A 72,089-nucleotide genomic window follows, 5' to 3' on the forward strand; every position below is an offset into this window, starting at 1 on the left:
TGAAATGTGAAATACCAGATGACGATCTAGAAACTGCTGCTAACTTTTGTGGTAACTCCAACTCATAAGCTACATTGCCAATCCTCTTGGATTTCTTGTAAGGACCAATATATCGGGGACTAAGATTCCCCTTCTTACCGAATCTCATAACACCCTTCATGGGTGAAACCTTCAAGTATACCCAATCATCTACTTCAAACTCTAAGTCTCTTCTCCTAACATCAATATAGGATTTTTGACGACTCTGCGCTGTTGTCAAACTTTCTTGAAAAACCTTCACTTTCTCCATAGCTTGATGAACCAAGTCTAGTCCTTTCAACCCAGCTTCACCAACTTCAAACCATTCAATAGGAGATCTGCATCATCTCCCATAAAGAGCTTCATAAGGAGCCACTGCATGCTAGAGTGATAACTATTGTTGTAAGAAAACTTAATGAGAGGTAAGTGATCATCCTAATTACCCTTGAAATTGATCACACAAGCCCTCAATACATCCTCTAAAGTCTGAATTATACGCTTTACTTGACCATCAGTCTGAGGATGAAAAATAGTACTCAAGTTCACCTTCGAACTCAAACCTTTCCGGAATGACTTCAAGAATCGTGCAGTAAATTGTGCACCTCTATATGAAATAATGGACACTAGAACTCCATGAAGTCTTACTATCTCTTGGATATACAATCTTGCATAATCTTCTGCCGAATAGGTAGTCTTTACCGGCAAAAAGTGGACTCATTTTTTCATTCGATGTACAATCACCCAAATAGAGTCATGTTATCTGCGAGACCGCGACAAACCAGTAATAAAATCCATATTGATCATCTCCCACTTTCCAGAATATCTATATTATGAGCCATACCACCGGGCCTTTGGTGCTTTACCTTAACTTGTTGACAATTCGGGCATTTAGCAATGAACTCTACAATACCCTTCTTCATGTTACTCCACCAATAGATTTCTCTCAAGTCGCGAGCATCTTTGTGGAACCTGGATGGATAAAATATCTGGAGCTATGAGCTTCCTCCATGATCCTCTATTGGAGATCAATTGGGTACACACAATCTACCTTGATACCTCAATACACCATCTCCTTCTTGGTCAATAGCCATCACTTTTTGCTTATGAACATTTGCCTTCAATTCAAGTAAAATAGGATCTTGATCTTGTTTCTCTTTCACTTCTGACACTAATGTTGATTCAGCCCCATTCATCACCACTACTCCACCTTCATTGGAATCCAATAAGCGAACTCCCAAATGTTAAAGTCTGTGCACATCCTTGGCTAATTCTTTATTTTCTTCCTCAACATGGGCGGTACTACCCATAGATAACCTGCTCAAAGCATCAACAACATCATTAGCCTTACCTGGGTGGTATAGAATACTCATGTCATAATCCTTGAGTAACTCTAAAGACCACCTCTGTCTGTAATTAAGCTCTTTCTGACTGAATACATACTGAAGACTGGTGATCGGTGAACACATCTAAATGAACACCATAAAGATAGTGATGACATATCTTCAAAGTGAACACTATATCAACTATTTCTAGTCATGGGTTGGGTAATTCTTTTCATGAACCTTAAGTTGTCTTGAGGCATAAGCTATAAATTTACCATTCTGCATCAATACACAAACCAATCCAACTCTGGACACATCACAATACATAACAAAGCCTTGTGTACCTTCTATTAAGATCAACACTGGGGCAATAGTCAACCTAGTTTTTAATTCCTAAACGCTTTTCTCACAAGCTTCAGACCATTGAAAATTTACTGTTTTCTAAGTCAACTTAGTCAAAAGGGATGAAATAGTGAGAATCCCTCGACGAACCTTCTATAATATCCAGCCAGATCTAAGAAACTCCCAATATTAGGCGGAGATGTGAGTCTAGGACAATTCTGCACTGCCTTTATTTTTTGAGTATCAACTCGAATTCCATCACCAGAAACAATGTGGCCTAAGAATGCCACAGACTCAAGCCAAAACTCACACTTAGAGAATTTACCATACAATTCTCTTTTTCTTTGAGAGTTTGGAGAACTACTCTAAGATTACTAGCATGATCCTCCTTATTCCTCGAATAGATATGAATGTCATCAGTGAATATGATAACAAACATATCAAGATAAGGCTTAAAAACTCTGTTCATAAGTTCCATGAACATTGCAGGAGCATTAGTCAAACCAAATGACATGACCAGAAACTCATAATGACCATAACGGGTCCTGAAAGCTGTCTTAGGAATATCACTTTCTCTTACTCTCAACTGATGATAGCCAGATCTGAGGTCTATCTTAGAAAAACAAGTGGCACCCTGAAGTTGATTGAAAATATCATCAAATCTAGGAAGAGGATACGTATTCTTGATAGTAACCTTATTCAACTGACTGTAATCTATACACATTCTAATAGAACGATCCTTCTTCCTCACAAATAAGATCGAAGCTCTCCAAGATGAGACACTTGGTTGAATAAAGCCTTTCTCAAGAAGGTTTTTCAACTGCTCTTTTAACTCTTTCAACTCTGTTGGAGCCATTTTATACGGCGAAATAGAGATAGGATGAGTAACGGGAAGAATATCTATTTTGAAATATATTTCTCTCTCAAGAGGGACTCCGTAAAGATCATCTGGAAAGACTTCTGAAAACTCATTCACGAATGGAACTGACTGAATAGGTGGTGTCTCAACACTAGAGACATTAACTCGGACAAAGTGATAGACACACCCATTGGAAACTAACTTTCTCACCTTAAGGTACGAAATAAAATGACCCTTAGGCACTATTGAACTACTCCTCCACTCTATAACTGGCTCATTAGGAAACTGGAACTTAACTACTCGAGTTCTACAATCAACTGAGGCATAACAGGTATGAAGCCTGCCCATACCTAGAATAACATCAAAATCTACCATGTTTAACTAAACTAAGTTAGTCACGATGTTCTTGTGATTGACGAAAATAGTACAATCACCATAAACTCTCTCAGCTAGAATAGACTCACCAATATGTGTACAAACACTGAAGAACTCAAGAAGTTGCTCAGAAAGAACATCAAAATTCATAGCAACATACAGAGTCACAAAAGATAGACTCGCTCCTGGATCTAGCAAAGCATAAACATCACAAGAAAAAACTTTAATCATACCAGTGACGATATCTGTAGAATTCTTTTGCTCTTGGCGACTGGTGATAGCATACAAATGGTTTGCTCCTTCGCCTGTCCCAGAAGTAGGTCCTCTAGGTGCAACTCTATCTGGTGGAGCCGCTGAAGAAGATTGGGATCTATTCCTCCCGTTATCATTACCTAGTCTGTTCTTAGGGAACTCTTTCATGAAGTGACCATTCTGACCACACTTGAAGCAACCAATTGAGCCATCACGATACACTCTTGTGTGATTAGTACCACACTTAGCATATGCATAAGTCCCATTACTTCCTTGTGCCATACTACCTTGAGAATGTGCAGGTCTAGCTCTGAAATTCTGTGAATTCTGAAGTCACCTGTGTTCCTTGGTGTAGGTGCGCTAGCATATGATGGAGCAGGTCCCTTTTGCTTTTGTTAGAAATATGACCGGTTTGCATTACTCTTCTGCTGTCTAGACTCATTTCCTGCAGTCTTAGCTTTCGTGTTTAGGAAGTCTCATTTATCTCTCAGCTTATCTTCCTCAACCTGTTGCACATGGATCATCAACCTTGCTATGTCTATATCTCATATCATCATAGCTGCCTTGCCCTCCTTACTTGACAGACGAGACAACCCAACAACAAACAGACTCATCTTGCTCCTCTTGTCAGGAACCATCTCCGGGGCATAACGGGACAGTTGGGTCAACTTGGGGCTATACTCATGCACACTCATAGATTCCTGCTTAAGAGTGAGAAATTCTCATACCTTTTCTCTTCTCAATTCTCAGGGAAAGAAACGCCCCAAGAAGGCCTCGTCAAACACAATCCAACTCATAATTGGTGCACCTTCATCTCTATTCTTCTTCCATTGATCAAACCAGATTCTAGCGATACCCTTCAATTTTTTGCATCTAGTTCCACTCACTCAACATCAACAACATGCATACTCTCAAACACCTTCTGAAGATCTTCCACAAAGTTTTCTGGATCTTCAGTGACACTTGAACCAGTGAAGTCTGGAGGATTTATCCTTAGAAATTCCCAAATTTTGTACGTATCAGCCACATCATGTTGAACCTCTCTATGTTATCCAGCTTGGATGGTCACAACTTGGCTCAACATCTAGATAGCTTTCTGGAACTCAATGTTAGTGACCTCTCCTTGGAGTTTCACTTCAGGTGCATTGGGTACCCCTTGATACTGTAGTTGAACATTCCTCCAAGATGGACCATAACATCCCAGAAACTAGTAGGCTAAACTAGTGCTTGACGTTAGGGTTAGAGCTTTAAATGTACCTTCTTGTACCTTAAAACACATGTTTTCGTGTTAGAACATCAAGGTTCCAACACCAAGGACCAACCATGGTCTTTGAGGAGGACCAAGAGAAATTTGCCCAAGACCATGACTTACAGCAGGACCCACGCCCCGTGGGTGAGTCCACTCCCCTTGGTTTGGTCTCGTGGGTCAAGGGACAAGTTTCAAGTTCCAGTAACTTAACCCACGCCTCACCAACACGGTTCGTGAGTCCAACCACGGTCCGTCAGTGAGGGTCGTGGATGGGGCTTGGAAACTGCCTTTTGGCGGTCAAGTCTAGGGGTACTTTGGGGTTTTCCATTTTTAATTAATATTAAGTGTGGTCGTTTTAGACTATTTATAAACACATGTATAAGGGTTTTAGACCCATAAACTAACACATCCAAATCATTATTTCTAAAATCCCAAAAGAACTAATTCTCTCCAAAATCTTCTTTTTAGAACTCCAAGGAAGAAAAAGAAGAAAAAAGTTGAAACTAGGGTTTGAAGGATCAAGCTTTTCAACTCAATTTATTTAAAGGATCATCACCAAGGTATGATAGTCCTTCATCCATGGATAGCTTTCATCCACGGAACCCCTCAAAATTCTAATTTCAAAGTGAGAAATACCTAAAAGCTAGGGTTTTGACTCCAAGTCATGGATTGTTTTCAAAAATGATTTTAATGATTTAATTACTTTATATTATGATTGAATTGATGATTATTATGGTTTTTATGATGAATTCTCCCAAGAATCCATGAAATCCCTATATTCCCAATTTATGATCTTATGATGTGGGTAAATTGATAAAAGAAGGATATTATGAGATTATACTTGTAGTATTTGAGTTATTTGAATCGTGTTATGTATGATTATGAGAATATGTAAATACTTTAATTATGCTTTGAGAGTAAAGTGATTATGATTATGATGTAATTGTGGTGTTGTTGAAAGGCTATTCTCATATACACACTTATGCATGATTATGAATGAAGTATCCATGATTATGATAATGTTGTTGTGATTCATTGAAAGACTATTCTCATGAACACATAATTAATAATATGTGAAAGGTTTTCTCACATAATGATGATTCTAAGGTTGAAAGGCTTTCTCACCTATTGAATTTAAATGAATACATGGACGGTGAAAGGATATTCTCACGCATGATCTAAGAGTTATCCTAATGAACTCTTTTGGATTGATTATCAAGGACATCCTTCCATAAGACATGAATCAAGTTATGACTTAATAATGTATTGTGTGGGAATTATTCTTAGCACCGAGTGGATATTGATATGAGATGGAAGCGCTTACGTGAGTTGATCCCGAGTTTCTAGGAGAAATCTCTTGAGATGGATGCTTTCACGAGAGTTGAGCCCATGTAGCTAGTAACAATCTCCTTGTCCCATAAATACGTGCCCCCGTAGGTTATTTAGCTATTGGATTCACCTAAAGCTAAGTTAATGGTTCTACCTTAGGCAAGTAGAGCAACCTTTTTCGGTGTCGGTAACACTGGATTCCATGTTAAGCTCACATGGTCTATGTCGATTGAGGCTAATTCCCAGAAGGTCAAGTCTAGTATGAACTATGGCTACTCAAGAAGCTTTAGTTAGTATGAATATGGGTATGAGATCGTATTCATGCATTGAACAAGTAGGCTTTGAGGGTGGTTATGGTATGTTCTCCTTATGTTATGATGATATTATGTAATTAATAAGCTTATGACTATGTGTTAAGTATGATTGTTGTGAGGAATACTTGTAATGATGTATGCTTCACTTGGATTGTTGCTATGAGTTGCTTTCCTTGATATGATTGACTAAAGGTGAATGTTCCCTTGTTTATGAGAAATAAGCTAAGGATGAGATTAAAAGATGATAAACATGAATAAGGACCAAAAGTGACTTGCTTAACATGGGTGGGATTATGGGATCTTATCCATGCATTGCATAAGCTTGCCTTGAGGTGGATTATGAAGTGTTTCACTTATGTTAAGTTAGCTATTGTATGGGCTGTGTCCCAAGAGTATTCAAAGTTGTGTTAGATGGTTTGAGACAAATGTTAAAGACTTCCGCTTCGTTTTATGAGACTTCGATTGTATGGAAAATGTTTTAAATTTCTGCATTTTTCTATTATCTTATGTCATGATATGTGAAGTGGCTTACATAGAGTCCTTTGAGGCTCTATGTTCCATGTTATTTCTAGGGTGTACCCCTGGGTCATGACAAATTTGGTATCAGAGCACAAGGTTTATAATGGTTCCAGGATGTCTCAAACCACGTCTAGTAGAGTCTTGTTCATAAATGTGAAGCGCACCACATTTATGAATAGGAGGCTATTGGATGCTTAGGAAATATCACTTCTTCATTCTCTAAGTCGTGTCATAGAGTTTAACTCTATTAGTTCTCTCTCCTACTCCTTATCTGATGGTCTTTAGTATATGACTACTCGAAGGGGTCATGCTACAAAGAATGCGGGAGAAAATGTTGGTTGTGATGCCAATTATGACTATGTAACTAGATAGGACTTGATATGCTAGAATTAGATGACGTCCTAGGGATTGATTGGTTGTATTATGGTTATGGTTATGTGATGGTAAAACCCAACTTAGTCATGATGATCTTTTAGGGTATGTTGATAGATTTGGTGAATAAGGTATTTTAGTAAATGCCTAAATGTGTTGAATGAGTAGACTCCTTTAAGGGGTAGTAGTTTAATTCACCATGGTTTAGAATCATCTTGAGTGATTTATGTGAAAGCTTAGTGATAACTTGAGAGTTGAAAGAAGTGTGCTTAGAAAGTCCATATATGCTTAGTCCCAAGGGGGAGACGATGTGCATAAATAGCAAGATAGTTGAGTGTTCTTGATATTCATGATATTAGGGTTGCTTGAAATTCTCACCTTGAGAGGTGTAGTGAGTTTGAGAAGTTTAGTCCCAATTTAGTAAGCTCATATGAGATCTTGAGTAGTGCCAGTAAGGTTGCGTGTGAGCAAGAGTTGCTTAATGAGAACCTCTCTAATTTAGAAATACCGGTTGGGATCTTAGATCGAAAAGTTAAGAAATAGAAGAGTAAGGAAGTTGCTTTCATGATAGCGTTGATGAGTGATCTTTTAGTGAGGGTTTTAACTGAGGGTACTACTTGGGAAGGCCGAGGGCCAATAAGATGTCCCGATATCGCATCCTATTTCCTTGTATTCCTCCTTTAGCTTGAGATGATAAGTTTCTCTTAGTTGTATTATGTTTTGAAGTCATGTGTGATTTATGTGCTTCCATAATTTCCTTATGATATGCATGTTCTTGAGAAATTCATGGTTAGCAAGTAAATGAGTTTTCATGATTTACATTCCTCATATTGTTGTGTATTTAGTATGAATTGCCTATTTGACCTCTTGAGATGAATTGATGAACATGTCTTATATGTATATGCTTTTCATGAGTAGTTGGCCTAATGGTTTCATGGATTGTGTTGAGCATGCTTTTAGTTGGAGAAGGTAGTTCCTCCTATGAATATGAGAAATGTTGAATTTTCATGCATAATGGGTTGTGAGATGTAGTTCCTACTTCTTTGTGTTGCATTGATTATGTTTGAGATGGAGTTGAAGTTTCCTCATTTGAATTGTGCATTATTTTGATGTTTCATGCATATTGGGATGCTAGTCTTGAGTCTTTACTTCCGTAAGGTGTTTAGATCGTCATTCGAGGACGAATGTTCCCAAGGAGGAGATAATGTAACACCCCGGAAACTAGTAGGCTAAACTAGAGCTTAACGTTAGGGTTAGAGCTTTGAATGTACCTTCCCGTACCTTAAAATAAATGTTTTCATGTTAGAACGTCAAGGTTCCAACTCCAAGGACCAACCATGGGTCCTTGAGGAAGACCAAGAGAAAACTGTCCAAGACCATGGCCTACGGCAGGACCTATGCCCCGTGGGTGGGTCCACTCCCCGTGGTTTGGTCTCATGGGTCAAGGGCCAAGTTTCAAGTTCCAGTAATTTAACCCACGCCTCACCAGCACGGGCCGTGGGTCCAACCACGGTCCGTCAGTGAGGGTCGTGGATGGGGCCTGGAAACTGCCTTTTGGCGGTTAAGTCTAGGGGTACTTTGGGGTTTTCCATTTTTAATTAATATTAAGTGAGGTTGTTTTAGCCTATTTTTAAACACCTATATACGGGTTTTAGACCCTTAAACTAACTCATCCAAATCATTATTTCTAAAATCCCAAAAGAACTCATCCTCTCCAAAATCTTCTCTCCAGAACTCCAAGGTGAAGAAGAAGAAAGTTGAAGCTAGGGTTTGAAGGATCAAGCTTTTCTACTCAATTTATTTGAAGGTTCATCACCAAGGAATGGTATTCCTTCATCCATGGATAGCTTTCATCCATGGAGCCCTTCAAACTTCCAATTTCAAAGTTAGAAATCCCTAAAAGCTAGGGGTTTGATTCCAAGTCATAAGTTCTTTTCAAAAACGATTTTAATGATTTAATTACTTTATATTATGATTGAATTGATGATCATTATGGTTTTTTTGATTAAATCTCCCTAGAATCCATGAAATCCTCATATTCCCAATTTATGATCTTGTGATGTGAGTGAATTGATAGAAGAAGGATACTATGAGATTATGATTGTAGTAATTGAGTTATTTGAATTGTGTTATTTATGATTATGAGAATTATGTAAATACTTTAATGATGCTTTGAGAGTAAAGTGATTATGACTATGATGTAATTGTGGTGTTGTTGAAAGGCTATTCTCATATACACACTTATACATGACTATGAATGAAGTGTCCATGATTATGTTAATGTTGTTGTGATTCATTGAAAGGGTATTCTCATGAACACATAATTAATAAGATGTGAAAGGTTTTCTCACATAATGATGATTCTAAGGTTGAAAGGTTTTCTCACCTATTGAATTTAAATGAACACATGGACGGTGAAAGGTTATTCTCACGCATGATCTAAGAGTTATCCTAATGAAATCTTTTGAATTGATTATCAAGGACATCCTTCCATAAGACATGAATTAAGTTATGACTTAATAATGTATTCCGTGGGAATTATTCTTAGCACAGAGTGGATATTGATATGAGATGGAAGCTCTCATGTGAGTTGATCCAGAGTTTCTAGGAGCAATCTCTTGAGATGGATGCCTTCACGAGAGTTAAGCCCGTGTATCTAGTAACAATCTCATTCTCCCATAAATACGTGCCCCTGTAGGTTATTTAGCTATTTGATCCACCAAAAGCTAAATTAATGGTTCTACCTTAGGCAAGTAGAGCAACCCTTTTCGGTGTGGGTAACACCAAATTCCATGTTAAGCTCACATGGTCTATGTCGGTTGAGGCTAATTCCCAAAAGGTAAAGTCTAGTATGAACTATGGCTACTCAAGAAGCTTTACTTAGTATGAATGTGAGTATGGGATCATATTCATACATTGTACAAGTAGGCTTTGAGGGTGGTTATGGTATGTTCTCCTTATGTTATGATGATACTATGTAATGAATATGCTTATGACTATGTGTTAAGTATGATTGTTGTGAGGAATACTTGTAATGATGTATGCTTCACTTGGATTGTTGCTATGAGTTGCTTTCCTTGATATGATTGACTAAAGGTGAAGGTTCCCTTGTTTATGAGAAATAAGCTAAGGATGAGATTAAAAGATGATAAGCATGAATAAGGACCAAAAGTGACTTGCTTAGCATGGGTGGGATTATGGGATCTTATCTATGCATTGCACAAGCTTGCCTTGAGGTGGATTATGAAGTATTTCACTCATGTTATGTTAGCTAGATGACATTGATTATGTTTATGTCTATGATGTTACCTCTTATGCTCACTAGTTATGATTGTTGTCTACCATGTTATGGCCTATGCCTATTTATGATGTCTCTTATGCTTATGACTTGTGTTTTTAATTATTTTCAAAATGATGATTTAACCTAGCAAAGTGCATGCATTCAAATGAAATGTCCCTTTTAGCATGTTTTCAAGGTTTTTATGCATGGCTATCATACTTAGTGCATATTTGTACTAACCCATATTTTCCTACATATTTTCAAAATGTAGGGTTTGGTGATATTGAGTTCGTGGCTAGGTTCATAGTAGGTCAAGAAGAGAAGTTTTGGTGAAGTCCTCATAGCATTGAGGACTTGATCACCCATTCCTTTTATGTCTTTCTTTTATGATTAGAACTATTGTATGGGTTGTGTCCCAAGAGTATTCAAAGTTGTGTTAGATGGTTTGAGACAAATGTTAAAGACTTCCGCTTAGATTTATGAGACTTCGATTGTATGGAAAATGTTTTAAATTTTTGCACGTTTCTATTATCTTATGTTATGATATGCTAAGTAGCTTACATGGAGTCCTTCGGGGTTCTATGTGCTATGTTACATCTAGGGTGTACCCTTTGGTCGTGATAGGGATGGCTTCGAACACCTCTTCATGGAGGCATGATTTGAAAAGATACGCGCAAGCATGAATTAGAAGGAAACTTTTATATAGATGAACTCTATCGCACGAAAAGAGTAAGAAAGAAGTGAGATAGTTCCTAAATATTGCAACCTCCTAATTATAGATGTGGCGTGCTTTACGCCGATAACTAGGACTCTACAGATACGACTTCATAGACACCGTAGGACTCTTGAACTCTATGTTGTAATACCTAGTTTGTCCCGCCCCTAGCCTACACCCTGGACGTGGCCAACACTCGAGAACCATTGTTGGAACCCAAACGAATCCTTGGCCTGGCTTAACTCTGAGCGGAAGACTTACTCATAAATAAGATGAACTTAAAAGATAAACTTTACTCAACTATCTCAAAAGATAAACTCAGAATGTTTTAGAAATAAACATTCAACTAGCCAAAGAGGCAACTCAAGTCTTAACATGAACAACTGAAAATGAAAAGACTCATTAACTATGTCTATCTATCTATGAAGCCTCTAATACTATGAGGGATGTTGGGACAAGACCCCCGATCATCCTAACAACTGAAATAACTGAAACATAATATAAGGAATCCTCTGGAAGAAAGGAGGCTCACCAAACAACTCTGGAGCTCGACTGGATCAACAAAGTGTTGGATGCTGATCCTAGTCACCTGTATCTACATTATAAAATATGTCGGCCAAATGGCATCAGTACATGGAATGTACGAGCACGTGAGGGCAAATCTAAACAATACATAAGTTTGAACTGGGACTGAAAGAAACACTTACCTCATCTTAACTCAACTCAGGGATACTCAACTCATTTCAATATAAAGCAGTAGTAAAGAATGCAGTATAAAGAAAAGCTTTTAAAATAGTAGATAACAACTTCATGTATTTAAAAATACCATGTAACTCAGTTTGTATGAAAGAATACAAATAACTATGTGTATATAGGAATAGAAAATATCTCTGTGGGAGTTTCTCTAACTGACAACCATCACTATCAGCTAAGTGATGATACAACGTCTAGCCCACGCTGCCAGAACTGTCCTATACTTTGCTGGGATAAAAAACCTACTACTAAGTGGATCCATTAGTCTATGCTAAAAAACATTAAGGAATCATCTTAAAAGTATGACCTTTTCTACCCACGTTGGCTACATGGTTTATGAGGACTTTGAGTTATCTGAACTCGTTCCCATATCGGTGCTCAATACTACTCCCAAAAATGTAACTAGCTCATATATTTAAAAACATATCTCTTTCTGTGGGTTGAGATTATTACTCAAAAACCTATCTCTTAAAAGAGATGGTACTAAAAACGGCTCATGAAAACTCTTTTGAAAATCGGTGTTTCATCTCTATTTAAATGCAAAAACATTTACTCTTGAGAATACTAAGTTGTCATATATCATTTTAAAGAAAATGAACTCAACACTACTCTTTCTCTATCTCAAATGCTCAAGTCTTAAAACAAGTTTAAAACATTTGTAAAAGACTTATTAAAATGACTCTGATGATTTCTCAAAACTTGACTCTTAGCTTTACCTTGAATTTGAATTATGGATTCAAGGTTATGATTCATGTTATGAATGATTTCTAGATGTTTAGAAGTAGTTTAGAGTAGTTAGGATCTATAGGAAGTAAAGGTATACTTTAGAAGGACTTAGACTGGCTAAAACGATGAAAAAAGAGTGGAGGCAGGCGACGCTGGCACACTGTTGGCACGGGCGCCAGCCCCTAAACTTTAGAGACCCATTTCTGGCACATTGCTGGCGCATCTCTGGCGCGCCGTGCTACATTCCTTCAGACAATTCCGACGAATATTTCTACTCATTTTCTGACCTTAATTCAACTAGAATCGAATGGCTTCTTCTCCAATCACTTAGAATCAAATACTCAACATATGTAGATGATAATCTACTCGAAACAACCCTCAAAACACTAACACTTATTCCAAGAACTCATCGAGATTCCAACAATCAAGATTATGAAAGGTATTCCAAGAAAACTTAACAAGAACTCAAATCCTTCAACCTCAAGAATGAATTTACGCTGAAAATAACATGATTGGCTTGTGTGTGAACGAACCCAACACTACGAGAACTCACATACCTCTTAGGGATCAAACCCTTTGCGAAAATCCACAAGAAAACCTGAAAAACTCGCCGAACGCTTGAATCTTCTCCTCTTTCCTTCTCTTTTCTTTTCTTGAACTCTTTTCTAAAACCCTAAGCGTATTTTGATTTGGGAAAACTGAACCAAATCAATTTAGACCCCTAATTATCATATATATATATATATATATAAAAGAATCTTGGTCCCGCCTACGTGGCGCCACCACAAATCAGGATTCCCTTTTTATTTATTTATTTCCAAAACTACCTTTCCCTTTTCATGAAAAGTTGTGACTTTTATGAAAAGTTGTGATTATTACGAAAATTTGTGACTTTTATGAAAAAATGTAACTTTTATGAAGAGTTGCGACTTTTATGAAAGGTGGTGACCTTTTCGAAGGGTTGTGACTTTTTTCAAAGAGTTGTGACCTTTCCGATAAGGCACAATAAACATTTGTTCACACCACCCTTTGTGGTCTATAAATGAAGGGATTTCCTCTCATTTTAAAACAACAAAAATTCTAAACTTCTTCTTCTTCTGCAGAGTTAAATACTTGTATACTTTGCTCCTGTTGAGTGGCTTACTGACACCATTGTTTTGTAGCAATATGTTGGTGAATAAAATCGTCCATCCTGAGAGGATCTAATTCCTTAAACCTCAGGTATTAGCTGGAAATAATTTTGTTAAGGAGACATTGTGCATTTAATGGACTAGATTTTTTTCCTTTCTATTTCATTCTATTTTTACATACCCTGGTATGTTTTCTTTACAGTCATTAATTTATGCTTATGATATTAATTGTTATTTAGTACATGTTTTAAACTCTTTTGTTTAAGTTTCTGCAAAGTTATTGTCTCCGGTTATATTAAACATATACACATATAGTTGGTATATTCATTGTACAAAAAATAATTATTGTACTCATTTCCAAGAATTCAAATTTTGTTATTCTATATAAAATTCTGTAACTTAAAAATACTATATATAAGCTGACGTATTATCTATTTTTACATAGATATGGAGTTTCTCACTTAGAAATTGAAGAAATTCATTATGCAAGTTCAAAAGTTATAATTGCTTTCATATTCAAGCGTAATTTCTTTTTTGAATCTGTTAACAAATTCAATTTATTCTGAGACATATACATAATTGTATAATCTATGCAACTTAAATGTGTTATTTTTCTTACGAAATGCCTTTGTATATATATTCTTATTTTCTTATTTATTTTCCTTTTAATATTATTTAAAGAAGCAATGATTTATTATTTCCTCAATAATTCATTCATTAGAGGCTCTTGAGTTATGTAATGATGACAAATAATCAAATTTATGTTGGAATATTACTAATATTTTGGTAAGAACTTATTTTTTCCATTATTTTTAATGTATGGATATTAGTAAAGGATTATTTGCAAGTTCAATGCAGTTATTATTTATGACCGCGTGAAGCGCGGGAAAATTACCTAGTTTACTAAAAATGCTTAAATCTGAAAGGGTAAGGGAAAGACCAAAATACCCCTCATATTTTTGGGTAACTTTCCTTAACTAGACATGCATATTTCAAACACTCATATCTCCCTCATATGAGCTCGAAAATTAGCAAACTCAGTGCCGTTGGAAAGAGGATTCCAAGAACATTCATTTAATATATTATGGGTCACCTAACTCATCATGTACCGAAAGTTATGGTCATTTGAAGTTGACCCAAAACTCATACTTAGCATAGCTTGCCAAAATTTCCAAATTTACTCTTTCCAAAAATAGTTCATTCTAATTCTACTTCTTTCTAAGGAGGGATGTTACACCGTTAATCCCGACCATGGATCTTGAATTTTCATCCTGGATTTTCTCTAAGTATAGGTCTCACCTACGAGATCTACCTACGACTTGTGAATTGGATGACGGACCGTCCTGGTGAACTGTTGAAAAAGTAGTGGAACTTGACAATTTGGGAAGACTTGCCTGGCTAACCACAGACATGATCTACAGTCCATGGGTCATTCCACGGGCCGTGGATGGCATCTTTGAAACTGGCACCAGATTTTTGAAAATAGAAATATTCCCATCTTCTCAAATCCGAGGTGTTATAAAAACAGACATTTATAGGGGAACACGCAATATGAAAGTGACACCACTTCAAGTCTCTATCCAAAAGTTTTCACCATACTAGGTATAATACCTATAATCTAGTACACTTTGAACCTATCTACCTACCTCATTCCAATGTCAACCCTAATACTTAAACATTCGACCCTTTTGCTACTCTAAGGCTTCCCAAGCCTACCTTTTACGTCACCCTAAGGATTTCTAAGCCCACATGTGATTTCAGTCTAAGGCTTTCCAAGCCTAACTGTGATATCACTCTAAAGCTTCCCAAGCCTTCATGTGATGTCACCATAATGTCAAATCATAGTCTAACCCTTCTACCAAATTAATATCTACAGATACAAGACCACCAATATGTCAAATCATAGCCTAAACCTCTACCACATTAATATTCACGAATAGCAGGACATCACTAGCTTTATCAACCAACTTACTGGTGCTTCTCAATTTCTCATGTCAAATCCATGGCCCTGTTGGAACATTACATGAAACTAGCGCCTAAGACCAACTCATCCATCTTAACTCAAATCCCCATTATCCAATAAGTTCTAAAAACACTAGACTACCATGATCAATCCAAACACTTAACCATACACCAGATTACCAATCATCTATATAACTTAACCACCACCATTTCAATACGCCAATAACATCATGATAAATAGACACAATTTAGAAACAACTATGAATTTAGTCCTCATAAGCTCATACCAATAGTTAAATAATTATAATCGCAAGTATAACATAGTCTGGACTCCCAATCGTCACCCCGAGTTGATATGTACAATAATAATGAAAAATCTCAGCACAATAAACCATACATGATTCTTCATACCTTTCAAGTAGCCTGGACCACTCAAGAATCCAACATACAACAATCACATTATGAAGAAGTAAACCCAGTTCACTCATGGAACCATAAATAGATACTTGGTCATCTCATGGAACCAAAACTCAACCTATTAGTATACTAACATGGTATTTGAGCCATCCTTAGTTAGTGTATCGATGTGGTACCTAAGACAACCATTGTTAGTGTACCTGAGTCATACATGGATATCCCTATACCATATGTGGAATCGGGCCAACTATTAGTAGATACCAAGTGTGGTATCTGAGCCAACCATGGGGATATATTATATCAGGTGTGGTACCCGAGCCAATCAGTAACCACAAACAACATGCACAATCACAATCACAATAGCCAACCACAGTTGAAACTACAAGTAAATAAAATTGGTTCACTTTATCACAGAAAGTCATTTCGCATTCACCTTTTATATTCTGAACATGTATTACACAAGCATTTAACATAGGACAGTCAACATGAACACACATATACATCTATACACCTATATAGATATATCAACAGCCCAATACTACACCCTTTTATGATCACACATGTGTTCCTGGAAATTACCTTCCTAATCCCCCCAACTACTACTCTTCCCGCTCATCATATTCCTTTAATTACCACAAGTCCCAAAAATGACTATAACCTAGAAATTTTATAACACTTAACCATACAATTGCCTACAAATCACCCCAACAAGAAAAATCAAGGTAACAATCAAGAACTAGAGAAGTACCCCTAGTCATTATCTTATCCCTCCTTAACAACAATAAAAAACAACCTTCAGCCATATAGAGTCCGTACCCAAAGGCCTAGGAATGAAACCTACTATCAATCTAAAAGATAGCATGCAATTAGAAAAAAAAATCTAAACTACTCAGTTAAGAAAACCTAGCCTACCTAGATGTCAAAGAACTATTGCAGAAGTTTGATCACAAACTTTGACTCCTTTTGTGAAACTTTAGCTTGTTCTTGGTCTAAGATAATTGTATAATACAAAATCAATCACAAATGGCCTAAATATTTTCATATTATATGCAAATCCCAAATCCTAGGGCAACCTCATGATCTTTCCACCCAAACTAGTGTTTTCCTAATATTAATTCACCTAAAACTACCAGTTTCATGGTTGCATTAGTAAATTATGGTAAATAAATCAAGAATAATCATTATTAAGAATTGTCCAAGGCCTTGCACCATAAAATCCTCATAAATCCGTATTTTCCCCACTTTAGGATCAATTCAAACCATCCATAGGGCCACAAATACCTTCTTTAAGGCCTAGGAATTGAACTACAAAAGTAGGAAATCAAAATGCTCAACTTTAAGAAGATTCTTGATGAAAAATGGTTGAAATTTTCCCTAGGTTAAGTTTCTACCCTTACCATGATTAATCTAATGTTGTTCTAAGGATTAACGAACCAAACGAGTGTAAAATTGATGGAAGGACTTACCTTGAAGGAGGTAATCAATGGAAAACTGAAGAAATTTCCCCTCCCTTGCCCTAGACTGGCCTTGATCGAGTTTTGGGAGTAAAATAATATTTTAGCGGTTCCACTATAGAAGTCTGATTCCAGTTATAGCGGCCTCAACTTTTCATCACGGACAATCTTTGGTAAATTGGTCATAAGTTTTACTCTAAACTTCAAATGATGCAAATTTGATAGCGTTGGAAAGAAGATTCATAGGCCTTTAATTTGATAGATCATGGGTTTCCTAATTCGTTTTAGGCTGAGTGATATGGTCATTTAAAGCTGACCTTAGTTTAAACTTAAGCCCGAAACTAAATTGGTAAGGGAACTTTCAACTAACTTTTTGATACGAACATCGTACAACCTTAATTTATAAGCGCATACCAAGAAATTCATCCTAACTCTATGACGAATGGATTCGTATACCTTTATTGTAGATATTTTTCAGCAACAACGGAATAGGTCGTTAAACTTAGGCCCATCTCCCTTTTATTTTCTATTGATCAAATAATAGGCATAGTGTATCAACCCCTATAAAAAACTGGCATAAAATAACAAACCTTTTAAATGTTGGCACTAGATAGCCAAAATTTATGTTTTGGGATATTTATTTATTAAATGGACTATTTTCAAATCTATATAATAAAGTAACTAGTTTACATCAAATATAGTCATGATTTTATTTACATAAAAATAATTAAAATTCATAGAAAATATACATTGACTATACATTATGATACACTTAGAAAGCTAATTATAACTTACCTATACATGAGTTATATAATGACTATATATTATAATACCCTCAAAAAATTGAATATAGTTTATTTATATATGAAGCATACAATGACTAATCAATTTCGATCAACTCAAAATCTCCTCCAAACAGTTTCAAATTTTGGATATGAAATCCTCTTGATATTTTGAGTCTTTTGATATATAATTTTCTCACAACAATAAATGTTTGCACTACGTCAAATTTTAAAGAAGAATAAGATGCCTTTTGATATATAATGTACTCATAATGATTAACGTTTGCAGTACGTAAAATTTTAAAAAAGAAAAAGAAGGATGAGGAGGAGGAGAAAGAGAAGAAGAAGAAGAAGGAGGAGGAGGAGGAGGAGGAGGAAGAGGAGGAGGTGGTGGTGGAAGAGGGAGAAGAGGTAGAAGGAGGAGGTGGTGGTGGTGGTGGAAGAGGAAGAAGATTGAATGACTATTTCAAGTAAATTAAAAATAAAGCTAAAAAGATGGTACGTAAAGCTTATGGGCTGATATTTTGCATAATTTGTCCTTATTTATATTGTATTACACAACCCAACAAACTTATCCTTTTTTTAGTCTTTATATTCTTCAATACCTATCCATTATATTTTCTTCCCATCTCTCCTCCTCTCCTAAAATCTCTTTGATTTGAATGCAGATCTTTCAAAAATTGAAATCAATTACATTTTAATAACAATGTAAGTCAATTTAGACATTTCAAGAGAGGAAACGAGCTAATTTGCATATGCCAACAAAGAAATAAAATGTTAACCAATATACATAGGATACACATTTTGGGTCTGTTTAGAAAGCCAGCCTGATAATTAGATTTGATGTAATTGGGTGTAATTACACTATTTGACATATTTGGTTGGTCATGTAATTAGTTGGTCAGCAAGTAATTGGGTGTAATTGACAGGGGGTAATTACACTCTCCAATTCCCGGGGAGAGGTTCTGAATTGTTGGTAATTACATGGTGTAATTATAAGCTGATTACTTTTTAATTTCTTCTTTTTATTTTTTCGTTTTAATTTATTTTCTATTTCTATTATTACAAATTCATTTTTTATTTTTATTATTCTAAAATTTTCTAAAAGTTTGTTTTTATTGCATAATATTTATATTTCATTTGTTTCTCATTCTCAACCTTTTTACTTTATGTGATTTTATGCAATTTTTTGTACTATCTATTTTTTATGTCATGTTTATTTATTTCATTAACATAATTTTGCTAGTATAAGATTATAGACTTAAGTTTTCATGTTCTTTTAAATCATATTTATGTATGTTATGTTGAAATTTAACATAAGAGTATATGTTAATTTTTTTGTTTTGAATTTACAACTTATGTTATATATTTAGTTTAATTTGTTTTAGTAGTATTAACTTGAGACTTCACATGCATTTATTTTTTTATTAGACTTGATAGATTATCTTTTTATCAAATATTTTAATAATTTATGACATTTTATTTATAATATTAATCTTTTTGTCAAACATGCATTTTATGATGTTCATAGAAATCTTGTGTTGTTAGTTTTTATGATTAATTCAATTGAAATATACTAATTTGAAATATATAAATAAAATATTTTTCATAATATTAGTTAAAACATATGTTCATTATTTAATATATTTTCAAAAAATAATATATATCTTAAATTTTTAATTTAATAACATTTATAAAGTTTATTATTTATCTAACATAAATTTTAAAGAACTAACTTTTATTTTTAAAATTTGATATAATCTTAAGATTGCAATTGTGCATCCAAACAGTACATATGTAATTATACTATGACAAACAAACAGGCCAATGTAATTACTAAGTTATGTAATTGCTAGACTGGTAATTACTATCCCAGTAATTACACCAATTTCAATTAGCAGGTGACTTTCCAAATAGGCTCTTTGTGAATTTAAAAAATATGTCATCGAGTCGTAAATAATTTCAGTTTTACGTATTATTATATATAATAAGAATAACTTCTTGGATATACATATAAACAACTATAATTAATATTCTTGTTCTATTTACATTATGTAACAACTTAAGAACAAAGAGAGATAGACGATACTGTAGTAGACTATTGAGATAAAGAACTTTCAGTACTCTTCTATATTCTAATTATGCCTATCTAGGAGCATTACGATCTATAACTCAAATGGTTATGTTATTATAAATTGTAAATTCTTAGATAAGTCACCTTTAACTCTCTTGGTAACAAAATAAGATTTAAATTAATATAGCAGTAAATCCACACATGAACATGCATATATACACTCATTTTCATCAACCATCCTCTCTTTTTTTCTATGAAGTAAGGGAGATTTTATTAAGGCATTTAGTAGATGCAAAGATATATGGGGAATATGTTAGATAAGTAATACAAAAAAACATATAAAGTTATGATGTAAACAAAGTTATCTAAGTTATTTACAGGGGAGATTGACCCAATTAAAAAGGTTGACAACAACTAGCCTTACACTTGGAAAAAAAATAGGACAATGAATTTGACCAAAGCATAAGAAATTGCTTTAATTTACAGTAAAAGTAATCACTTATAAAAATTGTTGGAAAATTTACTACTAGCTAGGAGCGTAAAGCTCTAGGTTTAGGGACTAGTGAAGATTAAATCTTATTTCAAATATTAGAATTTTTTTAAAAAAATTCATAAAATTGTTGAAATATCATACAACAACGTGAGCTCACCCCAAAAAAAAAAATATGACAGAAATTAAGGCAATTTCAACATGCAATATGAAATCACAATTTGAAGTTGAAATTGTGTTTGGACATGCAATTTGGATTTCATAAACTGTATACTTCTCATAAACATGAAAACCACAAGTTGTGAAATCTATCAAAAAAAATTCAATTCTTATACAATCTTATCAAAGGAGTTGTAGGAATATTAAGGTATTTTTAACAACGAGTTATGTACCTTGTAATTCGCAGCGGAAGTCGTTGATCTGCTTCTTTGACAGGATTGAACTCAAGTCCGTTTTTGAATCACTGGGAAACAAAGATCTATTCACAAACTAGAAGTCTTCTTCTGTGTACTGATTGATTCGTCTCAGAAACTCAATTCTTTGTTTCTTACTGATCACTTATTTTTGATTTTCTGTTTCACACGTTTTCCTCTCTTTACTTACACCTTTTTCCAGTTTTTACATCCCTTAGGAAAACACTCCCACTAGGAGTTTTTTAAGGAGAGGTTGAACAATTACATTGTAACTGGTCTGCCTTATCCTTTAAAAGGATTTATCCAATTAATTATTAATTAATTTGGATAAGGCATGAAACAGACTGGGTCGGTCCACATGGGCGATCCACGACCCAAAACTTACATCTTCCACTTCGCACATGGTGGACAAGACCCAAGTCAACATTACATCAATCAGACACACAATTCATACAACAAATAGTTCGTGCGACCTGTGAGCATTAAGAGCTTACCTTTAAGGTTTTACAAGCCCTACATAAGAATTCAATCACATGCGGAAAGAATTCACTATTATTTTAAGGACACTATTACTCACAATACCCCAGACTTCATTCACTACTTCAGTAGTTACTTATTTGATCCCTCATCCTCTCAAGGATATTAAGTCGAGTTCATATTTACCTTTATATACACAATTACACTCAAGTGTAATAGCCGGCTTATGTATACAAGTTGAATTGTTCATTTATTCATCTTCCCTTTCTACTCGAATCTATCTGTTCCATATCAACTGCTTTCCTAGACATGTACTGCATTGCTGAATCACTCATGGCTATTAGTAACATGCTAAAGTAACAACACCAATTTGAAACTTCAAGAAACAACAAAAGGTCAAAGGATATTTCATTGAAAAAGTCATTTTAACTTTTCTGGGTCTCACACAATGAAGAAGCAGGGAATATTCTTTCATTGACCCATTGATCGCTTGACACACGTTGTATGAAACACGTGCTACGATGTTTACACCTTAGATTGGTGTATGTGTCTCATTCTTTCGATTATTCAACATCGTACAGACCTTGGTCTAAACATCTCTAGATGTTTAACCCTAGTTTCTCTCTTCAGTGATCCTTAAACTCATTTTCGTGGAGAAACTTTTGTCTGGATCACAAAACAAGTCATAAAATGGTGGTGAAACTCATCTCTTCACGTTTTCTGACACAAGAGGCGATTGCGTGTGAGAGAGCCAATATCACGACTTGTTCGACACTCTTTATTTCTTTATAAAATATCACATGCATACTACATTTGAACATAAATTCAACAGTTTTATATAGAAGAGGATATTATAACAATCAAGTTATTTTACAATACTGAAATATCGTCATATTCTACGCAAACCTAGAGCCTTAACATGTTTTTTCAAACAATTCTCTAGAGATAGCCTTCTTAAAAGGATCAGCTATCATTTCATGTGTAAGAATGTATTGCAAAGTTATTTCTCCATTTGCCACTTCGTCTCTCACAAAGTTATACTTGATGTTGATGTGTTTGGTCTTGCTTTGATACTTAGGATCCTTTGTGTATGCGATAGCCGCTTGACTATCACAATATAGAATCATGGGACACTTAGAATTCTTTTGCAATACTCAAATGCTCAAAGAATCTCTTTAACCAAACAACTTCTTGTACTACAGACGCACAAGACACAAATTCAGATTCCATGGTTGAAAGAGTTGTGCAAGTTTGCTTCTTACTTTTCCATGAAATAGCACCACCATTTAGTAAGAAAGCATAACCGGATGTTGATTTTCTATCATCCCGGTCACCAGCCCAATCTGCATTTGTATAACCTCTTATGAATAAATCAGATCCACTATAACCAGTGTATGATCTGCAGTTCCCTTCAGGTATCGGAATATTCTCTTTACTACTTTCCAATGATCTCTTCCAGGATTGGATTGATACCTGCTAACTAGACTTACGGCATAACATATGTCTGGGCGAGTACACATCATAGCATACATCAAACTCCCGACAACACTAGAATAAGGAACTTGAGATATGTCTTCCTTTTCTTTTTCAGTGTTTGGACACATTTCAAGGCTTAAAGTTTCACCCCTTGCTACAGAAGTATCCATGGATTTGCAACTATTCATTCGAAAATGTTCCAATATTTTCTTTATATAAGTTTCTTGAGATAAACTCAAAAATTTCTTGGAACGATCTCTTTGGATCTTAACACCCAATATATAGTCTGCTTCACCCATATTTTTCCTATCAAACGATTTTGAAAGCCATGACTTGACAGTTTTCACATACTCCAAATTATTTTCAGCTAATAAAATATCTACGTAAAGAGAAAGAATTACAAAATTTCCATTGGACTTTTTCACATATATGCAATGATCTTCATCGATCATGGTGAAATCAAATGACATCACCTCATTATGAAATCTTAGATACCACTGTCTTGAAGATTGCTTTAGGCCATAAATTGATCTTCTCAATTTACATACTTTCTTTTCTTGACCTTTAACAATTAAACCTACTGGTTGTTCCATGTAGATTTTCTCGTTTAATTCTCCTGAGAAAAACGGTCTTCACATCCATTTCGTGTAATTCTAGATCTAAACGTGCAACAATAGTTAAAAGTAATCGTATGGAAGTAAACTTCACAACTGGTGAAAAAAATTCCTTATAATCTATTCCAACTTCTTGAGTAAAACCTTTTGCCACTAATCGTGCTTTGTGTCTTTCTATTGACCCATCCGATTTACGTTTAACTTTAAGAATCCATTTATTCCCAATAGTTTTACGTTCCTTAGGAAGGTCAACTAGATCCAAGACTTTTGTTGGTTTTCATGGACTCTAATTCTTCTTTCATCGCTTTTAACCATTCATACCTTTCAGGGCTCGATAAGGCCTCTGTTACAGAATTTGGTACATTCAATTTTGTAGGAGATACCAAGAAATCATAATTCTCAATCTCATAAGATCGTTTAGGTACACCTTTTCTTGTACTCTTACGAATTTGAAGTTCAGTTTCCTCTATATGATTTTGATTTATAACTCCCACTTGGATCAGGAATCATTTCTTGATCCATACATAATCCTCAATCTTATAAGATCATGTAGGTACACCTTTACTTGTACTCTTACGAATTTGAAGTTCAGTTTCCTCAATAGGATTTTGGGATTCATAACTCCCAGTTGGACCAGGAATCATTTCTTGATCAATTGAATTATCAAGTATGTTTGACAACATCATCTGATCTTCTGAATTCAACATTTCATACAGAGGTTCGGCTTCATCTATTTCACTCTTGGGAAAATCATTTTCCAACAATCTAACTCTTGTGATACAATTTCAGTAATACTTCCATCCTCCAGTTCATCGATGAACACATACCCTTTGGAGCGTTCAAAGTATCTTTTAAAGATACATTTCTTTCCTTTTGGACTTAGTTTACCAAACTCACCAAAAATGATCTTTAAGGTATGTTGCACAACCCCACGGTCGTAGATCATTCGGATTTGTTTTATGACTAGTTCAAAGTTCATAAGGAGTGGAAGACACTGATTTAGAAGGCACTTTGTTCAATATATAAGTCGCAGTCAATAGTGCATCTCTCCAGAAAAAGATAGACAAATTTGTCTGTGTCATCATTAATCTTGTCATGTCTAACAATGTCTTATTCCTTCTTTCAGCTACACCATTTTGTTGAGGTGTATAAGGAGTAGTTAACTGTCAAATAATACCATTTTCAGTACTTAATCCTTCAAATTGTTTTGACAATTCATCACGTCCTCGATCAGTTCTTAAAGCTTTTATGCTTTTATCTAATGGATTTCAACTTCATTCATATATATTTTAAAGCACTTAAGTGCTTCAGATTTATGAGAAATCAAATAGACATAATCAAAGCGCATGAAAACATCAATAAATGTAATGAAGTATGTAGCACATGACCTTGCCTTTACTTTCATTGGACCACAAATTTCAGAATGAATTAATTGAAGTGGGAATTCAGCTCTCTTAGCCTTCCTAAATGGTTTACGTGTAATCTTTCCAGCAAGACAATTTTTACGAGTTGACATTTCAACTTTGGTGAAAGATCATAAATGTCTTTCTTTTGTCAACCTATTCATTCGATCTTGCCTTATGTGACATAATCTAGCATGCCATGTAATAGCATCAACATCATTGTTACTTGAATAACATGCCATTACACAACAATCAACATAATAGTCATAAGTTAAAGGATTACAATCTAATACGATAAAACGGTCATAACGAAGTCCAAAACCATATAAAACATTATCTAGAGTTATTCTAACACAGTTACAACTAAAAAAATAAATCAAAACCAACGTCTAAGAGAATAGACACAGACACTAAGTTTCGTCGAATCTCTGGAGTATATAGGACGTTATGCAGCATCAAGGAACGGCCAGCATGCAAGTCCACTTTGCAAGTGCCTATACCTTTGACTTCAAGCCTAGCATTATTTCCTACGTAGATCCACCTTGATTTAGATAAAACTCGATGAAACTCCACAAACACCTCTCTATCTCGACTCACGTGGTTGGTGGATCCTGAGTCTACAATCCATATAGGATAAGATTCAGCTTGTAAAGAATTGCTCGAAACCATATGTTGCACTTTGAGATGCGTTTCGAAATGCTACATTTTCGTCTCATTGCATTCATGAGTGAAATGTCCCAACATTCGACAATTGTAGCACTTCATTTTGCTCTTGTCTCTCTTCTTGAAAAATTATTTTCCTTTCTTGGAATTTGGATTTTTCTTTTTCTTAGAAGGTCTTTCTTCAGCCTCTTTATTTTTCCCATTTTTTCTTACGCTTGAAGCCCGAAGATTTTGTACCACTTGTTTCTGCCACAAAGGCATTTAGAAGCAGTTCTTAACAGGACCAATGTGCTTATCTTCAAGTTCAACATGGTTTGCAATCATCACAAAAGTTTTGATGCCATGATTATAGGTCAATTTAACCTTCAAGTTTTCCCCATTATTGGGAAGAGATCGAATTACTGCATGAACTTGTTGCTCATCTTAAAAAAAAATGACCAACACTCTTGAGTTGAGTTACCATGTTTGACATCACCTAAGGTGTTGTGCAGTATTACCTTCTTTTGGTTGATTCAATACATGGTTTATACCTCCCAGAGCATTTTTGCTCTTCCAGCATATACCGTATATTACTACTCCAGATGTAGTAATTATTACCATTAAGTTTTTCACCTTTGTTTAAGTCAGTAATGATACTTTTGATACCATGTCTGTTATTGACATATCTTTAGGTAAGAATTTTAACAATTATGCATGTGACATACACATTCAAGCAAATCAATTCTCATAATGATGTCATATTTGAATGTAAAATCGAAAAGACACGTATGCATCCAATCATCATCTACAAATTAAATATTTAACCAAAATTTGAAATTAACTTCTTAATGTGTACACTTATTTATTTTAGACTATAACCACACATATTTGTATGTCTAATAATTAAACACCATATTATATTGCGCAATAGAATAAAATAAAACTTAAATATTCATATCAAAGCACAATAAAAGATGTTCATTTCATACTTTAATAAAAATTAAAATAATAAATAAAACTAATCTAATAAAAAAATGGAGTATGTGGATACACTTTGGGTGTAGCTTTACCCACTTAACTCCTATTTTTACATATTACTTTCATAATTCTTCGCCATCCCCAATTTCGATTCTAACTTGATTAAATTCATTCTTCTAGAATTCTAGCAACGAATCATACAAAATAACATATCCTTCACTATCTGTAATTTGAGGGTGACTTTCATAAAGTTTCTCAAATTTCACGACAAAGTTCTGGAGAAATTATATTAAGCATCCATGGGGATCCATCTTCAAAGAATTAAACTCTCTTAGATCTTTTTCTATTTGTCTCCGAATGACCCTTCTTTTTCTTAACATACTTTGAGAACTCCCACTTGGAGTAATTTGAGTATGTTCCCGTTCAGCCATATCTGAAATGGGAACAAAATAAAATATGGTTAATACCATTTAATGTGACAACACATGTCACAAATTTCTCATAATATCAATCAACTGTTTAAGGAACATAAGGACTATTCGAATACTCAAGAACAATAAGATCCTAAAAGAGGACATATAAAAATAAAATAAAAAATTTTTAAAAAAAAACATCATTTGTTGAAAAAATTCATATCTTGCTCGTTTTAAGTCGGTTTCCTTATTATAATATGTTTTCGGAAAGCTTAAAACGAGCAAATAAAAAGAAATAAGTTTCCATCCAAAAACTGCACATCGAATTTCCAGATTGCTCTAGACAGATGCAGTTTTTCGGAAAACAGAAAACAAATCCGATTTTTTAAATAATTCGTATCTCACTCGTTATAATTCCGTTTTTCCATTATAATATGTTTTTGGAAAGCTAAGCACAACAGATTATGGAAAAAAATAATTTTGACCCAAACATCGTATATTCTATTTTCAGATCACTATTAAATAGAAGCAGTATTAAAAATAGAATTTCTTTCTTAGTAGGACAAAAAATCCTATCTATTTTATGATTGAAAATCAAATAGGATCCTGAATCCTATTTCACATAAAATTAATCCACATCTAAGCATCATGAAAATTAACATTATTCAATTTTTTCTATTCACTGATTTTAAAAGACATAGAATCTATTTTATTTCTTATAAACATAGAAAGTAATTCTCAGGTACGCAGCGCATAATGAGATCATAAACAATGACTCTGATACCATTGTAGGAATATTAAGGTATTTAACAACAAGTTATGTACCTTGTAATTCGCAGCGAAAGTCGTTCATCTGCTTCTTTGACAGGATTGCACTCAAGTCCATCTTTGAATCACTGGGAAACAAAGATCTATTCACAAACTAAAAGTCTTCTTCAGTGTACTGATTGATTCGTCTCAGAAACTCAATTCTTTGTTCCTTACTGATCGCTTATTTTTGGTTTTCTGTTTCACACGATTTCCTCTCTTTACTTACACCTTTTTCCAATTTTTACATCCCTTAGGAAAACACTCCCACTAGGAGTCTTATAAGGAAAGGTTGAACAGTTACAAAGTAACTGTTCTGCCTTATCCTTTAAAATGATTTATCCAATTAACTATTAATTAATTAATTTGGATAAGACATGAAATAGATTGGATCGGGTCGATCCACGACCCAAAACTTACAGGAGCAAACTATAGTTCATAAATATCCTATGGCGACATGTTGATAAATTACATATCTCCATGTTCTTTTGATGAATAAATATTTGTGATTATAAAATTTCAAATACATATAATTTTATAAATATCCACTGGTTAAGAATAGTAGTAACTATCACATGATTTCATATCACATATCCAAATACCTATGAAGTAGGTGTTTCACCATATATTGAAATATTTTTCACTTAAATTTATGAAGTTAGAGTTGATGATGAACTTGTATTTGGTTATATATTTTAGGCGGAATGACCTAGGAGACCCTTATACTTGGTTCGAATTGTAAACTAGACTCTTCTATTCATGACTTAGTCAATTGAACACTTCAACTTTATGAAACTCAATATTTTAAATCCCTTGCTTGTGTGGCAACTTGACGACTGAGTTGGACAAAGTGCGTGAGTTTCACACATATAAGGAGAGTGAATGGATGAATTATGATTTATAAGGACTAAAATCAGAAAAAATAAATATAAATAAAAGGAAAAAGATTAAAAAATAAAAAAGGAAAAGAAAAAACTCCTTTCTTCTCCAAGCGCACCATCTCCCGGCCATGGCTGCTGCAACTCCTCTTCTTCGCCGTTACCACCATCTTTTCTTCTGAAATTATCACTGTCAAATATCATCTGAAGAAATCGTTATTTAGGTTCTCCTTGAATTTCCTCTTATTCACCCTTTTCCAAAGCAAAAGGGCATACACAAACACACTGCCATCGGAAAACTTAAGAGGAAGAAACATGCCATTAACACTAGACTTTATTTTATCCCACTTCAATTTTTTAAACCTACGAAAAATTCTCCATCTTTTACTCTAGCATCTGACATGGAGTGTGACATCAAAGCGATTGAGAGTCACGATGAGTTGGAAGGGTTCAAAATGTTGAGTTTTATCTAATTTAAGTGGTTAGTTGGCAAAGTCGTGAGTAGAAGAGTCCAGTTTACAATTCGAGTCAAGTATAAGGGTTCTCCTTGGTCATTCCACCTATAATTTACAAAGAAAAGAAAATAACACGTTATCAACAGTTGGAGCACTTTTTCAAATTTGGAATCCTCCAAGATGGATTAAAATTTTATAACCAAACATTAATTTTGAAATAAATAAAAATTATTCCAAAAAATAATAATTTCATGGTCAAACGGATTCTAATGATGGTCAAATAGGCTCTAATGATAGTCAATATCAAAATCAGGATAAATTTAGTAAGTATGTAATTCTAATGCTAATTAAATCTAAAGTCATAAGTAGGCAATTCATATTTATTAGAGGGATAAAATTGTTTTGTGGATTTGGTTAAAAATAAATTAAATTTGTCACCTCTCTCTGTAATAAAATATCTTCATCATATTCCAAAGGTGATATGTGCTCACACAATTCCATCTTTCTTACATCTAATAAATCAGGTTAGTCCTCTTAATAGTACTTTCATTTTCTTTTGAATGAATTTGATTGTTTAAACATTAGACTAGTATAAATCATTTATCAATACATTCATCCTTATAAGATAATTTCATGAATTTAGGTCAATGTTGATGCATCACAGTTTTATTGGACGGTTTTTATGGATACTATATTTTCTTCTGAGCTACAATGGAGTTCAAGGAGAAATAAAGTTATCCAAACTGGAAGTCTTAGAGATGGAGAAACAATTTAAACTTTTGAAAAAATCAGCAGTGAAAACAATTAAGGTATATCTTTAAAAATACTTGTGTTTGTTATTCTTTTGAGTGATTGATTAATAAATTAATGTGTTTTTAATTCATAGAATATACATGGAGATATATATGATTGCGTGGATTTCTATAAACAACATGCATTTGATCATCCGTTACTTAAGAATCATAATTTTTATCCCCAGGTATATCTTTTAATTGGTCATTTTATGTTGAGCTTTCTAAAAATGCATATACAATTTTGTGAGATACATAATTTTTATTTCGAATGTACAGATGAAACCTACTTTAGTGAGAACAAAGCAAAATTCAGAAAACTCATCAACTAGTCTATCATCAAGGATATGGTTAAAAGGTAAAGGTTATCCTCCTGGAACAGCTCCAATTAGAAGAATTACCAAAGAAGACCTTATCAGACATAGAAATATGCCTTCACCAGAAGATGCCACATTTCATGCCCAATTAATTGCGGTAAGATAATGTTATACCAATTTACTGCTTTAGCTCAAATATAGATCCTTACCGTCAATATTTTGGATTGTGTATACCCTTAAAACTGACGGACACGTGGTTTCATCTCAATAATTTACCTGATTTTATTTATTTTTACTTAAAATTAAAACTACCTACACATCTTTCATAATTTACGTAGCTACCCACAACCCAAATTAAAATACCATAGCATTTAAATAAAATAAAAAAATAGCGGACCCCTTCTCCACTAAAACATAAACCAAAACCTATTCAATCAAACAAAAGAAAAAATTGCTCTTCAATATATCTTCATTTGCAAGTTATTTTTCAAATCTCATTAAAACAAAACACAATATCATGTACTTCCATTGAAAGCTAGAGACCCCATTTCAACTTTTTGTTCTAATCGATTTGTTGTTGTTAAAAGGGGTAGCAACTACTATCACCATTGATAGACAACTTCAAGTTTAAAAACGGCTCAACAATCGAATAAAAAGTTTTGAATCTAAGTTTATTTGTTGTAATTTTAGGTAAATGAATTTTAAGGATATAAACAACCCAAATTGGTTAAATCATTGAGATCAAGCTACACGTCCGCTCATTAATTTTAAGGATATACACAACCCAAAAGAGTAACGATAAAGGTATATACAATCTTAAAGTATAACGGAGGGTATTAACATACCATTTATGATAGTTCGGTGATATATTTTTCCATTTTTTCCAAATAAATTTGAAGAATTCGTGTGTTAAAGACTAAACATGTTTAGTTTTTCATAATTTAAAAAATCTAATATATATTTTATTGCCTCTACGCAGACTAACAACACTAGTGAGCTTGAAGGAATATACAAATCTTCACAAGGATACAAGGTACATGAATATATAAATTTCACCTTCTCATATTCTACTTTATTGTTACAATGTTAGTCAATAGTCATTTAACTGGATTTGACATATTTACTTGTTTAAATATTAAATTGTGCATCGTAGATCTTTGCCTTTGCTTTGAGTTAGATTTACATGACATCCAATTTCTATACTTATTAGATTCACTTGTCTAAGAAAGTGATTGGCAACAAATAGATTCTCACATTTTCTCTTATTTTTGCAATTTTTATCAGGACCTTGTTGTTTACTCATAGACTAATAAATAAACTTCAAGGTCTAAAGGAAAATATATACCTAGACTTGACAAAATATTATTTACTACATACAGGTTGCAATAGCTCGGGCTGGAAATAATCCAAAAAGCAAGTTTGCAGGAGCTGAAATGACAACTAGCCTATGGAATCCTTTAGTTAGCGATAAGCAACATAGTGCATGTCGATTAAAAATTCAAAAAGGATATGATATTGTACAAGTTGGTTGGAGAGTAAGTCTAAATTCATTGACAATTTAAACAATTATTTCATTTAGTTGTGAAAGCATCAAGTACTGCAATTACTATCAGCCCAATCATCACGATATCTCTATTTCAAACTCTAGGTGGACCCAACACTCTACGGGGATATGCAAACTAGGCTATATATACATTTTCAAGTAAGTTTTTTTTCTTTTTTATAATTTACTTCAATTCTTTATATCTCAATTTTGTGAAACTAGTAATCTTTTTGTTTAGCTATGTACTTCAAATTTGCATCTATAGCTGATATGAGATATTTTTGTATGCTTTGTAGGCTGGTAATCAACAATGTTTCAATACATTATGTCCTGGTTTTGTTGTAGTGAATACCCAGATACCTGTTGATACGACATTCAGTGGTATGTCACACCGTGGAGATGAAGCTTCATGGGAAGAGACAATGGCTATCACCAAGGTAAATTCTATGTTTCTTTTCTAGAACTTCTTTCAATTTATTTTATTAGTACTCAAGAATTAGTTTTGGAAATCACCAAAATACTTACATATTTTTTTTCACAAAAACAAAAGGATCCAGCCAACGGAAACTGGTGGCTATATCTTGAAAAAAATCATATACAGATTGGTTTTTGGCCTCAAGAAATCTTTACCAACTTGGCTAGTTTTGCGTCGAATGTTGAATGGGGAGGAGTGGTATACAGTCCACCAGGTGTACCTGAACCTCCGATGGGGTCTAGCTATCTTCCCATTGGAAAAACTGGTTATGATGCTTATTGTAGGGGACTTACCATTATAAATGATAAAGGTGAGACCATAGACGTAGATAGAGTAATAACACATGTCGACAGTCCTAATTTATATCAAATTATGGACGTACCGCATCTCAGGCCTGGAAAGTATCAGCATTTTGTACTCTATGGAGGACCTGGTGAGAAAGCACAAGTGCAGATCTCGTAAGTAATTACCATCATGATACTTAATTTCAATGTGAAAAGAAGTATAAAGGAAGTTTTTATCTACTTATGCATATCCAAATACTTCACATGTTCTGAATCATATTTTTCATAAATTTTACTACACTCAATGATTTTGTTTGTACCCATAAAAATTTAAATTGTCAAGTTTTTGTAATTGAGCACATATATATGTATACTAGATGCACATGACTCCTGCTTAGCTCAGGCCCAACATTTTAATTTACAAAGCAGTTAAGTTTGGAGAGAGTAACCTTTAAAAATACAAAACATATATAAGCTTATATGCTAATATTATTGAGGCTATCAGATGCCATATATATGTAAAACACCATAAATGATTAATAAAATTGTTCAGCTAATCCTTAGATCTTACACATCGCTAATCCATGCATTGAATTCTATGATACTCGGGTCAGATATAAGACTATATTAGAAGTATTACAGGCGACATCTTGCATTTGCGAAAATTTCAGTTTTTTGTAAAATAGGTGCATTATTCATTTTATAACCAGTCATTTCTATCTTCAAACATTCCACGATTTCATACTTGTAATCCGCATGCCAATTAATTTATGGGTAGTAGAAAAACAAGACCACATAGGAAACAAAAATATTGAAGAAACTGTAAATGACTACAATAATAAGGATCCTTTGAAACCCTACTAGCCTAAATATTGAATTTAACAGCATCTACATATTAATTACCACTTCAAAATTAATCCTAACTAATATTTATCAGCTCATCAAATTCTCAAGAGAATAAAACCTTGTCAGTAAAAACACCAGCATGCTCATTTAACACTTTTTAAATAAAAATCTTGACTCCGAGAATGCTAGCGTAAGGTAGAGAGGTTTTCTCTGAAGAAACTCAAAGTTATTTGCTTTGATTGTGCCGGAGAGGAAAGCAAGATATGGTATACTTCAAGTCACAAATTTATAGAGTCTGCCAACAAATTTATATCCATGTTATAAATTAAAATAAATGGAAAAACTCAAATATCATAGAACTTTGAGAAAACTTTAATTGGAATAAAAATATATCTATGTAGGTGTCATGTAAGATAATAAAGGTGGGGAGTTCATAGTTTAAGGGAAAATATGTACCCAAAGTAAGTTGGAAGGTAATACAAATATATCAAAAAAATATAGTGAGCGCAAATATAACCTTTTTTCTGAGAGTACATGAACAAATATGACATTTTTTAAGTTCATCCACTTTCACTCTTTTGGCATGTATTATTGTATGAATCATATTTTCGAAGTATTCACAGTTTGAAAATTTTCATGTGCTATAAGAATTATGCAAACCAGTGCCAATTATAACATCGGCACTACTTAGCAAACATGAAACTTGGAATACATGGGCTAGTTTGCTGCTAAGAGAACCTAGCAGATGCATAAACTATAAAGAGTGCTAAAGTTTTTATCGGTATAAGTTAAGTGTCGTTACATCCAATGTCGTTAAAGGTGGCTTTAGGGACATATACAATGAGTGCTAATTGCCGCTAAAAATACATCTTTAGTTAATTAATTTCCGCTAAAGATCATTTTTGATGTAGTGTTTCATGATGTTTTTAGCTTGGATTTGTAACTTAATTGTGCTTTTTCATGCATGAAGATATGTTTATGCCGATGACTAATTTCATTCGGATTTTACTTAGCACGGAGATAATATTGAGATGAAGGCTCTTCCGTTAGTAGAGGTTGGGTCTCTAGTAGTAATCTCTTTGTCCCTAACTACGTGTCCCCGTAGGTTGTCCTAAGTGACATAGCTAGTGGGTCCATCTAATCTAGAAGTTTGAGGTTTTTGCCTTGGAAAGCAAGGACATCTCACGCCCCAAGGCTACCCCCTTGACGTAACACGGGACCTAAGATCACGAATGACCCCAAGCTAACACTGAGTCTGGCATATATTAAGCATACTGAGAATAACTGAATAAAATATATACTATGCGGAAGATAAAACAATAGATAATCAATAGTGGGAATACCCAAAAATGATCTTAATGTATAAAATGACTTTCTAAGAGTTTGGTGATACTGAACAATCACTCAAAAGCTAAAGCTAAATCTAATACTATGTCTGAAAAGCCTCTACTGATTAGAGTTGCTGGGACATGCCCCCAGCTAGCTCCAGCAAAATTGAAAACTGAAATAAAAGACTGAATATGAAAAACATGTTTATTGTCCTCGAAGTATGACGACTCACCATTGAAGTTGCTGAATACAGATCGAGAACCGATCTATGCGTGATCTGGATGCTGAATACCTGAACCTATATCATGAAAGGATGTAGCGTAGAGTATGTGTAAGTACTTGAAATGTACTGAGCATGCAAGATATAAATAATAGCTGAACAAATACATAAACTGAACAAAGCATAACTGAGCAATGATATAATCTGAACAGAATGTAAATACTGAATCTTTAACTGACAACTGAGCTAAATGCGTTGACCAGGTACTGATTATGAACATAACATGGTGAGACTGAATACTGAAGTATAAACTGAATACCCTGTCAAATGCACTAGAGTCTGACTGTGGGAGCTACTACTAACCAACATAAAACCACATGAGCTAAATGCGGAGTTCGATGTATACACCCCATCGAGAGGATCAAATAGACCTTGCCATAGGTATAAAGGCGTGACTGGCGTGATCATTAAATCTGATGCGCACAGAGGGAACTTATAATCCTATAGGGGCATGTCGTTCTGGGACTGTGAGGGTACGCGGAACCCTCGTCCAACTCGGTGTTAAGTCTACTCCCAACTGGAAATATATATGACACAACATAATTGTCATGCCTTGGCAAGTGAATATGAGAGAGAGGCTATAAGTGCATTCTCTCCTTCTCCATCTTCTGGAAAGCGTTTTGACTTTGTCTCCCGGGATCCACCACAGGTTGGGTTTGAGAGCCGTGTGATGGGCGACTATCCAGCTACTAAAATGCTGAATAGCTCAATATTCTAACATGCAAATCTGAGAATGCAACATTTAGGCACTGACAATGTAACATTCAAAATCTGAGGCATGTTTATCTGCTTAACAGGCTTAGCAAGTGTAATTCATGAACTAAGAGAATCTACACAACTAGGGTTTTGAATTTCATGCAAGAAACTAAGCAGCATTTCCATGAAACATTACAATTTGATTAAGAATACTATAACAGGTAAATAACAACAATTCCTAAGGTTTTATAAACCCTAGGTCTAAAGAAGATATGGAGAATCAAGAATCTGACTGAATACTAGGGACCTAGTGGATGAAAGGAACCCACTAGTGAAATCCCACATACATAGTGACGAAATCTACAGAGAAATCTTTTGATTTCGGGGTTGGAACTTGAAGAAAACCTTTTACTTGTCCTTGAGGGGTTGGTCGACTCCTTCTTCTCCTTTTGCTCTAAGTTTGATGGTTTTTTTACAAATAAACAATTTGGGTAAGTTCTGACTAAATTACTAGGCTTAAGCTGAGTGAAACAACGTAGTTTAGGTATTAAACGACGTAATTTAAATGTCCAATGCATAAGAGAAAAGACCAAAATGACCCTAACTTAAAAGCAGACGAGACCCCTCCACGGAGCCACTAACGGTCCGTCAAAGGGACCATAACCCGTCAAGTGGGTTGTGGTTGCTGGCCAGGGTCTACTAGTTCTGGGGGTCCATCCACGAGCCCTACCATGGCCCGTGTGAAGGACCACAGACCATGATGGTCATCATGGTTCTTCACTCAGACTAGGGGTCTGCTAGCTCAGGTCCACGAACGCCACCACGACCCATCATCAAGATCACAACCCGTGGAGGGTTCCGTGGTCTGATGCCTAAGCCTGGGTGGTTCTTTCCTTCCTCTACGAGCCCTCCCACTGCTCGTGTGATGATCCACGTCCCGTGAATGGCTCCGTGGTTCACTAAAATATCTGGTTCACCCTTTTTTCTGTTGAAGTGTCTAAGGTAGGTTCCGATGTGTTACAATATCTCCCCCTTGAGAACATTCGTCCTCGAATGAAGTCTAAACAAGCTGAGTATGGAGGGAAAGAGCTGCAAACCCTCCCACTAAGTACTAGAATTGAAATCGACTGAGTTCCAAGAAAATGCAAATATTCTGAAATGCAAGAACAACTGGAGGAACAAGGTACTGATAGTGAATTTTTCGCAAGAGTAAACTGAGAGACCGAAGAGAAACTACTACCTGAAGCTGAAACAGAATCGGAGGAAAAAGATAAGGATACTTGACCTTCATGGCTGCTTCTGCTTCCCAAGTAGCTCTCTCTATAAACTGATGATTAGCGTTTCAAGCTAAGTGTCAACGATTGCTAGTCAGTATATAACCCAACTAAATAAGTTGGGTCGAATCCCACAAGGAGTGGTACATGTTTAAGATTCAAGAGTCAAGTGTGAATATGCTCAAATCAACCATAGGAATAGACATTTATTTACGAATAAAAACATAATTCAAATTAAGGGGTGACACGAATGTCAAATAACATGGGGTTTTGGTTTGAAATTATTAGCTACAACAACAACAACTAACACAATAATGAAATGGGTTCTTGGGATGTGATTCGATTATAGGCTAATGTAGACAAATGGGTAATTGCAACGGTTAGGAAATAGTTGTATATTAGTGAATAAGCTAGACTATAGAGGAGGTAAACTTTCTCTCGAACAATTTACCCTGAATCAAGTCGATTTGTCTTGAACATCGACAAGCATGCAAAATAAGAACAACCTACGCTTTAGTCCATTCACTCTCTGGAGCTAAATGTGTGGAAAAGGGTTTAGGATTCACTCTCTCGAGTTGAATCCATGACAACCCAATACCCACATGCCATCAATCAATAATCTTGGTTTTAAAACCTCTCTCTTGAGCATGCCAAAAACGTGACGGTAGAACTGCATTTGCAACTACAATTCTTTAATTTAAACCACAATTAATGATTGAAATCATTTTTAAACATCATTTAAACTAACAATTAGCAATACCCATAAACTAAATCAGTCCATAATCACATAATCACACCCTAAGAATTGGGGTTTTAGCTAGACATCGATAAAAAGATAAAAATCGTTACCAAATTATGTTTCCATCAACTAGGTACGATTGATTTCGTCTTTACAAAGGTCCAAATTGAAGAATCTCAAAGACCCACTTCCAATTTCTCAAAAATGGAAAACTTCAATTCCTCAAAGCTAAGGAAAACTTGTCTCAATACTCAGAGTTCAAACTAAGAAATAAATGAATTCTAAAGATTGTTCAGAATAAAATTTTGATACTAAACTTAATGTTTGAAAATGTATTTATAGTCGCCAAAAATATGTTGTGACGGGCCATTCGGCGCAGTAAGTCGGGCTCGCCGATCAACTCGACGATCTGCCATTTGGTCCTCTCCATCGCCCTTTTGCCTTAGCCTTCAGCATCCTCCAGGTCTGTAACTTTGGGAGATCTAGTTATGCATCGCGGAATCGCTTGGCGATCCGCCGACTGCTCCTTTCTCTCGCCAACTTGATTTTCTCCTTCAGGGCTTGGCACACTGGAACTTTAGGCGGTCAAATGGCCAATCGGCAACTCACCTAATGGACTTGGCGATCGCCAAACTCTCTTTTCTTCCTTCTTTCAGCTCACTTCGTTCCTTTTTGCAAATTAGTGTCCTTGCTTTGTTCCTCAATCCAAATACCTGGAAATCAAGGATTTTTTATCAGTTATTGGCACAAAATAAGCATTTGAAGACACTAAATCTATCCAAATAAAGCCCTAAATGATTCCAAATCTTGGACTCATCAACACCCCCAACATAAACTTTTGTTTGTCCTCAAGTAAAACTCAAGTTCAGCAGTTCAAAAGGATGTCTCAAACAGTGCTACACAAGACTCAATCATGAATGCACACGACAAGACTCAACTTACTCATGCAAGGATCAATTATGCACTCAAAGACTCAAGTTGTGACTCACTATTACCAAAGAATCTCAAGCTCACAATACTTGATTCAAATGCAAGTTCAAGCTCAATGAAGGTACTCAAATGCCCTCACACAAAGAATGATTCCATATTCACACACAATGGTTCAAAAATTTATAGTTTCGGAATCACATGCAACTCTCACACACACAAAGATGAACACATGTATGACTTCACCCATAGGTTTTCCCTTATTTTCCAATCAACACTTGTTTTAGCTCACTCAAAATAAATAAAAAAGGACTTTTCAAGGCTTGTAACGGGGCTAAGTGTAAATGTATGGTCATTAATGGTTGTTATCCTTATGAAATGTGGTATGGACAACACTTTCTTTCCTTTTCTTTATCATTCTCATTCATGCTCAAAATTCACCCCATTATTCACTTTCCATGGAATACCGGACACCCCATTTCTCTTGCACTTTCACAAATTTATTTCAAAACTTTTTCATTCTTTTTATTTTTCATTCTTCTTTTCTTTTTCTCCTTTTTTTGTATGGAGGAGTTCCATCTTTTTCACAATCATGGATAAAAGGGGGCTTCTTTGCACTTCTTGATTTACCTTATCTTTTCACCACACCCCCAACTTAGGCTTTTGGCCTAAGTTGGATATTTAAACAAACCACAAATCATGACGATTATGGGTGAATGGATAAAGAAAGGTCACAATTTCATCAAGTTTCTTACAAGAAAAAGGTAAGGCTCAAAGGATGTTCAAGCAAAGTTCACACACTCACAAGGCAGGCCACAAAAGAGGTATAATGTCAAATTGTTTCACTCTTCAAAATTGTTGCCTAAGATCATTTCAAGAGCTTTCATCACTTCGTCAACCGGACCAACGGGGCTAATTCTAGGTGTCATCACACAGGGTTCACAGTAAGCTCATCACACAAGGCATTGACACGAATGTCAAACAAGACTCCACACTTTCGCTAGTGTCCAATGTTCATCACAAGAGACTCAATTCGATAACCGGCTAGTCACAACGAGATGCAAAAAGTTCACATATTATTGATGTACCTTCATTTGGCCTCATCGTAGCCGCATATTCATGTTTGTTCGATTGAGAGCACCATTCAAGTAATCGATATTGATCATTACCGATACTCAAATTTGCACAAGAACAACCACATTCAAACACAATCAAGAAGGGTGGTAAAATTTTTAGAAGGGTCTAAAAACCATTTTTAATTAAAAAAGGAGCCACAAGCTTAATATCCACAACACAGTGCCAAAACACAATATATAGCACAAAACCCAATATATACAAAAAAAGTCATAATCACAAGATGTAGGTATGGAAATACCTCACCCCACCACAAACAAAAATCAATTTGTCCTCAAATGCAATAAAATATCCAAAAATCAATAAAAAGAAGACAGAGAGGGAGGTAAAAAGAAGTCATGTCTATGCAATCGCTCTATTTGTCAGGGCATCAGTGTCCGGAGTTACATTAACAATACCAGCTCCACTAAGGTCAGCCATGGGTGTGTCTGCTAATGAGATCTGTACAACTGCATCTACCATTGCCTCCTCAGTCTCTATGAGACCTTCATAAAAATCCTTTTCATCAGCAACAAACAACTCTTCATCGGTTCTATCCTTAGACTCGGTAGCAGCTACCTCCTCAGTTCAAACCTCATCTCTGGTGGTGGCCGGAGCTGGCACTGTACCAGCTACAGGAGGAGTGGTTGTTGGGTGATACCTAGCACGAATCTCTGCTCGCCTAGACTGCATGGGCTGGTCATCATCCGGCTTGGAGAGTTCAGCCTGGGAGTTAATGGACTCTCTCTCATTGTCAGAGTTGTGCTCAGTGGCCTTAGATACAAGTTTTTTCTCCTTACCCTTGCCTTCCTTGGGAGGTGCCGTCTTTTCCTTTTTAAGAGGATTAGCTTTCCCTTCATTTATCACTATGCCCTGTGCTCTTTTACAGGGCGGCATGTCGAGGTTAGTTCTGGCCATATCTGCAAAAACATCAAAAAGAGTTAGAAATAGTTCAAATAAAGTTGCTGGAAATAGTTGCAGACAAACTCGTCGAATCGATTGGCAAGTCGCAGAATCACTTTGGCGAGACAAATCGGACTCGCCGAAAGCATTGGCTAAAAAATTCTCAGAAAAATTGGCATGTCGGCAATGGGAAGGGCCTTTTGGCGAATCATCGATAGCAATCGACGAGCAAAGGATAGCCCACCCAAAGTTATAGTGCATTTTAGGGGTTAGGGGCATAAAAAAGGTGATCAAGAATAATCGGTGAGTCGCCGAGTGCACTCGGCGAACTCAGGCTTCTCGCCGAAAGTTATAGAACCCAAACTCAATTTTAGCATGAAATTAAAGGCAATCAAGGGGGATTCGGCGAACCACCGAGTGGTTTGGCGAGCTTGACCCAGCTCGCCAAACCGTCCAACGTGCCTACTTTCAACTAGGTATGATTGATTTCATCTTTACAAAGGTCCAAATTGAAGAATCTCAACCCACTTCCAATTTCTCAAAAATGAAAAACTTCAAATCTTCAAAGCTAAGGAAAACTTGTCTCAATACTCAGAGTTCAAACTGAAAAATAAACGAATTCTAAAGATTGTTCAAAAAAAATTTTGATACGAAACTTAATGTTTGAAAATGTATTTATAGTCGCCAAAAATATGCTGCAAAGGACCATTCGGCGCAGTAAGTCAGGCTCACTGATAAACTCGATGATCCGCCATTTGGTCCTTTCCATCGCCCTTTTGCCTTGGTCTTCAGCATCCTTCAGGTATGTAACTTTGGGCGATTTAGTTATGCATCGCGGAATCACTCGGCGATCCACCGACTGCTCCTTTCTTTCGCCAACTTGATTTTCTCCTTTAGTGCTTGGCACACTGGAACTTTAGGCCGTCAAATGGCCATTCGGCAACTCGCCTAATGGACTTGGCGTTCGTCAGACTCTCTTTTCTTCCTTCTTTCTGCTCACTTCGTTCCTTGTTACAAATTAGTGTCCTTACTTTGTTTCTCAATCGAAATACCTGGAAATCGAGGATTTTTTATTAGTTATTGGCACAAAATAAGCATTTGAAGACACTAAATCTATCAAAATAAAGCCTTAAATGAGTCCAAATCTTGGACTCATCAACTGACTCCTCCACAAAACCTTCACTGAAGCGACTTCTTTATTTCTCAACCTACGAACCTGACGGTCAAGAATTTCAACTGTCACTTCTTCATAAGTGAGGGTATCCTTTACAGCCACACTCTCTAATGGTACTATTGATGCTGGATCACCCACACACTTCTTCAACAGGGAAATGTGAAAGACTGGATGAACCGCTGTTAGTTCTGCTGGCATCTCTAAGTCATAAGCTACCTTACCAAGCCTTTTCAGGATTGTGTAAGGACCTATATGTCTAGGACTGAGCTTCAACTTCTTGCCGAATCTCATCACCCCTTTCATAGGTGACACCTTCAGGAACACTCAATCATCGATTGGAACTTTAAGTCCCTTCTCCGCACATTTGCATACAACTTTTGACGACTCTGGGCTGTCTTTAGTCTATCTCTGATGAGCTGAACTTTTTCCATAGCTTCATGAACCGAATCCGGATCAATCAAGGCTACTTCACCTACTTCAAACCAACCAATCGGGGCCCTGTATCTACGCCCATATAATGCCTCATAAGGGGCCATCTAAATATTGGAGTGTATAGTTATTATTATAGGTGAACTCTATGAGAGATAGGTGATCATCTTAATTACCCTTGAAATTGATCACACAAGCTCTCAACATGTCCACTAAGGTCTGAATGGTACGCTCTGCCTGACCATCCATCTGTGGATGAAATGTTATGCTGAGATTTGCCTGAGTACCAAGACCTTTCTAAAAAGATTTCCATAAATGAGAGGTAAATTGATGACCTCTATCTGAAATGATATACAAGGGAACCCCATGTAACCTAACTATCTCATTGGTGTAGAGTTTAGCATAGTCCTCCGTTGAATCTGTAGTCTTGACAGCCAAGAAGTGAGCGAACTTAGTAACTCTGTCTACTATCACCCAAATAGAGCCATGATGTCTGCAAGTACGAGATAAACCTATAATGAAGTCCATGTTTATCACTTCCCATTTCCATGTAGGAATTCTTATCTCTTGAGTCATACCTCATGGTTTCTGATGTTCTACCTTAACCTATTGACAATTAGGACACTTAGCCACAAAATTAACTATGTCCCTCTTCATGTCGTTCCACCAAAAGACTTCTCGTAGATCACGGTACATCTTAGTGGCACCTGGATGAATGGAATACCTGTAGTTATGAGCTTCGGTAAGGATCTGTTGTCTTAACTTACCCACATTAGGAACACATAAGTGACCCTGGTAACGAAGTTCACCATCTCCTCCTCACGAGAAAACCTCAACTTTCTGTTGATGAACTACACTTTTCAACTGAAGTAATACATGATAACTATCCTATTTTGCTTTAACTTCCGCTACCAATGAAGATTCTGATCTATTCTAAACCATAACACCACCATCTAACATGCCAGTAAGACCAACTCCTAAGCGAGCAAGCCGGTGAATATCTTTTGCTAATTCATTCCTTTCTTCCTCAACATGTGCTACACTACCCATAGACAGTCTGCTGAGAGCACCAGCCACTACATTGGCCTTACCGGGATGGTAAAACACATTCATATCGTAGTCCTTGAGGAATTCAAGACATCTCCTTTGACGAAGATTCAACTCTTTACAGGTGAACACATATGGGAGGCTCTTATGATCTCTGAACACCATTCAAGTAATGTCTCCAAATCATTAGGGCAAATACTAAGACTACAAGCTCGAGGTCTTGAGTCGGGTAGTTCTTCTCATGTACTTTAAGTTGTCTAGAAGCATAAGTTATAACTTTACCTTGCTGCATCAACACACAACCTAGGGCGACCCTGGATGTATCACTATAAATCACATAATTGTTTGAACCATCTGGTAGAGTCAAGACATGAGTTGTAGTCAACCTAGACTTCAGTTCTGATAAACTTTTCTCACACTCATCTAACCATTGAAATTTGACCTTCTTTTGAGTCAACTTGGTCAATGGGGAAGCTATGGATGAAAATCCTTCAACAAATCTCCTGTAATAACCAGCTAAATCTAAGAAACTTTGATACCTGTTGGAGAGGTGGGTCTGGGTCATTGCTTCACTGCCTCTATTTTCTGAAAATCCACTTGGTTTCCTTCGCAAGATACCACATGACCAAGGAAAGTGACTAATTATAACTAGAATTCACATTTGTTGAATTTAGCGAATAATTGGCGATCTGTGAGAGTTTGCAGAACAACTCTCAGATGAGTCGCATGCACCTTCTCACTTCGAGAATAAATGAGGATATCATCAATAAAGACAATGACGAACAAGTCCAAATACTGTTTGAACACCCTTCTCATTAAGTCCATGAAAGTTGTAGAAGCATTGGTTAGTCCAAAAGACATAACTATGAATTCATAATGACCATACCGAGTTTTAAAGGTTGTCTTCGGAATGTCACTATCTCTGACTCTGAGCTGATGATAGTCGAATATGAGGTCTATCTTTGAAAAATGACTAGCACCCTAAAGTTGGTCGAAGAAGTCATCAATCTTGGGGATAGGATATTTGTTCTTGATGGAGACTTTATTCAACTGACGATAGTCAATGCACATCCTGAGAGCACCATCTTTCTTTTTCACGAATAACATTGGAGCACCCCATTGAGATATATTGGGTCTGATGAAGCCCTTATCTAGAAGGTCTTTCAAATGTTCCTTTAATTCCTTAAGCTCAGTTAGAGCCATTCTGTAAGGAGGAATCAAAATAGGCTGGGTATCTGGAAGGAGATCAATTCTGAAGTCGATTTTCCTTTTCAGAGGAACTCCGAGAAGATCTTCTGGAAACACTTTTTGGAAACTCATTTACTACAGAAACTGACTCAAGAGTTGGGGTTTCAGAATTTGAATCCTTGACCCGAACAAGATGGTAGATATACCCTTTAGAGATCATCTTTTTGGCCTTAAGGTAAAAGATAAATCGACCTACAGGCACCGAACAATTACCCTTCCATTCTAAGACTGGCTCATTTGGAAACTAAAACCGAACGATCCTAGTTCTATAATCAACTGAGGCATAACATGAATGTAACCAATCCATGCCTAAAATGATATCAAAGTCTACCATTTCTAACTCTACAAGGTCTGCAGAGATGACTTTCTAAGAGACTGTGACAGGGCAATTTCTATATACCCGTCTAGCTATAACTGGGCCACTAACTGGAGTAGAGACTGAGAAGGGTTCTGAGAGAGTTTCTAGATTGACACTGAAGTTTACGAAGAGTATTTCCTGGATCTAACAACGCATAAACATCTAAATTAAAGACTCGTAACGTACCAATGACCACATCAAGAGAATCTTCCTAGCCCTGGCGAGCCTAGAGAGCATACAATCTATTCTGGCGCTGACCGCCACTTGTACCAGATGAAGCACCTTGCTAAGTTGGGCGACATGTTGGTGTTGTTGGAGCTGTAGACTGAGCCCTATTATTGTTACCTCATTGCCCCTGCCTGGCAGAAGGACAATCCTTCAACCTATGGCCAGACTGACCACACCCAAAGCATCCTTGCCTGCCTGTAAGACACTCACCCGGATGGTTCTTACTACACTTTGGACAAGTTGGGAAAGTCCTGTTACCTAAAGTATTCCCTTGAGACTTAGAGCCTAATGCCCTACCTTCTGATCCTATAGAAACCTAGGGGATGGAGCACTAGCTGATAAAGGTGTTGGGGCTGTAGATTTATGTTAAAACTGTGAGCGATTCCCACCGCCCGACTTTTGCTGAGAGTACTCATAGTTACCTGTTCTAGCCTTTTTGTTATCCTTAGCCAATTCCCTAAGATTATCCCTCTTAACATATTGAGCGTGAGTCATGAGTCTTGAGATGTCCATATCCCCTAGAAGCATAGCATTCCTGCACTCGGTCTTCACCAGATAGGACACCCCAAATAGAAACTTACTCATTTGTGCCCTCAAATCATCAACCATGTGTGGACCATACCTGGAGAGTTGTGTGAACTTCAGCCCGTACTCTTGGACAAACATTGAAACCTTCTTCAAGTTTATAAACTTTTGTGCCTTAGCTTCTCTAAATTCCCTTGGGAAGAACCTATCCAAAAAAGCTCCGGTTAAACACTCTTAAGTCACAGGAGCTGCATCTGCACCCCTATTGTCCTTCCACTGCGTGAACCATATGTGAGCCACATCTTTAAGTTGGTAGGATGCCAACTCCACCCTATCATTACTAGTCACTTGCATCACCATAAATATCTTCTTGATCTCATCAATGAAGTTATATGGATCCTCACCAACCTGCGGCCCTAGAAACTCAGGCGGATTTATCCGAGCAAAATCTCGAACCCTAGCTACAGTTGATCCACTATTAGTGTTTGCAGGAATTGAAGCCTGCTGATTATTCTAGTTAGTCATACTCTGAGCCAAGAGTTGAATCGCATTCTGAAATTCTGCATTCGTAATTTTATGGTTCGGGACTGGAGGAACTGCGTTAGCATTGTGTGCATTCGCATTCTGTGCGTAAGCTCTACGAGTAGGACTGATCTGAAACACATAACGAAGGCTTAGAAATGAGAAGTTGGATCATACCTCACGCATGATAAGAATAGCAAAGAAAGTGAAGTTTTTCTCAAAACTAGCCTCCCTCTCATAGAATGTGATGCACTTCACACCCATGAAAGATACTCTACTTAGTGCGGCTTTCAGACATCCTAGGACTCCTAAACCTAATGCTCTAATACCAAGTTTTTCATACCTCGAGGCTACCCCCTTGACGTAACACGGGACCAGAATCACGAGTGACCCCAAGCTAACCCCGAGTTTGGCATATACTAAGCATACTGAGAATAACTAAATAAAAGATATATTATGTGGAAGCTAAACAATAGATAACTGATAGTGGGGAATACCCAAAACTTATCTGAATGTATAAAAAGACTTTCTAAGAGTTTTGTGATACTGAACAATCACTCAAAAGCTAAAGCTGAATCTAATACTATGTCTGAAATGCCTCTACTGACTAGAGTTGCTGGGACATGCCCCCAGCTAACTCTAGCAAAATTGAAATAAAACACTGAATATGAAAAACATGTCTATTGTCCTCGAAGTATGAGGACTCACTACTGAAGCTGTTGAATACGGATCGAGAACCGATCTATGCGTGATCTGGATGTTGAATCCCTGAACCTACATGATGAAAGGATGTAGCGTAGAGTATGTGTCAGTACTTNCGTAATTTTATGGTTCGGGACTGGAGGAACTGCATTAGCATTGTGTGCATTCGCATTCCGTGCGTAAGCTCTACGAGGAGGCATGATCTGAAACACATAACGAAGGATTAGAAATGAGAAGTTGGATCATACCTCACACATGATAAGAATAGCAAAGAAAGTGAAGTTTTTCTCAAAACACTTCGTAGCCTCCCTCTCATAGAATGTGATGCACTTCACACCCATGAAAGATACTCTACTTAGTGCGGCTTTCAGACATCCTAGGACTCTTAAACCTAATGCTCTAATACCAAGTTTTTCATACCCTGAGGCTACCCTCTTGACGTAACATGGGACCTAGAATCACGAGTGACCCCAAGCTAACCCCGAGTCTGGCATATACTAAGCATACTGGGAATAACCAAATAAAAAATATATTATGCGGAAGCTAAACAATAGATAACTGATAGTGGGGAACACCCAAAACTTATCTGAATGTATAAAAAGACTTTCTAAGAGTTTTGTGATACTGAACAATCACTCAAAAGCTAAAGTTGAATCTAATACTATGTCTGAAAAGCCTCTACTGACTAGAGTTGCTGGGACATGCCCCCAGCTAACTCTAGCAAAATTGAAATAAAACACTGAATATGAAAAACATGTCTATTGTCCTCGAAGTATGAGGACTCACTACTGAAGCTGTTGAATACGGATCGAGAACCGATCTATGCGTGATCTGGATGTTGAATCCCTGAACCTACATGATGAAAGGATGTAGCGTAGAGTATGTGTCAGTACTTGAAATGTACTGAGCATGCAAGATATAAATAATAGCAGAAAAAATACATAAGCTAAACAAAGCATAACTGAGCAAAGATATAATTTGAACAGAATGTAAATACTGAATTTTTAACTGACAATTGAGCTGAATGCAATGACGAAGTACTGATTATAAACATAACATGCTGAGACTGAATACTGAAGTATAAACTGAATACCTAGTCAAATGCACTAGAGTCTGACTGTGGGAGCTACTATTAACCGACATAAAACCACGTGAACTAAACACGGAGTCCGATGTATACGCCCCATCGAGAGGACCCAATATACCTTGCCAGGGGTATAAAGGCATGACTAGTGTGGTCACTAAATTTGATGCCCACAGAAGGGGCTTATAATCCTACGGGGGTACGTAGTTCTGGGACTATGAGCGTACGCTGAACCCTAGTCCAACTCGGTGTTAAGTCTACTCCCAACTGGAAATATATATGACATAACATAACTGAAATATGGGATAGCTCAATATTCTGACATGCATATCTGAGAATGCAACATTTAGGTACTAACAATGTAACATTTGAAATCTAAGGCATGTTTATCTATTTAACTGGTCTAGCAAGTGTAATTCATGAACTAAGAGAATCTACACAACTAGGGTTCTGATTTTCATGCAAGGAACTAAGCAACGTTTCCACGAAAATATGACAATTCGATTAAGAATACTATAACATCTAAATCACAACAATTTCTAAGGCTAGGTCTAAACAATATATGGAGAATCAAGAATCTGAATGAATTCTAGGGACCAAGTGGATGAAAGGATTCCACTAGTGAATCCCACATACCTGGTGACGAAATCTATGGAGAAATCCTTCGATTTTTGGGCTAGAACTTGAAAAAAACCTTATGTTTTTTCTTGAGGGGCTGGTCGACTCCTTCTTCTCTTTTTGCTCTAAGTTTGATGATTTTTGAAGAATAAACAATTTAGGTAAGTTCTGACTAAATTACTAGGCTTAAACTGAGTAAAACGACGTAGTTTAGGTATTAAACGACATAGTTTAAATGTCCAACGCATAGGGGAAAAGACCAAAACGACCCTAACTTAAAAGCTGACGAGGCCCATCCACGAAGCCACTAACAGTTTGTCAAAGGAACCACGACCCGTCAAGTATGTTGTGGTTGCTGGGCAAGGTCTACTCGTTTTGGGGGGTCCATCCACGAGCCCTACCACGGCCCATGTGAAGGACCACGGACCGTGAAGGCCACTGTGGTTCTTCACTTGGGCTGGGAGTATACTGGCTCAGGTCCACACACGTCACCACGGCCTGTGGAGGGATCTATGGTCTAATGCCTGAGCCTGGGTGGTTCTGTCTTTCCTCTACGAGCCCTCCCTTGACTCGTGTGGTGATCCACGGCCTGTGAAGGTCTCTGTGGTTCACCAAAAATTTCTGGTTCACCCCTTTTTCTGCTGAAGTGTCTAAGGTAGGTTATGAGGCGTTATATTTTTAGCGTGGGAGAAAGACACTAGATTCCACGTTATAGCTCATGTGGTGTATGTCGGTTAATAGTAAATATCCCACAAAACGAACTAAGTTGTCCTTAAAGATTTTATAAAGCTTTCCTTATGATTTCAAAATGCATTGATCATGTTCATGATTTAAGATGTCTCTTTAATTGTTTTGCTACGTTTAGCTTGGTCATGCATTTCATGTTTTCTTTTATGTCCCCTTATGATCACGTTTTCATGTTTTATGCATATGTTTCATACTTAGATATACTAACTCATACTTGTGCCTACATTGTTTCACTAATGTAGGGCGTATGTAGGGTGTGATGCTTCCTCTCGTGGCTAGTTGGTGATTATTGGAGTTCGTAGAGGTGGTGAGTCCTCATACTTCGACGACCATGTCACCTTTATTATTTTTACATGTCTTTAATTTGTATCGAATGTTTTTTATGGTATAAAGGTTACGTCCCGACCACTTCTTCGATGTAATAGATGACTTGTCAAGACTATGTTAGACTTATGCTATATTGTCAAACACTTTACTTTGATATGAATTATCTTATTTCTATTATATTGTGTATATGCATGTCAAGCGGCTTGTGTATGGCCTCTCGGGCCTCATACGTCATATCACACCTAGGGTGTACATTGGATCGTGACACTAGTATTATGAAATCATTCACAAATGTTTCATAATCACAAAAATAGCTCCTTTAAAATCATGATTTCATAACATATTCATAAGAGACATTTTAATTGAAAGCATCAAAATCATGATAGTCTTTTCATAGTAAGAAGTAATTCAATCAAAAGTATCTTAAAATCATGTCATTCTTTCATAAGGGGTTACTTCAATTAGAAGCCTCAGTTTTCATAAAACTGTTTGATACTTTAATCGAAAGCATCATTAATTCATAAATCATTCATAACATAATGCATGCATATCAACATAGCTTTGAATCATATCATAAAATACTCATATGACATGAGTTCATAAAAATATTATTGAAATATGATCAAATCATGCATAATAAGATCATTCATGAAGAGAAAACTTTAATCCCAGCGTTCTTCATGTATGACCATTTCCCAAAGATCGAGTTTGTATTGACACGGTAGGAAGAAACGTTTAGATTTTTTCTAAGGGGCTCATCGAATAAGAACTTATCACACGTTTGAATCAAAATTCCGAGGCGATCATCATTGCACAACTCTGGTAGCAGTGCTTTCAGGCTTATATCAAATCTCTCGTAGAAAGAATTCATTTGTATCTTGTAGACGTAATCTATCGCTACATTCCCATCTTTTTTAGCCTTTATCATGTTCTCTGAGAGAGTGGTAACAAAGTCTTTAAATGGACTTTCCTCACTCTTCACAAAGAGGTATCCACTCATTGGGACTATAGTGTAGCTTATATTTTTTCCATACTTAAATCGCCGATGACAATTTTATCTATTGTAAAATCTTTTAATGAAGGAAAAAAAGTTCAATCAACATTTATAAGGAACTTCGTGTTTTTAAGTAATATAGATTAATGGTGTTTGCTAGAGAGCATTCATTTGATTGCACTTACTAGAAATTATAATCTAATTGGTTCAGACATTAGACTAGTAAGTGAAACTGTTTTCATTAAGATTTAAGCACTTAATTGGTCTGAATATGTCTTAGTCATTAAGATCTAAAACAGAGTCTTAATATCACTAAGATGTATTCTCGTGTGGATAATATTCACCGTCACTCTATCCACAATCACCAACCACCACCACTAACCACATTTTCCATCACAATCACTACCATCATCAACATTGTCAACCACCATTACCGTCATCTACCACTAACTACCTTTGCCATCACTATCACTACCACCATCAGCACTATCAACCACCATTACCGTCATCTATCACCAACCACTTCTTCCATCACAACTACCACATTTGCTAACCATTATTGTCAGATGCTACCACGCTTACCTCCTCAATTATTATAATTGTATTCATTGTTCCCTTGCCTCGGTAGTCACTATCTTCACCATCACTATAAATCACTACGATCAATTTTCTACTACCAACAATCTTCACCATCACAACTAACACTGCCCCTATACTACCATACATTCTTCAGTCACCACCACCACCACCATATTTACCCGTTTTGCAGCTTCCACCTCCACCACCACTATCAGTCACTACCACCACTACATTCAATCTCTACTATCAACCACCTCCATAATCATGACTAGCACCGCCTTCAACTACCACAAAATACATCATCAACTACCACACATTCTTCAGCAACCACCATTAACACCCACCAATTACTAACCATCAACCAACTTCACCAATACAGCTACCAACACCATCACCAATTGCTATTATTATAACAGTTACCACAATACCATTCACCTCCACCGTCACAACTATCACCATTATCATTACTAACCTCTAACAACAACTATCACATTCACCATCACCATCACCACTACAAACTATTTCCACCATTACTAGCAAGCATAAGTGTTTATTTCTAATCAAATAATGGCTTTATATTAATTTTTAATATTTGATTAATTTTTATTTAAATTGTATTTTTATTCTATACATATAAATAAATCATGTATATTCAGATGTTGAAAAACAAACAGTCTTAATTATTTAGTGTTCAGATCTAGATCAGATAATATTTTAATTATTCAAATGTGACATTCAAATTCAGATGACATTCAGATTCAGACGTATTAATCTTAACGAAAAATAAATAATGCTTTAAAATACTAGATGATTTATATTTGAACTTTGTTTGAGTAAAAGGTTAATAGATATCCAATTATTGTTACACTATATATGGAGAGTAGGGGCTAATTGTAACCTCCACCTTTTCTCTTCTCACTATTAGTAATATTATTTAGTAATTGTGTAACTTCTTATTCTTCTATGTCTGTGACTCTATATTTATTGTTTTACTTATTATTAATAATCTAAAGGATGACATTCATCGTTTAAAAGAAAATAATGTCACCATAGAAAATAGACTTGATAATATTGAAAGTCTTAAAAATTCGGATAATAATTCTTAATCTTCATATGGAGATAAAGGTGATAACTTTCTTCAAACGCTTAATTTTAAATAGAAGGAAAAAGATAATTTTTTTGTTTTACTCAAGGTGCCTTTACAAGTATAAACAATCCTGGCAAGATTAATGAAAACTTTTACTATCCGGGTCTGCCCTAAAGCCCTCCTGGCTAACGGGTAATCCAACAAATTTATTCAACAGTCTTTCAAGAATCTACCTGGATCATTTTAACTTAACCTTAGTATAACTGTTCAATATGTTTCAACAATAGACAAAATCGCCATTTCTTATAGTAACTTAGTATGTTATAGTCCAACACAAATAGTCTAGCATATCATTTAGGCTAAGCACATAAAGATAAGAATAAATAAATTTTAAAATGTACCTGAAGTAGCACTCCTGAGGAACTTGAAGTATGAACCAAACTGAAAGCTTTTATTAAAAAAACTCAAAGATTTACAGAAGANGGGTTCTAAGACCTGCCTCACTAAAGAAAATCTCGTCTCCTTATATAGAGGTCGAAAATTCTAAAACGATAAGATAATATGGCCTACACAATTTACAATGGCCAATAAGAAAAAGATAAGACCGACAAACAAACATGGTCTTTCCACTAGAAAATGTGGCCTACATCTATTATTATGGCCTTCGTTTAACTTTATTAAAGTCTTTGACTTATTACCCCAATTATTTTATTTGTGGGGCCTTCTTTATTTTACACCTTTTCTTTTCCTTTGTCTTTGCAGGCGGTGTTGTTGGAAGATTCTTCCACTTGGTCTTGGATTCTTTAGAGAAGAGTATCAATATCAACCTCTTCGTTGCTATTAGCACTTTGTGCTTCTCCTACCATGCATGATTATTCATCATCATTGGTGTGGCTAGCTAATGCCATTGATATATCCCTTACATCTATGTCGAGATTTTTCATTAAATCTCTTTTTACTTCTTCCATGTATAAAGCTATTGCTTCTGATTTGGATATCAATCCCTTTTTCATCTGAAGTTTTCTTGCAATCAGCTTGAATGGACTAAGATCATCCATTTGTGATTTTGATTTTCTGTATTTTGATATTTATCCATTGTTATATTAATTAAATCTAAATTTCTTGACCATAAATTTTTCCTTCGAGGTATTTTTGTATTAATTTATTTCAAAACATTGTATAAAAAGTCCTCTGTAAACATGGGAATCCTTCAAGGGTACTATTAACCTCTACAGACCATTTCATGATCCAAGGGATTGAGAATTCTATAAAAAAAAAAATACATTAAGAACATACCTTCAAAGAATATATTATCCTTCTCTAAACTTATGAGTTTAGGGGAGATATCCACCTATTCAGAATTTAATCCTTTGTAAGGTTCTGGTAATATTTTTACTGAGAGATCATATAAAGTCCACCATTGACAAAATCAATTTCGAATCGATTGGTTAATAACTTGAGAGCATATTTTTATAAAACAAGAATGCTTTTGATTAGAATTTTCATATAATAAAGATCTATTAAAGCTATCCATATAGTCCCAGTAATTACATTTTACTGCCACCTTTTGAATCTGGATGGATATAATCCCTTTATTTTAATAGGCTCATTCCCTATTCTTCTGGAGCCATAACTCTTTTTATTATAATTTTTGAAAAGTTATAAACTTTTTTAGTGTTGGCCGGGTAGAAATGCTGGAATTCACCAGACCCTGTTGCTGAGAGTATCATCTCATAATGCATCTTGTATTTATAAGCATGTGTGGTATAATAAACTGAATCTAGATACATGTGCATTACTTGCCATGGGTCATTTTTTCATCGTAAATCACTTTGTTCAAGAAGAAGTATAACTTCTCTTTTATTATTTTGATCAAATATTTCTATGTTCTCTTCATCTGTGAGAACTGTGGAATATGATTGAGGAATATTATCCTTTCCTTGTTTGAATTACATAAAATCCAAGAATTCCTTGTACATTGGATGGTCTATATCAAGACCACTTGTAGAAGCAATATTTGCTACTATTAACCTTTGATTTCCCACTTGAGCGAGGATATTACCTCTGCCAATTCCTGCTTTCCCTCTTCCCCTCCTTGAGGGTGGAGGTCATGAAGGTCTCATCCTGTCATTAAGGTGGAAAGAATTAGTTTAAGTATTCTCTTGTAAGAAAATCAGGCAAACTATTATCTGAACCCTTTTTATAATGGATATCGAAATTAAATAGAGCTAATAAAGCCTGTCATCAAGCAAACATTTGTTTTGAAACATCATGTTTACAATCTTTATTAAACATGAATTTAGCAGCTTGGCAATCTGTTTTTATTTTTTTGAAAAATTGGTTATATAAATCTCCCTTAAATTTTAAAACACTTTTCACAATAGCCAAGATCTCTTTTGCTATCGTGGCATAGTTTTTCTGATTGCTATTCCATTTGCCAGAATAAAATTGAACAATGTAATCCTGCTTATTGTTAGGGCAATATTGTGTTGAAACACCACCATACTCAATATCTGAAGGATCAGTCTCAACTGTCTTCTCCCAATTTGGATTAGCTAATGTAAGACAAGGAAGATTTTTAACCTTAGACTTAATTCCATGAATCGCTCAGTATGACTATTATTTTCGGTCGGAGGGTTCTTTTTCAATCTATCATATAAGATAGTTGTATCTTTAGCTAGATCCTTTATAAAAGGGGCAACATAGTTGAGGCTTCCAAGAAATCTTTGTAACTGAGTCTTCTAAGTCAATATATTAGGAAATTTAGAAGCAAATTCAATACTTCTATTTATTGGACTAATTTATCCCTTTTCAATGTAATGTCTCAAAAATTTAACATTTGTTTGAAACAATGCCATTTTTGGACTAGAAATAACCAATCCGTTTTGAATAATGATTTTTTGAAATAAATCTAAATGTTTAAAATGTGTTTCCATAGTTTTGAAAAATACTAAGATATTATCTATGTAAACAGTTATAAAATTGTTATAAGGTATGAAAATATCATTCATAATTTTTTAAAATTCTAATGGAACATTTTTCAAGCCAAAAGGCATAACATTCCATTAGACTGTCCCATAGGAACATTAATAACAGTTTTATATCTGTCTGATTCAGTAATCTGAATCTGTCAATAACCTGATTTTAAATCAAATTTAAAAAAGATAAGTGCATCATAAACTCTATCAAGTAGATCATTTTTATTAGGGATAGGATATCTAATCCATTTAAGAGCTTTATTAAGAGGTTTATAATTAATAACTAACCTGGGGGCACCTCTTTCCTGTTCATCATGTTTATTAACATAAAAAGTTGTACAAGACCAAGGCAACTTAGAATGCCTTATAAGGCCTCTTTGAAGCAAAGAATCAATCTCTTTTTTGCATAATTCTAAATATTCAGAATTCATTTGACAAGGTCTAGCTTTAATAGGAATATTAGTATCATTAAAACTGTCCTCATAAGGAAGGCTGACCATATGCTTTTTTCTATTCTAAAATTCATTTGGGTGATCTCCACATATTTGAAGAGAGAACTGGTTTTTTAGAAAAGATATATTTTCTTGCAGTTTTGAATTTTGTAAAACAGTATCAACTTCAATATTGTTGATTTATTCTTTTATAAAGTTGACTTGTTGATTTTTTAAAATCAGTTTAGAAGATAGCTCATTAATCATTCTAGTAAAGGGTCTAGTTATAAACTCAAGTGTAAAAGGTTTTTCTTCCCAGGTTCCTACAATTTTTTTATTATTCCAATAAGTTAGGGGTAAAATATCATTTAAAAAAGGAACTCCTAAAATAATTTGGTTAGTAATATCTTTTACTAAAACAAAACTTTGCGGGATACATTTTTTCCCTTTACAAATAAAAGCATTGGGTGATTTATATTCTATACCCATTTTGCTACCATTAGCAGATCTAAGACTGTGAATAGTTTTATGAAAATATCTAAAAGGGATTAATCATTTTTGTATGCAATTCAAATCAGCAACACTGTCAATTAAAGCTGTAAACTCTTTTTTTTATATAATTATAGTCAATAAGCAAAGTTATTTTTGTATAAATATTTTGAGAAGTAATTGATTTTAGATTTTGTAAAAAATTATCTTTATCCTTCTCTTTAAACTTAAGTGTTTGAAGAAAGTTATCACCTTCATCTCTATATGAAGATTCAGAACTATTATTCGGATTTTTAAGACTTTTAATATTATCAGGTCTATTTTCTATAGTGACATTCTTTTCTTTTAAACGATGAATGTCATCCTTGAGATTATTAATCTCTTATTTTAGATCACTGATCATAGTAGGAGAACCTATAAGCATCATTCTTTCTAATAAGAGATTCTTGACATCAGTCATGGTGTATGAACCTTCTTTGGTAGGGACATCCTTTGTGATATGATTTTGGGAAGTGAAAGCATCACTAATTTTATCAATAATCTGGGTTCTTATTTTCGGATCTTTAACAATTTGTAAGAGCTCTATGACTTTATCATTATTAATGACATTGATGCTTAATTCCTTGAACTGGGAATAGATCTTATAAAGATCATCTTCTTCTTCCTTATTATCGCAAGTTAGCCCTTGCTAACAATGCAAACAATCATCATCTAATGACATATAATCTTCCTGGTGAAAAGCTTGTAGATCTTCACTTGTAGAGGGTTCCTCATGGCTACTGTACTCAGTTTCTAATTTTCCTGAATCAGATTTAGCAGGATTTTGCATAAAGAGTCCTTGATATTATCATCTATGTCAAGGTTTTTTATCTTTTCCTTGACTCTGCAATCTTTAGCATAATGTCCAAATCTTCCAGATTTGTGGCAAGTATCTGATTTATTAAATTTTTGTCTAGATTTATAAAATCTCTTCTTCTCTTTGTAAGATTCGGCCCTTCTATCTTTCTTTTCAATTCTTCTTTTCTTCCATGCTTTATAATCCTTTTTGGAAGATTTGTCCTTAGAAGAATACTTTTTTATCTTTGGAACTTGCTTTAGGGATATCCAAAGAGAATTGTTCACAGAATTCTCCTAATTGTTGTCTTTAAGACGATGCCTTTTAACTTGTTGATTCAACTTGATTTCATTGCGTAAAGAAAGTCTTTCTTGTACATAAGCACTTATGAGTTTTCCATAGGTATAACTGTCATAGTAAATACTATGACTATCTCCTCTAAGAGTTTTTCAAACTCTTTCGGCAAATAGAAATGGTAAATCATCTACAAACTTGGATTTCCAATGAGAGCTATTACATTCTGGTAACTCCATAACTTTGCTAAGGAAGACATCTTTATAAAATCTGAAAGATGTGAGGGTCTTGCACCTAAGGTTTTGGAGCAAAGTTCTAATGGTCTCGCTATTATCAGACCATCTTCCTGAGAAATGTTCTATTATATTGAGAACAAGGGTATACACAGGTATTGGAGCAAAGTTCTAATGGTCTTGCTATTATCAGACCATCTTCCTGAGAAATGTTCTATTATATTGAGAACAAGGGTATACACAACATTCTGGGTAAGATTTTGTTCTCCTTCTTGCTTTACTGCTTGAAGAATCTTATCCCTTTGCTCAGGGTTTAAATAATTATCCCACCAGCTCTTTAAGTGGCCAGTAAAATCAGTCGTTATCATATCAGCAATAATTTTATTACTATTCTTATTAGCCTTACAGATAGTGCTATACATAAGCATTCTATGTACCGTTATATAAATCTGTCTATCTGTATAACCATCTATGTTCCATTCATAGATTTCTTTTTCATTATAACTATTAGTTATAATGTGTTCATGTTCCTCTAAAAGCACATCTTGAGGAGTAGGTCTAGGATAATAGTAGATCGTCCAGTTTTACTCAAGGTGTCTTTACAAGTATAAACAATTCTGGCAAGATTAATGAAAACTTCTACTATCTGGGTCCGCCCTAATGCCCCCTGGCTAACGGGTAATCCAACAGATTATTCGACAGCCTTTCAAGAATCTGCCTGGATCATTTTAACTTAACCTTAGTATAACTGTTCAATATGTTCCAACAATAGACATAATCGCCATTTGTTATAGTAACTTAGTATGTTATAGTCCAACTAGGGATGTGCACTATTCGGATTAAACCGAATAACCAAACCAAATCAAACCGAATTTTTATTTGAATTGGTTTTTTCGTTTTTCGGATTGGTTTTGGATTAATAAATTACTTTGTTTGGTTTTTTGGTTTGGTTTTGGATTTTAAAAATAAAAACTGAAAAACCAAAAAAAACCGAATTTTATATATATAATGTTTAGGCATAGAATTAAGTTGGAGTTAACCACTTTTGTCCCTTTTTGGTTATTGTTTTTCATGATGATTACGTTTATATTTTATGTTTGAATTACATCTATAATAGGTATACTTATAAGTATTGTGTTTTAAGTTTTACTTATGATTTATATTAGAAAGTATATTTAAGGGATTAAATATTATTACTTTGGTTATATATGTTATTAATTATTGATACAACCGAATAACCAAACCGAAAAAAGCCGAACCGAATAGAGGAAAACCAAACCAAACCAAANTGGATCATTTTAACTTAACCTTAGTATAACTGTTCAATATGTTCCAACAATAGACGTAATCGCCATTTGTTATAGTAACTTAATATGTTATAGTCCAACACCTCTATATTTTGTTATTTAACTATCATAATTTTCTCGCAATTCTGCTTCAATAACATTTTCTTAAGTCAAATGTCTATTGAAAAAAACTTTTATATCTTACAAAAGTAAGAATAAGGTCTATAGATTGTTAGGAGTCGTTTGGTATGAACAAGTTATCATGAGATTATTTATCCAAAGATAAATTATTTTGGAATTGGTTATCTCACCCGTATATATGAGATAACTTATCATATCACACTATAATATAAGTAGTGAAATAAATAATCCAATTACTATCTAATACCTCTAACCAAAAATAAAATAAAATAATCTTATATTATATCCTAAAATTATTATACGTTATACCTTCGAACTAACGACTCCTTAGTTATTATATCAAGAATAGGCTCAAAGGATAGTGAGAGTGAAGAGAGGGCGGCGTATAGAGAAAGGGGTGGGTTGATATTGAGTGGCGCAGGGTTGAGGTTTCATTGCCCTTTTATTATGTGGTCACAAAGAAGAGGATTTCCTAAAAGCTAAAAACCAAAGAAAAAGGGAAAAAAGAAAATAAAGAGAAGAAAAAGCAATGCTAGAATTAGTAGAGCAGTAGTATAGCAGATAGATAAACATATACTGATATATATAGATAGAATAAAAAATACTAATAAAATTAAAACCCTCTCCCTCTTCCACTTTCTCTCTCTATCTCAGCTAAGACATTGAAGAAGAAGAAGAACAGCAGCCAAGCAGAAGAATTCTCATATCTTTTTACTTTGTATTTTTCTGTGGTGTATACTTTTCTTCTTCGTCTTCCTATTTTTGTTTCATTTTCTTAATTTTTGTTTCATATCTTGTTATCGTTGAATCTGAATATATATTGTCATCAACGTCTGCAGTTAATGGATCCATTCAATTATGTTTCGTCCATAATCGAGCTTCGTAAAGGTGTATATATCAATAGCTATATCTCTATCTCTATCTCTCTCTGTCTCAGATCTTATATTTTTGGTTGATTTGTTGTTTTGTTTCTGTTCTTAGTGTTCAATTTCAATTTTCTTGTAGAGATTCATGGAGATCTGCGGATATTATTTGTCTCGGAGCATTAAGTGGTTTTTTTAGTTTAATAGTATTGTTTATTCAGTAATTATGTGATTTTATGTCTTTTTTTAGTGATTTACGTGGTTTATTGAAACGATTTGGTTGTATACTGAGGTTTAGAAAATTCACTGCTCCGTTGCATGATTAGGATTTATCACTGTTAAGTGACTTTCAGTAAAAAAAAAAGAAAAGATGATTAGTTTATTGAATTGTAGGACATCTTATTAATTTGGTTAATTATGGGGATATGTGACTCAATTGTAATGAAGCTCTGATAATTCTGGTTTATTTAACAAAATTTGCATATTTTATTCTTGTAGATTATATGAGCGCAATTACTTAGTGTTGGAATGAAATGGATATGATATAGAGTTGGGTGGATAAGGGGGTTGATACAGCTGACTTGATGATCAGGGGTTGTTGATTGAAGTAACTGAATATGCACTGAACTAAACATTTAGATGAATCTACACATGATCATGCAATTAGTTAGTATTATCAAACCACGTAAAGTTATTTGTTTATACTTGTGTTTGTTCCTAATGTCAGTAATATCTGATTTTGTTTGAAGTGATAAGGTAACGTTGACTTAGATTATTGTTCTCGGTTTGAACTATGAAAAGAGGTCATTGGTGCTTATGATTATTTTTTTTCTTGACCTTTAGTCTTAAAAGATGTTGATAAACAGAGCTAAGTTCTTAAGTAAGCTTTTCATTTTCTTTTTTGGCAGGGTTTGGGTGATATTGACTGCATAGTTGCGCCATCTTATAATTAGAAGTTTCATGATGTATGTAGAGACCCTTTTTTCTTAACCAACTAGAAACAAGACAAAAAGGAAAGAAATAACAAAGAAAAAAGAATGAGCTTATCAGGAAAAGGGACTCCAACCAGTGACAAAAAGCTAACCTTAGCAAAAGCGACAAGCTTGAATCCAAATGCTGCAGAATTTGTTCCCTTTGCACTCAGATCACCCTCAGGTAGCACTAGCAGCACCGATGCATCAAAGTTCGCTAACTCCACTACTACTCTGGGAAAAGCTGTACTAGATAGATCAGAATCATCTGCTTCGAACAACTCAGATGATGAAGCTCACCAGTATTGGCGTCGCCAGCTCCCGGATGATATTACACCGGACTTCAATGTGATGGGAGAAGATGATTCTCATGGAATCAGCAGTCTTCCATTTTCTAGATTATCAGTAACTGATGTCAATGAAGCTTCATTATTCCCTGCCTCAACTGGCAGTAGCTTCATGTTGAAGGACCAGCAGGAGTTATCTCCTAGTCGCATTAATGGCAATAGTTTTGTTGAAAAGACAGGATATCCTATTACATCTTTTGGCGAAGATGCTTCCTCAACTAGTTTTCATCTGCCTTCTAAACCCTGGGATAAGCCATCGCTGACCAATGACCAGCCTTTTGCCAATATTAGGGAGGGGCCTCATTATAATGGGAATTCAGGAAACAGCTTCTTTGCAGACATGATGAACGAGCAACCATTTTTTGAAGCAGATGTAAACCCTCTTGAATTTTTAGCCTCTCAATTTCCTGGTTTTGCTGCTGAAAGTCTTGGAGAGGTGTACTATGCCAATGGAGGTGACTTGAATCTGACAATTGAAATGCTTACTCAGCTTGAGGTATGGTTCATTTTCTCAATCTTTATGGATACAGTAGTGTAGAAATTGTTTAGTTTTATAAGGAAATTGGCTTTTTAATCTTCAAGAATTGATCTGTTAGCTTAAAGTTACTGCAGTTATATTGATCAGTATGGGCTGGGATTTGGTGGTCTATGTGACTTTCTTTTTTATCATGTTTTTTATTTCAAAAGAATCTTTTCCAAGTGTTTCCAACTTTTGAGAAATATTATTCAGTGATTAGAATTATTTGAGCACTGTGTCTTCATTAAATTAAGTAATCCAGATTTTCTCCACACATGATGTTTAAACGTTCTACGGTTATAAATGTCTAGAAATTCAATTATGTGGTAAGTTTAGTGAATCAGCTACTTACAAAAGAAAGTTTAATCAATTAGCTTCTATCATTGAGTCTCAGTGTCCTAGTAGTCTATGCCATTTATCTATTTCTTAGATTGTCTCAAGTCCGAAGCATTAATTCTTCTGAGGATTATACAAAATAAGTCAGATGTTCAGTCAAATTATTTGTACTGAACAGAACAGTGGTTATGGACACAATGTGGGAAAATGGTAAAACTTCTGATCATATCTCTGATAGTTTTAAAGATTGATTTTCAATTGGATACTATGTTCTTTTGGAACCTTCAATTACATACTTATGGCTCAAAACTCTTTTTTACAGCTTCAAGTTGATGGTGGGTTTAATCAAAATATGAATTCAAAAGCCTTGTCTGCTCCAAATCTTAGTGCTCTGGATTTCCCTGCTCTTTCTGTGGCAGAAAGTCAAAACAGCAGCCTAAAGTACTCTGGCAGTGATGCTCAACAAAATGTCAATCCCTATAGGCCTTCTGAAAAAGAGAGCACCCTTCTGTTTAGATCTGGCTCTTCCATCCCTTTTCGAGGTGCTACAGATTTTGCATCTGCTGTCAGGAAGATGGCATCTCAGGATTCTAGCATATGGAAGTATGATAGGACTGGAGTAGCTGATGGTAGTGTTGGATCAAGTAGAAATTCACCTGTATTGGCTAGCTCTTACAATGGTGGGCAGAGTAGGGGAGTTTATGGTGATAGGTTGCAGAGCCGAGGTTCCACACGTGCAGCTCCTGTCTGGCTTGAAACTGGAGAAGCAGTTGGTAATTTTTTCCTGAAGCAGCCAATATAATTTTGAATGTTCATTGAGGAAAATAATTTCTGCCCATCTATCTGCTTTGACTTTGTTGAGATTGCAGCAAATATATATTCTGAAATGCGGGAAGAGGCTCGTGACCATGCACGCTTACGTAATGCATACTTTGAACAGGTATGTGGTATACATGATGATTGCAAAGGTGGATAGAATATACGTAGATGTGAACTCACTTCAATGTTCTTGCGTATTAGTATGTGAAGCCACAAGGGCATAGTACTTTAGCCCTCTTCTCCCATAAAACCCCAAAGAGAAATAAGTAAGAAGGCCATGAAGGCGTGATGGATCCATGTATCACATGCTTGTAAGGGGAATTAACTTGGAATTCTGACCAAGAACTAACGATGATCCTTGGAAAAGCTTACTGTAGGTGCTTGAATGTTGATGTGAAGTCAGAAGTGATACCATCTTCCTTTTTTCTTTTATTTTTTTGATATCAGAGCAATGCCCTGTGGCTCCTGGTTCTAGGTGATGCACAGGTTTGAAACTATGGAGAGTATGGGCCCACCCCTCTACCCTCCTTCCAGCCTAAATACCAGGCTTTGTGTGTGGCAGGATCGAACCTATGATGTTTGTCTATCCCTCACATCACATGTTGTGTCTTTACCACTGAACCAAAGCCCTGTTTCTTTTAAAGCAGAAGTGATTGTTTGCACTCCTTTTTAAAAAAAAAAATTTAAATCATGACCCAGGAAAAGGAATTGGAGCATTTCTTAGGTTTTATTGAATTCTGATCTCACTGGACATTCAAATGACATATTGATCCTCTGCCTTGTATATTCTTCCATCTGTGGTGTCTAACTTCTATGTGATCTATTTTGAGAATCAAAATAATGCATCTAGGTTCATTAACATCTACTTAACTTGATTACTTTTCTTTTCTTAAACAATTTAGTATCATTAGATACACGATTCTGTCATGGTTGTTTCTATTATTGTTTGTGCCTATATTCTTTGGCATTCTACTGTTAACTATATTCCTGTTGTGAGATAAAAGGCACTTTGATTGCTGGATATAACTAAGTGTTCACATTTTAGCTTAGAGAAACAAATTGTGCAGTCTTCCTTAGTACAACTATGAAGTGAAAAAGGGTTTTACAGGAAGAGATACAGTTGGTTAAAATCTACTTAAAAGAAATTATGAAATCATTTTTAAGTGTATTAGCAATAATGCTACTACGGCTGTACAAATCGCTAGACCATCTTATTATAGGGTTATCATAATATTTTGGATGTTACACCTGTGGAATGTTCGATTTTTAGCTTCACTACATGATGAATTCATTGTTCTTTTTTCTTTTTGGGATTGAGAATCATTGTGGCAGGAATTTACTCTATGATCATGTCAAGTAGTCTTGGCTCTCTTATGCCACACTACAAGATCCTTAATCTATGTAACTGTGTCTGAGTAGGCACGCCAGGCATATCTTATTGGTAACAAGGCTTTGGCCAAAGAACTGAGCGTCAAGGGACAGCTTCACAACATGCAGATGAAGGCAGCTCATGGGAAGGCTCAAGAATCTATATATCGCCTAAGGTCTGTTTTTATTTTTCCATGTCTATGCTCTGGCGCTTCTTTTGAGACACGGGTCTATCAAAAACAGCCTCTCTACCCCACAAAGGTAGGGGTAAGGTACATCCTACAATCCCTAGACCCCACTTGTGTCAGTGGGTATGTTGTTGTCTATGCTCTGACACCCTAAACTCTTCATAGCTACGTTTTTCATATGCTCATGATGTCCTTTTAACAAGATTTTCGAACTCTAGAATTCTTTATTATCACAATCTTCATCTCACACAGTAACTTTTCAATGTTTTCTGCTCTATTCGAAATCATATCATCTTCCTATAGATTTCCAGCATTTTTCATGTATGTTCTGCTTGGGTAGCTTTTACAATTGCCAGGTGCTGTGATTTTCTGCTTCATCATTGTGCAATGACAAAAAATGACAGAGAGGATGCTAATGTTGAACCTTCATGCTAATTGAGTTTATGGTGACAAAACATAACCTCCTCTGCTCATCAAGTTTTGTGCATCAGCCCCCGCCCTAAAAATCTCTTTGCCTCAACAAATATTTTTTAATATATAGAATATTTAGGTGTCTTAGTGGTGCTTAAAATTCTTTGCAGGAATCCAGAGATGCAGGGAAATGGGAGAGGACAAGAGAGAATCATAGATCTGCATGGTCTTCATGTTACTGAGGCCATTCATGTCCTTAAGCGTGAGCTGTCTGTGTTGAGGAATGCTGCCAGATCAGCAGACCAGCGAATACAGGTTTATATTTGCGTTGGAACAGGACATCATACAAAGGGTTCGCGTACTCCTGCTAGGCTTCCCATTTCTGTCCAGCGTTACCTGCTAGAGGAGGGCCTTGACTACTCTGAGCCACAACCAGGGCTTCTCCGAGTTGTGATATACTGAGGTGTGAAGGTATAGGAGTTTTTGACACGTCATTATCCTAGAAAATCCATCAGATGAAGAAAAAGAAAAAAAGAAAATTGTTGTACCTGTAAATGGGGGGAACGGAAGATTAGTGCAAATTCTGGAAAGGGAAAATGAAAATGTGAAAAAAAAGTGGAAGAAAATTGTATCATTTAAGGTTTAGTTGTTGGATAGGAGGATACGTTTTGTAGCTTGCGGGGACTTGCATCGGCCCCCTTCGATTTTGTAACTTTTTGTAACGTTGGTTCTTTCTCACATTCCTTTTCATTTTGATTAGCCGATGTAACTGATAGAATTCTTTCACGTGAAAGCTGAAATTCACCAAGTGTTTTGGGCCTCAGTTGTTTTCATTAAGATTCAGACGTTTGAATCTGAGTAAGCATTTGAATATTAAGATGTGCTCTCTAAATCCCTGAACATTGAATAATTATTATGGTGAGGTCTGCTCTTCTTCATCAACCAAATCAGCCCACCTAGAAGCACTTGTCTCCCTTTGAATTTTGCTTAGAAATAATCAAGTCACTTGTCGAACTAGCATGAGAGAGTGATGAGATAATCAATTCACCTAGTACTGTCCCTTTCTATTTTTTTTGTCATGGATTAATTTATTGTCGTACTAAAATTATTTATTTATTGATAGGCATATAATTTAAGGAATGAAGAACCATAATCGTTTCAGGAATAGGATGGACTTTGACTTACTAGTTGAAGTTTATTTTTGTCTTTGTGGTTAATGGTTTGATACACTAATTTAAAATTTTGAACTTTATTTTTATTTTTCTGATTGATGATTTGATAGATTGTTTCAAGAAATCATCGTATCATTATATTTATTATTTATTATACTAAAAGTGGGAAGTCTCAAAGTTAAAAGTTGAAATACCATTTTATCCCTATTCTAATTCAAATTATTATGAAATATCTAATGAGTTTAATATTAATTAATGAAATTATTTTCACAATCATTTCACCTACTAATTTAATTCCAAGCTAAAGAGTCATAAAGTGACAATATTCATTTTGCAAATTATAAAGTGACCAGTTAATAACATATGATTAATATGGAAAAATAAATCGAAAATGAATATCGTTAATTTATTGGTTAACTTTTGAATAAAATCATTTTTATGGTAAGCTTAATTTTTCCTTTAACATATTGCTTTCAAGCATACATTTAGTTTACCGTAATAATAAGAATGATATTGGTTAATAACATGGAAAACTTTTCACATTTCTGATGAATATAGACAATTTAATTAAAGATAATTAATAGTTATGTAACTTAATGAAATTCTATTAAATATTAAATAATTGTTACATGTTGTCAAACCTTTTGTTTTCCACCATTTAGTAACAATTAACACTAATGCTGAATTTATATTGAACTTTTTCATTAATATCTTATATAAATGAATATCAAGAATGTGTATTACTTTCATCATTAAATGACACAAATCAACAGATATGTAACAATTCATTCACGTCTTTCAGTTTTACTTTTATTTTCTTTGCTCATTTTTTCCTCAAACCATTAATTGAAATGGTGAAGCTTTTTCATATTTTATGTAAGTTTTATGAGATCACATTTTGTTATATGTTATGCAAAACAGAAAACTACTTCTATAGTTTAGTACTCTGCATTTCAATGTAGCAGTGGAATCGGACATGTGTGCTTTAAGTTCTTGGTTGAATCTTGAATTAGTCAATCCCGTTTTGTTTTATATTGTATTCTTGTATTTTATGATAATTATGTCCTATAATATATTGTGCGAAATTTATTATTTACAATATATTTAGATAAGTTTTTGGGATAAACGTGCAAAACATGTTCCCTAAACTAGTACTATTACAAGTGAGAAGCTGCAAGATTTAAAGTTAGACTACCATTTTATCACTACACTAAATATTTTATAACACATCTAATTAATAAAATATTAAATAATAATCATATCACATTATATTAAATACTAAAAGTGGGAATAATCATATCATATCATCATACTTATTCCTATATGATATATTATTAATCTTACATTGAAAAGTAAATTTACCTTTTAAAAAATAATAATTTTTATCAACATGGTAAGTATTTAAATGAGAGAGAAACATGTGAAAATACTTAATGAAGTCTATTCAAACACTTTGGGTTATTTTCTCTATTAAAGGTCAAGAATTTATTCATACTACTTTTTTTTTCCAAAAAAAACCATTAAATCTTTTCATTACAATTAATATTAGAATTTAGAAGTCCAAAAGTATATGGTCCTTCAGCAATACTCCCTCTGTCCCTAATTACTTGTTCACTTTTAAATTGGCACACCTATTAAGAAAATAATGATTGACATAGCGAGTTTACCATTTTATCCATATTAATTATGAAGTGGATGAATTAAAAACTTAAGAGTTTCAAGAAGCTCTACATTTTTCAAAATAATTAATTGAGGATATAATAGATAAAAAAATTGTCTTTCTTGATTTGTCAAAATGAACAAGTAATTAGGAACAACTAAAAAAGTAAAGTAGACAAGTAATTAGGGACAGATGAAGTATCTTATAAAAGAGAAGTTGACCAATAGATTATCACAATTAAGTTTACAACTCTTTCTTGGCCAAAAATGTTGGTCTTGTTTACTGTGTTAACGTTTCCTTTGATTCTCTATGTATGTCCACGATTAACTTAGCACACTCCTTAAAAACTAATAAATAATAAGGATAATATAACTATATTATTTTTTTAGTTTATTAAATTTAATGCATTGAAATGTGTTAAATGATAAATAATATTTAATAGCAAAGGTAAAATAGACACAAAAGATAAATATCTCTTGATTTTTTAAATTGAACAGGTACTGTTAGACAACTATTTTTAGTATAATGGACAACTATTACGGAATGAGAGAGTAAATGTTTTAGTGAATTGGAGCTTTACTTTTAAAAGTATTTCACCAAGGAACTACTTCCTCTGTCCCAAGTTATGTGACACTTTTCATTTTTCGAGAGTCAAACAGTTTAAGTTTGACCGATAATTTACGCATGAAATCTTCAAATATTTTGAAATGAAATTTATATATTTATAAACTACGTAAAAATTACTATAAGTCACAATATAATTGTCAATTCAAAATATTTAAAAGAAATATGAAAAAATTACGGTCAAAGATAGACTTGTTTGAATCTTGAAATTTGAAAAGTGCCACATAAATTAGGACGAAGAGAGTAATTTTTCTCTCATACCATTTCTGTACATTTTCATTATGTACAGATGATGAAAATTTAACTATGTTTTTGATATGAAAATGCAGGAAAATATGGAAATGAGCAGTGCTTTAAAAGAATCTGTTGGGACTCGTCTCGGGGCTCGATCTGGGGCAAGGCTCTATCAAAATGCTCTGAGATTCAAGTGTGGGGCTTATTTCTATAAGACTTACGTTCTAAGCGTCCGACTGTACGCCCTAAGCATGCCCAACGTTCAACACTCTAGGCTTGCCTAACAGATCTTATACAAATTATATGTTAAAATCATTAGTTAACATTATTAACCCTCATAATTCTTGAATAAATGAATGGTACGTGATAATTTTTTTTAATCTATAGAGATAAGAAGATTGAGAGAAACTCAAATAACAAGTTGCAGTATCACATCTTTACTATTTCGTAACACTGTGAAGCTGATTTTATATTACGTAACATTTCTTTTAAAAATACGTAGCGAAATTTTACTTTCACTTATCATTGGTCTTCATGATTTTGTCATATGTCTCAATATTATCATATTTTATTTAGCTATTTGAAAGTAATTTTCTTTTTATTCATGATGGAGTGATACTTTTATTATAATACTAGTAAGTTTTATTAATTATTTCTTTCGGGGGGTAAATTGTATAGTATGATCAAAAAACAGTTTTAGAGATAATAGTTCTTTTATTATTAGAAATTAAGATATTAGATTATTTATACTTGTATAATCATGTTAGAAGCTTTATTTTCTATGAGTTTCTTTAATCATGTTTGTAATTATTTCAAACTATTGATGTATTTTTATAATTTTGTGTTATTTTATTATTATACTATATTGTAAATTACAAATTTAAAGATCTATAGGACTTATGCCCCACGTCTCTAGTTTAGGATTTAGGAGGTGGTTACTTCTGCTTAATTTAGCATATCTTTTACTTATCTTTAGATATTCTAAAATAATTTGTAAAGCACCAAATATATAATTGTTGATAAAATTATGTAAAAACGGTTTTAAATATACTGGAGTTGTGTGAAATATTTATCATAAATACAATAATTTATGTACATAAAATTTATTTTGTCTAAATAGTGATACTGATGTTTAGACATGATCTACAGATCTGAAATATTCGTAAATAATTAATATGATTCTTGAAGGATTAATATTGAATTTAATTTGATTCTATTTTTTTTTAATGGTGTAGGGGCTTGTAAATTAATTATTTTATTGTCATAAACTTATTAGTGTTTCACATGGGATAATAAACTTAGTCCATGTACACATTGTGGATTTTCTTATTGACATAAACTTACAAATGATTCACATGGGATAATAAAGTTTAGTCCATGTTCACATAGTGTAATGTTTGATTTTTTGATGGGCACGTAATGTAAAAAGGAGAGGCGGCTGTTTCTTTCCAACTAATAAAGGTAACTTGCAAATTGGCGCAATTTTACTTTTAATAAAATAATACAATAAAAAATTAGACAATAAGTTGAAAAACAATCTTAATCATTCATGTTTACAACTTCATGTGTCAGTCATCTAGATGTGCATTGAAAAATACTATAGTTAAGGTTACTGGAGCAACGCAAAATCCGACTTGAATCTTAATTACTTATGCAATAAGTTCGATCGCCAAACGTTAAAAATTAAAAACCGGGCAATTTGAATTAAAAATTGTGTAATTTCTTCGTATTGCATGTCCAGTAGCTTGTCAATTAAGAAATGACATTTGAATATATTTCCACAACTTTAATCTTACTTTTAATGATTCTCTACATAGTATAAAACTCTACCTTGAACAAGTTCATTAATAACCAAACAAACAGCTGAAATCTTTTAGCTTTCAAGATGTTTCCAAGAATACTTTATTTCCTACAGTTTTTCACTCTCTTCACAGTTACTTTTGCTTCCATTGAGGAAGCAACTGCTCTCCTCAAATGGAAAGCTACTTTCCTAAGCCAAAATAATTCCTTATTAACTTCATGGACATTAAGTACTGATGCATGCAGGGATTTTATATGCTTTAATGGTCGGGTAAACAAGTTGAATATTACAAATGCTGGTGTTGTTGGTACACTTCATGATTTTCCATTTTCATCTCTATCGTTTCTTGAATATGTTTATCTTAGCATGAATCAACTCTTTGGTATCATACCTCCTGCAATAGGAAACCTCACTAATCTTGTCTATCTTGACTTGTCGATCAACCATATTTCAGGCAAAATCCCACCTCAAATCGGCTCACTATCAAAGGTTTAGACCCTCTTCATCTTTGACAACCATTTAAATGATGTCATTCCCTTTTGAAATAGGGAAGATGAAGTCACTTGAGGTTTTACTCTTAGATAGGAACAATCTTTCTGGTCCAATTCCAACAACACTAGGTGACTTAACTAAGCTCAAGACTTTGTACCTTTATTCTAACCAACTTTCTGGTTTTATTCCTAGAGAGTTGGGAAATTTGAAAAGCCTCATTTTTTTGGATTTATCAATTAATCATCTTACTAGTCCTATTCCTAGTGAGTTGGGGAATCTGATAAATCTCATAGAGATAGATTTATCTAAAACTCAACTTACTGGTTCAATTCCGATTACTATAGGTGACTTAACTGAGCTCAAAATTCTATACCTTTTTTCTAACCAACTTTCTGGTTTTATTCCTAGAGAGTTGGGAAATTTGAAAAGCCTCACTTTTTTGGATTTATCAATTAATCATCTTACTGGTCCTATTCCTAGTAAGTTGGGGAATCTGATAAATCTCACAGAGATAGATTTATCTAAAACTCAACTTACTGGTTCAATTCCGATTACTATAGGTGACTTAACTGAGCTCAAAATTCTATACCTTTTTTCTAACCAACTTTCTGGTTTTATTCCTAGAGAGTTGGGAAATTTGAAAAGCCTCACTTATTTGGATTTATCCACTAATCAACTTACAGGTCCTATTCCTAGTGAGTTGGGGAATATGATAAATCTCACAGAGATAGATTTATCTAACAGTCAACTTACTGGTTCAATTCCGATTACTATAGGTAACTTAACTGAGCTCAAAATTTTATACCTATTTTCTAACCAACTTTCTAGTTTTATTCCTAGAGAGTTGGGAAATTTGAAAAGCCTCACTGATTTGGATTTATCCACTAATCATTTTACTGGTCTGATTCCTAGTGTGTTGGGGAATCTGATAAATCTCACAGAGATGGATTTATCTAAAAGTCAACTTACTGGTTCAATTCCAATTACTATTGATGACTTAACTGAGCTCAAATTTCTATACCTTTTCTCTAACCAACTTTCTGGTCCCATACCTAGTGAGTTGGGTAATTTGAAGAACCTCAATGGTCTGTCCTTATACGAAAATCAACTTACTGGTCCAATT

General features: G+C 34.8%; 3 protein-coding genes across 5 annotated transcripts in view; all 3 read left to right on the forward strand.

Moving 5' to 3' along the window:
* Positions 1–29,970: 29,970 nt before the first annotated feature.
* On the forward strand, positions 29,971–32,878 carry LOC125842915 (uncharacterized). The gene is made up of 8 exons (XM_049522195.1): positions 29,971–30,099; positions 30,177–30,269; positions 30,361–30,555; positions 31,378–31,431; positions 31,778–31,933; positions 32,047–32,100; positions 32,238–32,378; positions 32,492–32,878. The coding sequence occupies exons 1-8, from the start codon at positions 30,049–30,051 to the stop codon at positions 32,876–32,878; spliced, it is 1,131 nt and encodes a 376-aa protein (XP_049378152.1). The 5' UTR covers positions 29,971–30,048.
* Positions 32,879–59,731: 26,853 nt separating this feature from the next.
* On the forward strand, positions 59,732–65,806 carry LOC125878164 (polyadenylate-binding protein-interacting protein 7). 3 transcript variants are annotated; one of them, XM_049559350.1, is made up of 7 exons: positions 59,732–59,881; positions 60,003–60,051; positions 60,935–61,840; positions 62,520–62,970; positions 63,067–63,137; positions 64,436–64,560; positions 65,154–65,806. In XM_049559350.1, exons 3-7 carry the CDS (start codon positions 61,064–61,066, stop codon positions 65,443–65,445), a joined length of 1,716 nt encoding a protein of 571 aa, XP_049415307.1. In that variant the 5' UTR covers positions 59,732–59,881; positions 60,003–60,051; positions 60,935–61,063; the 3' UTR covers positions 65,446–65,806. The 3 variants fall into 3 exon arrangements, with proteins under 3 accessions (XP_049415307.1, XP_049415308.1, XP_049415306.1); XM_049559351.1 differs by having other exon boundaries at positions 59,735–59,891; XM_049559349.1 differs by having other exon boundaries at positions 59,747–59,896.
* Positions 65,807–71,027: 5,221 nt separating this feature from the next.
* The window catches only part of LOC125842916 (probable leucine-rich repeat receptor-like protein kinase At1g35710), a 2,054-nt gene continuing 992 nt past the window's right edge, over positions 71,028–72,089 (forward strand). Inside the window, exon 1 of the mRNA XM_049522196.1 lies at positions 71,028–72,089. This exon is cut by the window's right edge and continues 931 nt beyond it. Coding sequence (XP_049378153.1) covers positions 71,028–72,089 — 1,062 coding nt within the window.

Source organism: Solanum stenotomum, chromosome 10 (assembly GCF_019186545.1).
Source record: "Solanum stenotomum isolate F172 chromosome 10, ASM1918654v1, whole genome shotgun sequence".
In the NCBI taxonomy this organism is placed as follows: Eukaryota; Viridiplantae; Streptophyta; class Magnoliopsida; order Solanales; family Solanaceae; genus Solanum; species Solanum stenotomum.

What these genes read in the sequence shown, in the direction of transcription:
- LOC125842915 (XM_049522195.1), top strand. Translation starts at nt 30,049, where the DNA reads ATGGAGAAACAATTTAAACTTTTGAAAAAATCAGCAGTGAAAACAATT. An exon ending in GGCTATATATACATTTTCAA is followed by an intron (nt 32,101 to 32,237) that starts GTAAGTTTTTTT and finishes TATGCTTTGTAG; the next exon opens with GCTGGTAATCAACAATGTTT. An exon ending in AGACAATGGCTATCACCAAG is followed by an intron (nt 32,379 to 32,491) that starts GTAAATTCTATG and finishes CAAAAACAAAAG; the next exon opens with GATCCAGCCAACGGAAACTG.
- LOC125878164 (XM_049559350.1), top strand. Translation starts at nt 61,064, where the DNA reads ATGAGCTTATCAGGAAAAGGGACTCCAACCAGTGACAAAAAGCTAACC. An exon ending in AAATGCTTACTCAGCTTGAG is followed by an intron (nt 61,841 to 62,519) that starts GTATGGTTCATT and finishes TCTTTTTTACAG; the next exon opens with CTTCAAGTTGATGGTGGGTT. An exon ending in GAATCTATATATCGCCTAAG is followed by an intron (nt 64,561 to 65,153) that starts GTCTGTTTTTAT and finishes AATTCTTTGCAG; the next exon opens with GAATCCAGAGATGCAGGGAA.